The sequence below is a fragment of the Chelmon rostratus genome, chromosome 23, assembly GCF_017976325.1.
Source record: "Chelmon rostratus isolate fCheRos1 chromosome 23, fCheRos1.pri, whole genome shotgun sequence".
NCBI classification, from domain to species: Eukaryota; Metazoa; Chordata; class Actinopteri; order Chaetodontiformes; family Chaetodontidae; genus Chelmon; species Chelmon rostratus.
Window position 1 is genome coordinate 11,174,465 of NC_055680.1, and position 57,408 is coordinate 11,231,872.

The 57,408-nt window shown below is 42.7% G+C and overlaps 3 protein-coding genes across 5 annotated transcripts in view; 1 reads left to right on the plus strand and 2 right to left on the minus strand.

Moving 5' to 3' along the window:
* The window catches only part of pcolceb (procollagen C-endopeptidase enhancer b), an 8,439-nt gene extending 7,074 nt beyond the window's left edge, over positions 1-1,365 (minus strand). Inside the window, exons 1-2 of the mRNA XM_041965252.1 lie at positions 1,264-1,365; positions 1-21 (exon numbers count right to left, since the gene is read on the minus strand). The exon at positions 1-21 is cut by the window's left edge and continues 88 nt beyond it. Coding sequence (XP_041821186.1) covers positions 1-21; positions 1,264-1,349 — 107 coding nt within the window. The 5' untranslated portion in view covers positions 1,350-1,365. The remainder of the gene's footprint in view (positions 22-1,263) is intronic.
* A 2,149-nt stretch (positions 1,366-3,514) lies between these two features.
* per1b (period circadian clock 1b) lies at positions 3,515-23,580 on the minus strand. Of its 2 annotated transcripts, none has more exons than XM_041965523.1 (20): positions 23,418-23,580; positions 14,129-15,044; positions 13,777-14,030; positions 13,498-13,619; positions 12,823-13,024; positions 12,369-12,563; positions 10,989-11,067; positions 10,737-10,843; positions 10,322-10,475; positions 9,898-10,174; positions 9,444-9,552; positions 9,139-9,298; positions 8,876-8,988; positions 8,437-8,583; positions 7,302-7,670; positions 6,383-7,173; positions 6,099-6,276; positions 5,514-5,727; positions 5,246-5,396; positions 3,515-5,110 (listed from the first exon to the last, which is right to left on the minus strand). In XM_041965523.1, exons 2-20 carry the CDS (start codon positions 14,533-14,535, stop codon positions 4,814-4,816), a joined length of 4,326 nt encoding a protein of 1,441 aa, XP_041821457.1. In that variant the 5' UTR covers positions 14,536-15,044; positions 23,418-23,580; the 3' UTR covers positions 3,515-4,813. The 2 variants fall into 2 exon arrangements, with proteins under 2 accessions (XP_041821457.1, XP_041821458.1); XM_041965524.1 differs by lacking the exon at positions 23,418-23,580 and adding an exon at positions 18,769-18,866.
* A 4,377-nt stretch (positions 23,581-27,957) lies between these two features.
* On the plus strand, positions 27,958-53,226 carry rell1 (RELT like 1). 2 transcript variants are annotated; one of them, XM_041965223.1, is made up of 8 exons: positions 27,961-28,124; positions 35,828-36,046; positions 39,915-39,986; positions 43,759-43,813; positions 47,568-47,816; positions 50,408-50,540; positions 51,622-51,665; positions 51,747-53,226. In XM_041965223.1, exons 1-7 carry the CDS (start codon positions 28,100-28,102, stop codon positions 51,655-51,657), a joined length of 789 nt encoding a protein of 262 aa, XP_041821157.1. In that variant the 5' UTR covers positions 27,961-28,099; the 3' UTR covers positions 51,658-51,665; positions 51,747-53,226. The 2 variants fall into 2 exon arrangements, 1 of the variants encoding a protein (XP_041821157.1); XR_006007967.1 differs by lacking the exon at positions 51,747-53,226 and having other exon boundaries at positions 27,958-28,124; positions 47,568-47,824; positions 51,622-51,636.
* Positions 53,227-57,408: the final 4,182 nt, after the last annotated feature.

Below are 57,408 nucleotides of genomic sequence, written 5' to 3' on the forward strand. Positions count from 1 at the left end.
CCTCCACAGTGGAAGGTGGGCCTGAAAGAGTATCACACAACCACTGATCAACTGCAGTTCAACATTTAACCTGACGTGGAAGAAAATGCAGCTTTACTGGGAGTATTGAGGCAGGGCCCTTGCACACACACACACACTCACACACATTTTTACATACACGCTGAAAACCACAGTGGCACAGTCTGTCTCTGTTCTCGGAGTCCGGGGAGGTTCCCTGTGAACTCTCCTGGTTTGTGTTTTTTTCATAAACCTTGGTCGAACCAAAACCAGGATGACTGTCAACATACAGTCAGTGCGCAGAGAAGGATCTCAGCGCACCACAAGAAAGATGTCAGCAGACGTAACACGCACTTTAACCGGCAGGCACTTTCAAAGGCTCACACATGGAGTTTGGTGACACACACCCACTCTTTCACACTCAGATAAACACAGATCAAAGCAGGGCCAGCCTCAACTTTTAATTTCACGGCACTCGTCAGGCCCCAGACTCGCTAATTTAGATGTCGGCTGCTCTGGCATCTGGTCAGTTTGTTTCCTCGTTCATTTTTTTTTCTTGTTTTTGTGCTTGTCTGTTGGAGGGAAAAGGCCAAATTAATCAATTTTTTCATGTGAGGACTGTGTTTCTGTGACCATCGACCCATTATAGTCCCTTTTTGCTCTTTAGGCATGGGTTGTCTGGCTGCTGCAATACTCTGAGGCCACATTTTGGCCAGAAAATCCCAGTGGCGGTGGAGTCCCTCCCTTCTGACCCTCTGGGACTGAACAGCCCACAGGCATTTGTTTGTCTCTCATGTTCAATTTACACCCTCTGTGTGTTGAAGTGGGGATACAGTAGCAGTGCACACACCAAGGTCAAAAAAGCATCTAAAAAATTAAATTCTCAACACTGACTGAGTGAAAAATGTGGATTTAAGAGGGTAAAAGTCTGAATTTATTGGCTGTTTTGACAAAAATATCAGACTTGAGTAGAAGCTACTGTATATTTACAACATGCTCTCATTTTGTGTGTTTATGGGACGCCAACCACATCTTCCTAACATTGCAACCTTCTATTTCTCCTGCGCTTTCTGTAATCATAATACTGCAACCAGGAGAGGAAAAAACACAGTGGTTAATCTGGACAGATGTGGGCTTGAAAAGGGTATGCCACATGTGCACAAGCAGGATGTAGAGAGGAAAACAGATGCACAAGAGGGACATTGATAGCCACACATACCAGAAGTTAAATATATCTAAAATCTGCCTCAAAAGCATGCAGTTTACCTTGTGTAGTTGGTCTGACTCTGAGCCTCAGTCCATCCCAGTGTCAGAATGACCAGGAGACACACAGTCCACACCCTGTCCTCCATCCTGCTGTCCTCCAGGATTAAGAAAGACGGGAGAGGAGAAGAAGAAACAGGAGGAAGGACGGGGAGTCAGAGGAGAGGCGTGGAGAGACGCACGGCTCAGAAGGGGAGGGGACTGAGGAGGAGGAGGCGTGTCGTGGAGAAGAAAAGAAAATGTGAATGAGTGCGATCTCGAGAGGACAGGCGGCCGTTTGATGCAAGTTAACAGGGAAAACAACATTTATTACACCGTGCGCTGACCCACGGCCAAAAGCAATGTATGTACAGCTCCGAGTACAGTGTGCTTCTTATGTTCCTGCTCTGTGTGTTGTTTGACAGGTCGAGTCATGGAATATATGGAACATGTATGTTTCTGCAGGTGTGCGTGCTGATGGACAGAGTGCCACTGTTGCATGTTTGTATAATGACCTCTCCACTGCACCGCCAGCTACAAGCCGGCCTTTTGTTAGCCACGGCAGCGGCAAGGCATCTATATCTTTTAGGGTCCGCCACTTTAGTCCAGACAGAAATTTCTCAACATGGATAGCCATGAAATTCTGTACACATATTCATGATCCCCAGAGGTTAAACCCTAAAACTGAGGGGATCCCCTGATTCTTCCTCTAGCACCACCAGCAGGTGAGTTTTCACTTATCTTGTGAAATATCTCAACTTCTACCGTGTGCATTGGCACAGAATTTGGCAAAGACGCTCGTGTTCCCCAGAGGACATTTTAGAGATTTGCGAGTGATTGGGGGGGCATCATAGATGTGCGAATAAGAACAACAGAAACAATAAGGTGCAAAATAAGAACAATAAGGGTGCAAGTAAGAACAATAGGAAGAACAAGAACAATAAAGGTGCAAATAAGAACAAATGGAGCAATAACTTACAACTGTGCAAACCACAAAAAGAATTTAAAAAATGTAAAAAAAATAAAAATAAAAATAAAGAAAATAAGGTATCCTATGTACAGTAAGTTTAAGGAAAAAAGTGAAGTGGATGGAATAATGGGACGAGATGGAAACCGCCACAAAGAAGGAAATAACAGAAGTCTGATGAGTCACAGGCTGAGCTGAACTCAAACACACAGGAACACTTCCTGACACAGTCTATAGGTCTGCTAGCTAGCTTACAGCTAACGTACACAACGTTACACAAATGGTCCAGTGGTCAAATTTGTGCAAATGATGCTGAAAATTTGCTCTGCTTCTATCTTAGGACACCTCAAGTTTGGCAATCTGTGGTTTTGGGTGAAATGTTCCTATTGAATATATTGTGATCAAATTTGGTGGGCTCAGGATTGATTGTTGATTGTTTCGAATCCCTAATATGAAAAAAACCAAAAGAACATCTACAATTATATAAATATAATGCAGCAATGTCAGCATTCGGTATTTTAAATGTCTTGATGACATTTTGTTCATGACATGTTAGCATTGGCATTGTGTATCTTCTGACGTTCATATTCAACTTAAAGTGCCGCTGTGCCTAAGTACAGCCTGACTGCACGGCCGTTGCAGACTCTTATTTTTGAAACCTATTTAGGCACACACGCAATTTACTCTGCAAGGCTATTATGAGGATTAAATTCCTTTCCGCAGAATTCACAGTGGTGGAAAAAAAGAGGAGCTGAAGGAGTTTACAGTAGGTTCAACCAAAACAGAACTGAGACTGGACTTATAAAAGTAAATATGGACGTCTCTAAACATGCTGAACTCTACAGTAAAATGCATTTTATTTTGGTAGGGAAAGGGCCATCATTATTGTTAGAGTTTTAATATTCGGAATGTGACTTTAAAAAGGCTTCAAGCTGGTCTATTAACATCACAAAATAACCCACTTACATTACAGTCATTGTCGTCATTGATCTAATGATAAATGTGCGATGAAGTCAACCTGGCAGCCCTGCCTTTGTCTAAATGAGGACATGCCTTTTGTCTTTTTTAAGCTGCGGTGACCACTCTGGGTGGAAACCACAGTTGAATAGAAGGAGACTGTGGTTCAGTAAAGAAAGTAGCTGCATGATTTGCTCTCTGCTTCCAGTTCATTCCGGACACTTGTGTGTATCCCGGCCAACTGCTGCAAAACACCCGCTGGCAAAAATAGCCTGCAAAGAGATGTAATCATAAAACTGACTGCAGGAGAGCAAACAGCTTTAAAAAAAAAAAAAAATCAGACCTCACGTGTAAAGTTTTCAAGTCTTTTTATTGTGTTTTTTTTGTACAAAGAATTTCACAAAAATATTAAGAAACTGTTGCAGACACCACTGACGCCATAAAGCATAGGATATCACATGACCAGAACAGTGCCACAGAGAAAGGGACAGAGAGGAAAAAAGATAGTAAACACTCTCCAAACTCCCGAGACTTTTTATGAGTTAAGTCCACCTCTTTCAAATCCACTTAACGCCGCGAGCGAGCACCGGCAACCAAAGCTCTCCCTCCGCTGAAGACGTCGCAGCTCCTTTAGCGTGCTGGCAGTTAGGAAACAGTGTCTGTGATGTTTGTGAAAACTAATGCCCGGCTAAAGAGGAACCTTAGAAGTCCAACTCGACCTGTTGGCGATGGCCACGCTGCCCCGCCACTGACTTTATGTCGCTTGAGTAAAGCAACTGCGTCATGAGACACACAAGCTCTGCTTCAGATCCTAAAGTGATTGTTTTTCTGCCGGATAAGATTTGAATCCTTGATTTTCACATACACTTTTTACAGTACAAACACTCTTTCAGGCATTTGTCCTGTCTCCATTTGCATGGGATTGAAAGTATAAAAATATACACAATGTTTACAAAATAAACCCTGGTTCTCACTGCACATGTTCTCCAGTGGGGGAAAGTGGCTTTTTCTTTAGTCTGGACAAATGTTTTTCATCAACAAAAGCCTTGTCTTCGAGAGAAACAGGATCTAGGCGGGAGCAGGACCCCAAACAACCTAGGAAACATTCAACGAGAAGAAAAGTCACAGATTTAACTCCCCTCTTTCCTCGTGAGCTGAACCCTGAACAGGAGAGATGAAAACATCAAGGAGGACACTGCGGTGAAGAACATCCATCTTTTTATAAAGGCGCCTTTTTGTAACACATTCACCTCAGTCCTCTCTGATTATCTTACAAGTTAAATAAATATGCCGAGAACTACGAGAACGGGTGAGGGGGGAGGGAAAGATAATTCGCTCTCTGAAACTGAATGTGCATGTCCTGTAGTTTCCAAGGCATTTAATATGCAGTCATACAACATGCCTCTTGTGCTGTCATCAAAGTCAGACTTGGCGAAGAATTAACTGGGCCAAGTGTCCTGCCTGACCTGTCAAACAATAAATGGAAGTTGCCTCGATCAATATGCACCGCATGTCCCAGCGAATCCCAATTTTAACAACTTTTACACCTTGTGTAATGATGTTTTGGGCACAGAAAGTCCTGGAAGGTGCACATTTTCTGCATATCAGCATTAAAAAGGTCACAATAGTGCTTCATCTTCGGCCACCATCTTAGCGAGTCATGTGAGACTTTTCAGTCACAGCTTCTTCTGAGGCCGCCCCCTGCTCCTCTGCTGGCATGTCTTGTCGTCCGCCTTGTGTTTTGGTGTCTTTCTCCTCTACCTCGTCTTCTTCATCCTCATCTTCTGGGTGAGCCTCGTCCATGGCTGTCGCTGACAGAGTTTCCTTCCCCTTGCCGCCGTCCTCCTCCTGTGCTTTCAGCACGTTGCACAGCTCCATCTCGTGGATCTCCACGTCGAACGGAGCGGAGGGAGGCACGGAGGGGGGAGACTTGCAGCCTGCGCAGCCCTGAGACAAACCAAAGAGAAACAGGTGATTTCATTGCATTTGTGTGTGTTGCATTCATGCTTACTTGATGTATCTGAACAATAATGCACACTGTGAATGCTTTCATAGCTCAGGGTTGAGTCGCAGTGTACTTACAGAGATGTTGATGGCTCGGGGCAGGCGTCCTGTGCGGATCCAGGGGTGCACCTGGCTCAGCTCCTTCTTCTGCTCCTCGGTGAAGCGTGGCTGGTGTTTCTGCATGCTCCTCAGGGCCTCGCGGTCCTCTCGCAGCACCGTCTCCATGTCCCTGTTATTCAGGCACAGGGGGAGAGGGTCACTGAAAACCTGCTGTCTCGAGAGCAGCTAGTTTGACCAAAGAGCGGTCATATGTCAACTGGGATGGAAGGTGTGAGAATGGAAGTACCTGACAGGCAGCTGATAGGTCATCATGACCTTGTCGTCAGTGTTGGCCATCAGCAGCCAGATGGGGTCCTGCAGGACACACTTGATGAACTGCTCCTCGCCACCGTCCCCTCCGGCGCTACTGCTGCCCCCTGCTGGCTGTTTGCGGGAATGATCATTCTCTGACGAGTCAATGCTACCAAAGTACTTGCTGGTGTGGCTGCCCTGGCTGCTGCCTGGATGGACAAGAAAATGAAAGTTGAGAATTAACAGTGAGTAGACTTTTCAGGTATTAAAGTGGGATTCTGTCTGAAAAAGCTAATTAAAGTTGCTTTCCAGGTTTTTGGGTTGTTTAGCAGAGGTAGTGGTGTTAAAAGTTCTATTATTTTTCATTTTTTGGAAATGATCTTTCACTCCCTGGTTATAGAATGTGATTTGTTTAATTTTCCTTCAAGGAAATGTTTGTTATGTTGAAGTACAAGATTTCTATTTTATTATCCAGGAAGGACTCTGTGTAAAATTGGCAGCGTGACTTTGAAGCAAAATCAGAGTCAGGCTGACCCATAACTCTTACTCTTACTGCTTAAATTCGAAAAAGTCTACTAACTGGTGCCGCTGGTGCCAGAGGAGCTGCAGCCGTTGGAGCCAGAGCCTGAACCAGAGGACCTCGTCCCTGAGGACCCTGAGCCAGAGGCAGCTGAGCCGGTGCCTGAGCGGGAGTCTTCCTGCAGCAACATATCCAGCAGGTCACTGGAAGTGGACATGGCATCTTGGTTGGACTCACCCTAACGGGGGAAAAGAGAGCAAGGATTCCATGAAATAAAGACACATTTTAAAGGAAAAAATAGGTGTGAGCGCTTAACATCTTATCCTGAGTGTCCTTGCACTTACGTTCTCATTCTCCTTGGAGGTATCATCGGAGCTCCCTTGATTGGCTGAGGTCTGTCCCCCGGCGGCGCCGCCCTGCACAGAAGGCGTGGCTTGCTGTGATGCTGCCAAGGCTGTGGCGACCTCTAACCGGTTGCTTGGTGATTCCTCCAGCTGCAACAGGTTGAGAGGAGAGGAGCATCGGGACTGGAAGAGGGGGGACTCTGCACCCTCACGGTCAGCAGGGGTCTGACTGTAAGACTGGGGGGTGCTGCTACGAGACGGGGCGCAGGTGGCTGGAATGGGTACCGGGTTGGAAATGACAGTGGGAATAGCAGCTGGGGTGGCGCCGGGGTATGTGAAGTTAGGATTGTAGAAGTGTCCGGGGGTGGCGCCTGGCTGAGGGATGGGTGCTCCCATCTGAGGGAACATGTAGTTGGGCAGAACGAGGGCCATCATGGGAGGCACCATCTGGGTAGCCGGGAAACGTGATGGATCTGGAACCGGCTGGGGGAAGGGCTGTGCGAGCGGCGGGTAAACAGGGTAGATCGGAAGCATACCGGGAGCGAAAGGGGCGGCGGGAATGCTGGCCTGCGAGCCTACGGACGGCCAAGAGGAGGAGTTTGTTGGGGGTCCGAGAGGCATGTTGAGGGGCATGGGAACTGTGCTTGTTCTGGGGTCACGGCGACTCCCGCTCAGGCCCAGTGAGCTGTGCTGGTCAGATGACTCCTGGTGCTTGAGCCTCTTACCGCCACGACCACGTCTGTGGCCGGTGCTGCTTCCTGCGGCTGGGTAGTCTCGAGAACAACGCACTCCTAGCAAGAGAAGGAGACACTAAATTTAGCAATAATATTACAACTTTAACAATCAATTGTTAACAATTAATATGCAATATATATACATTACTGTGTGTGTTAGACTGGTGGGAGCAGCGTGCCCCTACCTCGTGACAGAGGGTTGGCAGCCGGGGTATGGCAGCGCAGAGTCGAAGACGCCGTCTGATCGAAAACGCGCAGTTTGCTAAGGTCCTTGAAGCGGTCAAGGAACGCCTGCTCCTCCTGCTGGGTGTGGGCGGATAGCACCTCCTTTGTCAAGCCCATCCGGCCTCCTCCACCACCTCCTACACTTCCACTTCTCCGGCTGTCCCTCTCTGGCTGAGTGGTTTGAGGGGGAGGGGGTGGAGGAGGAGGAGGCGGAGGAGGGGGGGTGATGGCTGTGTTAGTGGGTGGTGTTGGGCTGCTGGCGGGACGAATCAGGGTACTCGTTGGAGGAGCAAGGGTGGGAGTTGTAGGAGCCTCTTCCATGACGATGTCTGTGATAGAGATAAAAAAAAAAAAATGGAGTGGTGTTTGAAGCTTTAATGTGAGACAATGAAACTTTAGAAAGAGGAAATGAAACAATGCTCTTCTGAGAGGTGAAAAGCTAAATCCATAAACAGCAAAATGCACTGTTGGATTTTGTTGCTGCAGCCTTACGTGCTCCGCTATGATCGATAGCTAATGGTGGCTAATGTTAGCAAACTGAGGACTGATACAGGCAGTAGTAGAAAGACAGTACTGTGTTAGTTTTGCTTACTCTAAGACACTGTATACTACATTTTCAAATTTAACATTATTCAGCAACAGTTACAATGTTTTGATTTTAAACAGCCAAAAAAGAGGAATCTGTTGAACACATATTTATATTAAAGCAAGAAAAAAAAGGAGGTGACACTGAGAAACTTAAAAGGGAAAATTTCCAGGATAAGATGAAAAAAGGCGTAGATCAGATTACCTGCAATCTGCAGTTTTATCAAGCGGCTACAGGTTTCTGCAAGATAATTCTTAAGACTTTTGAAGTAGTAAAAACACATTGTGGTCAGTTCCTTAAAATAAGCAAGTAAGTTAAAATAAGAAAAGAGTGTGTTACTGGTCAACATAAAAAGTAGGGCTCCAAAAGAAAAAGATTTGGAGGCTGAACTCAAGCTCCAGCCTTAATTATAGTGAAGGCAGCAGACCTCCTACTTTGTCATTTCAAAGAAACAACATGCTGAGCAGCACATGCTATAGAGTGCAGAGAGCTTGAGTGATGATTCCCACCTGACTCAGGAGGCTTCTTGTCTCCCACATGCACGATGGTGCTGCTGAAGCTACACTGGGACGTGACTGAGGCGACACTCTCTGCCTTTGTGGCCATGGTCAGGGGGGGCAGAGAAGGTGGTTCACCTACGAGGCTAACTGAACCACCTGCAGGAACAAGTTCAACACGTTCAGTTTCAATAATGATGGGTACCGTCTGGACACGTGAGCATCAATGAAGCATGCTTATTGGTGATCTGTAGGCTCTCATGAGACAAATCAAGGATGCTGCATAGAAAAATCTATTTTCAAAAACTAGAATAAGATTTTTCTAGCTGGATGTTTATTGGTAAATGCACAAAAATAAAAACAGTCGGATCATGTAGGGCTTGATTAAGTACCCCTGCATTATTATCTACATAAAGATCCAAACCAATTCTAGGTAATGATCGAAAAGTACCTTTGTTGTTGCCACTGGCCTCCTGCTGTTTGTCGTCATCAGATGTGGAGGTGCAGGAGGAGGAGCCGCACTTCCTTTTCACTGTGTTAGGAATGTTACAGCTGTCCAAGTACCTGAGTGGAGTCGGAGCATCGTTGGATGAGTGATTCGTGAAGTAATAACCAAACAATAATGAGACCAAAATACTTTAGGTTTGTGCATACACACACACACACACACACACACACACACACACACACACACACACACACACACACACACACCTTATGATGCTGTCCAGACAGTTGATCTGCTGGTAGGAGTATCCAGTAGGGGCCTCCTTCTGTACAAGTGGTGCAGGGATCAATGCTTTGGGTGGTTTGGTCAGGTCAGCTATCAAACCTCTGACTGGGTCACTGGTGACGGCTTTGATGCTTGTTGGGCCTGAATGAAGGGTAGACAGGAACAGGAAATGGAGACTTTAGATGACGGGTGAGGTCTTTTTGACATCAAAAGTCATCAATTGTTGTTTGACTTATACACCATATATATATCAACAATACAGGATGCAACTGTCCTTTACTTTTACCTGTGCTGGTGTTTTTTCTGGGCGGTGGCCGGTTACGGGACTCAATAAACACCTGCTGTCCATTGGTCTTGACCATGTGAACGTCTTTGCAGATCTGCTGGAACGTCATCTGGAAAAACAGCAACAGACTTGTTAAACAGACATTGCTGTGAATCTCATGCTAATTTGCCATTTTCCTCACTTTGAGGCAGCAAAATGTTTGCTATTTGAAGACTGTTGACTGTCAAAGACAGTCATCTGTGCAACATAGGTCTCTGTGGCCTCTCAAAGGTCACATATTGCTACATAACCATTCGAAGATGACCAACTATATTGTCCAAAATATAAAGACTCATCCACACCTCACGTAAATTATTTTAATAAACTGTATGTAAGTAACAGCTGCTTGTTTTCCTCTGCTATGTTTAACTCCTGCATGAGACCTAAAAACCACACGTCGCTCTGCAAAACTCACCGGCTTGTGCAAAGTGACCGCGGTGGCAGCCTTGTTCATGGCGGGGCCATTGCTGTCACTGGACGAGGTGGCGGAGGCACTGTGGTGCTGTTGGTGTGAACGGCGGGACCCCCGCGAGCCGCTGGACCCTAACGAGCTGTAGCCCTGAGAGCTGCCGCTGTGCACCGGCTGCACCAGGACCCGGTGGATCTGCTCGCTCAGCTGGACGACGTCGGGCGTGGTGACCCGACTCTCGTAGCCCTGTGGCATCGTGAAGACGTCTTCATTCAGAGGGCTCCTGGAGACAGGGAACAATGTTAGCGAACATGCCACAAACATGCCTCAGGCTTTACATTAAAGGACCCTCCTTTAGTGTAATTGAAAATATTTTATAATTAGTACTCTAGCAGCATTTGTTTTTCAGTGAGCTTATTAAGAATCTTACGTTCTGACTTTGTGGCGCCCTACGATGAACGCCACCTTCCGGCTCCAGGGGTTGACAAAGGAAGACCAGCTAGTGTCGATGGTCAGATATTCCCCGCTGCGGGCGCACATCCTCAAGGGTGAATACTCGAACGGCTGCCCTGCAAACTGAAAGACTGAAGAGAGACAACAGAGCAGACATGCATGAGAAAGTTGAGACGGGATAAAGACATATGGAAGATATGAAAGATTATTTTCATATTAAAATACCATAATTTCAGTAGGAGTTCTGACTCAATAGCACAACAAATTGTAAATAAAGTGCGAAGAAAAAAGAGAAACTACTTAAACGTAGAAATCAAAACAGAAAAGGGCAATTTACCAGTATATGATGAATGTATTAAGTTAAGAATGAGTTCACTGCTAAACAGACTCACTCTTCTCATGTATAGCCACCATCAAGGGCCTGTCTTCAGGGTGGATGTAGAGCAGGGTGGGGGTTCCCACCAAGTCCTGAGGCAGGTAGCCCAACAATGGCACTGCCCTGCAAACACAATATATTTCCACAATGTTAGATAGTAGCAGTATGTTTACCACAAAATGATGTCGAAGTAAGATAATATATGTAATAACTGCAAAAAAAATGGATGAACACAACAACACATAGTATCAGAGGTCGGATAACTGACCTCTCGTCAACTTCCTGGAAGAGGCAGCTGGGAGTGTGACTGGTGGTGAAGATCCTCTTGTCTGGAGGGATACGAGGAGCTGAGAGGACACAGATGAAACAGATGAAAAGCATGTAACAAGGACAGGCTGACAGGATCAAACAGACAGTATGATAAAGGCTTATTTGCAATCCTGAAGGATATACAGTGATTTGGTGTACATGATATAATCCATATTCAGAGGAATATGGTGCTCCAAGCATGTCTCCAGTCTCTTTCATATCTTCACACTCAGATCATTTCAAGTACTTTACAGCTTCAAATGTATGTTCCACTTGTAAATTATACGATGAGTAATGATGAGTAAAGTTCAAAATCGTGTGCAGATCTGCTCTATTAAAGCACATTCATTGCATTCATAAGCAAGAAGAGTCTTATCCGACATTCAAAACACATCAAATTAGATTTTTAGTCAAAAGCTGATGAAAAAGATAACACCTGGGGAGAACAATCCAGCTAGGATGACATGCAATTATCAGAAACCTATTGCAGATGCCTGGGTTACTCTGACATAGCGTTATCAGTGCTGCACAGCCACAACAAAAACATGAGGAGGAACGCTACTTTGCATTAGCACTGGCTTCATCATTTTTTTCTCTGTATCACAAATAACAGACGACTGCTCAGTTGAAGACAACAAGTCGCCTATAACGCTAATTATCCTTGACATTTTTTGAGCTGTGTGCGATCATTGTCTTTCTCATAATGTCAAAGAAACTAAACCAAAATTGAAAAAAGTAAAATAACACATCCTTCCCTAGTGGTATACTGTGCAGGAACTGTCGGTCACTGTTAGTAAACACAACGTTCAAACTTGGACCCTTCTCTCCGGGTAAACGCCACCAGAAGCACACGCCCCCGGCCCTGACCGCAGTTGCCAGAAAACACACAGCCCAGTGTAGGCTGGCCATCTGTAGCATCACATGCCAACATACAGTCAGGCAGCGACTCCAGGGCGGTGTACCTGACTACCTGCGAGAAAATGATCTGAGGATATTTTATCAAGTAATGTCTTAGCGACATTAGCTAATTGTTTGTGTGTCCAGGCAGGAAACTTCCTGAACTGCAGACGACTGTGCTGTTATTGGCTAGAAGCTACACACACAACTACCACCCAAAGGTTGCAGCAAAAAAAAGTCCAGACCACTGAGAAGAGAGTAAGAAAATACCAGCAAAGGGCGTGATCTCTGCAGATAAATACGCTGCCACACACTGCTAGTGGGCTATAAGTGATGATTGAGAGGGATCACTTTTGTTTGTAGGAAAATGCTGCATAGGTACATTGCATACGCATACATTTAATTGCTCACATAGATAGAAATGCGGTAAAATGATAAATACCCTCATATCCAGAGTGGACCCTCTCTGCGATGAGCAGGCAGCAGGGCTGTGGCTCGGCGACATCCGAGTCTCTGATGGTGAGCTGGTAGGGAGTGAGGCGAAAGGGGTAGTAGCGCAACTCGCCGCCCTGCGTCCGGTCAGCACTGATTCGACAGAACATGGACTTCTCCTGGGTGCAGTCAACTGGAGGAGACGCTGGGAGGGAAGAGAGACGGAAAAAGAGTCAGCGAGTGCAGGAAATAGTACAAAGACATTTCACAAAAACTACAAATCCTCCTGACTGGATTCGTGGAGCATAGTTCTAGAAAAAAATCAATGTATTGTCAGAAAATTAATTTAAATTTGTCGTCATCCTGGCTATCGTTAGCATGCTCATGAGATCTCACTTTCTTCAATACCACCTCACACCCCTTATATCAAAACCTTTTCCCAGTTGCACCATGTTTCAGCTCACCAGACCCGATGCAGGAGGCCCATGGTGGCAGGCGGCAGGGTGCCGTGCCGCTGTAGAAAGTGCTGACATCCTGCGGGGCCAAAAGCTCGGAAAACACAGTCCCCTGAAGACAATCGGGCTTACAGCGCAGCAGGGACGAGCCCTGGGGCGATACGTACACGACCTTCCCTGACAAGAATGACACGGCCATGGTGAAAGTATCCTGAAGAGAAGTAAACACAGACGAGGAAGGTGCGGGAGTTTAGTGAGGCGTCTCCAACAAGCCGTCACTGAGATCTTTCTTTGTGCAGTTGTATTTGGCAACTCAGTCGTATCAACCTTTTTTTTTTACTGAATTAAGAAAGTGTGAAGCAAGCTGTTTCTGAACACAAGCCAAGCAACAAGTTCCCTGTATAAAAAAAAAAAAAAAAGTTTTTAAAAGTTAGCGCTGTGTCTTTCAATGCATTATTGTTTGCATCACACATATTCCCTAAAATGTTGTAAGTTCCTTGTAAATCTTTGTGGCATTCAAGGCCATGTGGCTGATCCAATGTTGCTTTGCATTCAGTTATATCTCATACCCAAGGTAAAAAAAAAAGTAAAAAATAAAAATAAAAGGACAATAACCATGGCTCACTAAACACAGTAATGAGATACTTAGGAGGTAAGAATAAGTAAATAACTGTGTAAACCTACAGTGTTTTTGAGGGTGTACTCTGAGGTGATGTTGTCAAGCTCCTCGAGCGTGAAGGCAGACAGGTCCAGACTGCAGCCGTGACACTCCTCTACACTCCACTGATGGTAGTACTCCTTGTTAGCTAGAAACATTGAAAATCAGATGCAATTACATATTGCAGTGAACATAATGTCTGCAGCAAACAACAAGCACTGAAGCCTGAAGCTTAAAATTCACCACTAACCAGAAAAGGTATACGGTTATCTCAGAAGAAGATAGAAACAAAAACACTCCCTCACCTCGGACTTGTTTCACACACTGAAGTGCATATTTGAGAGCGTTTAGAGTGCTGGAGTGGCCCTTGGCCTTGCGCTCACTGGGCAGGCGGAGCTTCAGCTCCTTGATGGCCTTCATGAGCTCTTTCTGGGTCTGGACCCTCGCCGACTGGTCGCTGCTGCAGCCAGAGGTGGAGGGAGGGTCGTGCTCCGAGCTGGTCGACAGCAGGCTGTAGGCCAGGGAGCCGCTGGGAGGGGAAAGGCTCTGGGAGTTGGAGCTGGGAGAGGAGGGCAGTCAAGATTTATACACACGTGAAGTGGTGTCAAACCAGAGCAGAACAATTTAGAATTATGTACAAAATCCATCTTCTCTTACCTCTTGTTGCTCTCCGTGGTTTCCAGCATCATGCCCGAGTCCTTGCCGTTCGACGAGCTGTGGGAGCTGCGTGTGGACTGGCGCCCACGAGACCCGCTCTCCCTCTCCATCCCGCCCTCGCTTTCCCTCTCGCCGGAGTCGTTCCCGCTTGAGAGTCCGTCCATATCGTCGGAGTTGGGCCCCCTTTGGTGTCCGGACGAACTTCCGGATCCCGAACCTCCACTGGGTGATGAGCCGCCTCCAGATCCGCTCCCCTGATCCTGATCGGCGACATTGGCACCGGGCTGACCGCTGCTGGTCTTTAACCCTTCTGACTCCGCTTCCTGGTCATTGTCTTTCTCGTCGGCCCTTGCCACTCTTCCCTGAGTGCTGCTGCTGGGCATTGATTTAGGGTTGTCATAACTCATACTAGAGTAGGATGAAGCTGGTACAGCCTGATTAAGGTGTCAGCCAAGGTGAAGACAGGAATAACTTTAATTTAAGTGGGACTACTATGTACATACAGGTGAATCATGGTTGCTGGCTGTTTGTTAAAATAACTAAGGAGAGAAATCCATTGCTTCTCCTGCAAAAAATGTTGAATTAAAGAAATGTGGGCTCAGAGCCCTTCTATGAGGGGTTTCAATGAGTGCAGACTTTGGCTGTAAAAATATCACAAATGGCCAAACTGCCGCTTTTCCAAAAAGACAGCAATGATCTTGAGAAAAAGTGTCACTCAAAGTAACGCAGACAAGAGATGATTTGCTGCTTATGAAACTGCCTTGGCATAAGTGCTCCAACAGATGGGATGAGAGATTGTGAGGGAGAGTGAGAAAAACAGCTCTCGGTGAGAGCAAAAAAACAAAAACAATCTCTTCACTCTGTATCTGGTCTTCTTGCCACTTGGAGATGTGTTGCTCTAGGTGCTAAAGGCCACCTGAGATGACAGAAAAAGAGAGAGGTGGACAGAGAAAGAGAGGGAATAAGTTTTGCTGCAGGATTACAAAAATGCTTGTCATGGTCTTGCCAGCATGTCCCAAGGACTACAGATACGAAAAGCTAAAAAATGGAACGCTTATCATCAGTTTATCATGTCGGCCTCGAAGGAAGATTCAAGCATGGCCATGAGATGTTTTCACTGCCTCATGGTGCACAATGTTTGTCAGAAGTATGTGTGGTTGGTGAGCGCCCAGCTGTTAGCCTTTTACCAAGATTATCTCGAGATAACAATCACCTCATCTTGTGCACAGACTGACAATAATCTGCAAGTGCGTATGCATGCATCTGAATATAGAACCGGTGAACATGTGCTAATTACATGGGACTTTTGTTGGTCGTCATCGCTAAGTCCCGTTTTACCCAGAGGACGGTCACAACAAAGAGAACACCAGGAGGACAGGACAAAGCTCTCCATCAGTGTTGTTATAAATTAAGGTTTGTTTGTGAATCGTATCACAAAGTATATATATGGCCACCACCTACGCAAGTAAAAGTCTAGTACTATTTATTCCTAAGGCAAGGGAGACACCACATAATCCTTTAAGCCCTGCAGACGCAACCAGATGAAGAGAGAGGCCAGCCGCCGGTCGTCAATCCTTCCAATTTTATGCACCTAGCTGCCCCACAACCCCCTTTACCTACGTTGTTCAGGTGTGCTGTGATGCTTCTGGTGCAGAATTTGTTCAGGACAGGTTTAGCCTCCTGCCCTGACGCATCAACTCAATGTGGCTGACTGGACAGGTTCAGAGTGGCCACCACAAGCTGGAGACTGCTCATTAGATGTGACAGGAGGACAACAGGGCGTGGACAGCTAATGACAAATGGTTCTTATTACAAAGAAATAACTTCAGCAAACGCAACAATTCAGGACGGAAACTGTAGGTATGTGAGTTCAACAGATTCATGACACTCAATGCAACTAAGCCACCTCCCTGATGATGGTGAAATGCTAATTAGCATTATGTTTGGTCAGATGGATGATGCATGCTTGCACATGACAAGCTGTGTGCGACACGGCCGAACTGGGCGGAGGGAAGGAGCAATTATTCTATGGAAATATGCAAGCATGGTGTGAGTGGGCGTCGAGGCAGGCTGGCATCGATGCATACTTCCACGTTGATGGCAAAGACACATGGCTGTGGGTGGAGGTGGTGGCGGGGAAACTGTGCTCAGGCTACTAGAATAACTGGATGCGCCACCCCCCTTTGCTGAGCAAACTATGGTGGGCTATTTGCTTGAGACGGAGCATGCCCAGATTCAATCAGTTTCCTGTACAGCTGCTGCAGCCAATCCCAGCATGCACTGGGTGACAACAAACAAGGCCAAAACATCAACAGATGCAATATTAATGCTCATATTCCCACCTATACAAAGTTTCCGGTTCACCCAACATGTGTGTCTTTGGACTGTGGGAGGAAACCAGAGCACAAGGAGCAAACCCACATAGACACGGGGTGAACACGTAAACACCGCACTGCCATGCCTGAACTGGCCAGGTCAGGTTTGAGGCCATGACTGTGAGGTAACAGTGAGCCACTATGCCACCTACTCACTCAAATTATTCACAGGAAATGCACTCAGTAAGACCCATGTCTGATTATGCAAGATAGGTGTCCTTCTTGGTGTGGCAAAACATATATGGACAACAGCTTGCTCTCTACAAGATGCTGCCTTGCCCTCTAACCAACATGCATGCTACACTCTGAATATGTTACATGACTCATAATGCAGCAATTTCTGAAATTTCATGCCACCTTTTGTAACTCATGTGCATCACTCTGAGGTGGCCAATGTTGCACAAATTAAGAAAAGGCCAAGTGACTCAACGATTCCCAGGTCTCTGAACACCTACTGCTTGGTTGGGGTGTCACTTAAGTCATGTCGGAGAACATCTAATTAAACCTCTGTCCTGCAAATATTCCCAAAATCTTCCATTCACTTCAACTAAAGCCAATACGCCAAATGAATTCATGGTTGCTGTTTCGCTGTAATATCCCGGTAGATCAGAATTCACTTAAATTCAACTTTTTCCTGCTACTTTGCCTAGCTGGCCAGTCAAAACACAGATCTAGTGTGGCTGGAAATGGAGAAATTCTTAATCGAGCAGTGTGTCACCAATTTGTTTTGTACAATATTAAACTAACAGTCTACTAACTGTAGCATCAGTGTTAAACACAGTTTGAAGTTTGAGATTGTTGTGAACCCATGTACATGCATAACTTAATAATAAGCAGCGTAAGCCTTTTTTTTTCCAAGCAAACACTCCCTAATTCTACTTTCTAAGCTGTGATGATCTGCTGCTTTTCAGGATTTTACATCAGTGTAAATTTAATATCTTTGGGTTTTAGACTGTTAAGACAAAAAAAAAAAAAAAAAAACATGAAATATAACCTTGAACTTCTAATGGGCACAATTCACTACTTTCTGACTATTGATGAAGAAACGTTTTGGCAATCAATAATCAAAATAACTGCTCTGCTCATTATATATTTATTGCCTATATAGGAACTGCGATATCACTTCCTTGTTTAGGGCTGAGGGCAGGACAACGCTGCTGGACAGAGGAGTAACGTTAATGTCCCCTCAGTGCGTGCAAATTCCCCTGTTTGGATGAAACACCTTGCCATTGGGCTATACGTGGCTGATAAATTCAAGTGCTTAGTAAGCGCTCTCTCCAGGCCAACAGCTGGTTACAACTAGCACCATGGTATACATTAAAAATTAAGGAACTGCCTGCTGTCTGACAACCATGAGGGCTACTTCCATTATGATCTAAAAAGTAGGAATATGCCGCCTGATGTAGTTCCTGGAAATGATTAACATCTGAAGATGTTAAAGCCAGCAGTTATAAACACAAAGCTGTTTTTAGACCAATCAGCCTTTCTAAGGGAAACTACATGCAAGAGAAGAAACTACGCTGATTTTGAGGCCCAAAATTTAACTTGTTAGTATGAACAACCGTTCAAAGCTGCTTTTAGGGAAAAGAAAAGCACACAGCTGGTTGCATTTACTCAAATGTGTGGAATCTGAACTGCTGTTCAACCAAAAGAAGCACTGCAGACATCACCTTGACCTAATGTTTGTTTGTTTTTTCATCACTAAACAATCAATTGATTTATCAAGAGAAAATGATCATTTTTGCAGCCCTAGTTTCAGTCAATGTAACTTAATGTGACGTCTTATGAGTTTATACTGTAATAGTATATAAAGCATGGGAGCACAGGCCACAAACATCTACAGTCTGTATAGAAGTTCAAACACCAACTGTTCACAAAATAAATGCTTTTCATTTATAGTACAGAAGCTCTGACTGCCATTACATCAACAGAATCTGCACTACAAAGCACAGTGTGCTAGTCTGTCATATAAAATCCAGAACAGCTACAGTATGTACAGTCACTAGTTCATACAGGCTACACTTACACAATATTATGAACAAGACACGAGGAACACACTGCTTGTATATAACCATCCGAAACGAATCCAAGATACTTCCCTATTGCAATATGTGGATGGAGGCTGCAGGAAGGTGTGGCGTGGCTCCGCGCGTGAACATGTGTGAACTTCTCCGCTCGTCTGACACAAACCGCCGCGCACCGCTCCGTCACAACACACTGCATCACGAAATGTTCATATTATTCAGTCACGTTAAAGAGCAGTACCGTTTCAAGGCCATCGCCGGTCTGATCGTCGTGTTATAAATGCACACCGCGCGATATGTCGTTATCCGGTGTGCAGCAGAGCTCGCGCTGCAGCTCTGCTCCGCCTCGCCATCCTGTGTACATACGGCACGTGTCCGCGGCGGTGTTTTCCGCAAGCCTCGCCGGCTCCTGATTGGTCGGCTCGCCGGACCAATGAGAGAGCGCGTCACGAAGAGGCTGGACTGCCTGCGACAGGGGTCTGCCTGGAGAGTCTGCCAGACACGGGTCTCAGCCCCGCCTCGAGGTTTGTCTTTTAAATAAGGAAGGCGATGGACAGACGCGCGGAGCTGATTCACGACCAGTGTCTCTGACAGACCGGGCACTGTACATGATGTACGTTGAGGAGACAAAGACACACGCGCTTTGCATGAGCTGGGTGGGGAAAAACCAGATCTACCTCTTCGCACTACAGCCACATGACTTCTTAGAGTAGTAGGAATTACATAACAGTGTATTAAGTTATTACATTATTAGAAACAAGCATGTACAGACAGTCCATTTTATATCTATCTATACTTGACTTTATCTTTCATGCTTCCTTGAGATGAAATATCACGTCCTAATAATTCATAGAACTGAAACTGAAAACAAGATAATTTATGATTCATCTTTTGTCATCCAATGCAATGATTCTAAAAACATTGCAAAAATTAAGTAAGGAAAAAAAAACAGCATAGCATGATACAATCTGCCATGGGTGGTGGTTCACTTTCCACTGAGGTCACCTAGACGAGGTACCTCAGACAAAATCTTCCATTAACTAGCATATATACTGATTAAAAAAATTTAAAATCACAAAACTTTCAAATTGTGAATAAAATCAAGTGCTAGTCTGAAGGGCATCATGTGCACTTTGAGAAGTTTTCTACCTCTGAATCTGCTCCGGTCTTCCCCTTTGCTCCACTGTTGCTGAACCACTTTGTTCATAATCTTCCAACTGGGTTATTGTAACGTAGGTTTAAACAACTTGGATTATACAGAAAGCTCTGCAGCTTGGATGTTCACTCATTCTGGCATGTGACCACGCCACAGCCAGACCCATCCTGTCCAATTATTGGTACTTCCTGCATTCCTGAATTTTTTATTTATTTATTTTCTGTGATTTTTTTTTTAACCTCATTTGCATGTTGGCATTTCTTGCACAATATTTGCCAGCTTTCTCTTTATCACTCTTGGTAGTTGTTGCAACAAGTACCTTGTTCTGTCACCCACTGAGGCAAATGTTCACTGTTTTGGCTAAAACTACCATAACCACAAAAAAGATTTGGGAACACTTTATATTAAAGTACACATATTCACAATTAACTAGTTGCTTGTTATCATACATATTACAAGCATACTGGCTCCATATTACTTATTGTAAAGCACTTATCAATACATTATTCTGCATGATTTTATAACTATGAGGCCATTAACTAAGAGTTTGGATTACAATGTCAACAACTTAACCCTTACCCCTACAATAAGGTATCAATAAGTGTTCTATTATGATTAATGAAGAGCCAATATGCTACTACTATGCATACTAATAAGAAACTAGTTAATGGTTAATGTGTTCAGTAATATAAAGTGTTACCCAGTATTCTTTCCCTCACAAAATGTATGCATATCAGGGAGTAAAGGCACACCTTCAACATTATAAGCATATAAGATGGTGACACCAATAAGTAACTTACACATTAAGGGCCATAAGTGTTTTTTTAAGTTTTTTTTTTAATTGTGACTCAGATCTCTTTCCAACAGAGTAAGTGAGGGATAATTAATATAATTACAGACAAGCAACTAATGGTGCATATGTGTACCTTAATGAAAAATGTGACCAAAGATTCAGTTGTTGTGTGTCATAATAATGGGAAATTCAATTGCCATTATGTTTACATGTTTGTCAAGCAAGTAGGTCCTAGCCATGAAGTATCAATACCTGTTTTCCCTGAGCAGAAAAAACTTAAGGTAAAACTTCTAAAAGAATCCTGCTTCTTCTGTCAAATAAAGCTGCCTCTTTTTCTTTTTCTTGATGCCCAAACGTGTGTTCATGTTTTTGAGTAATCCGTCTCGTGTCATGCCCTGCCCCGCTTTCCAGTTCTGATAGTAAATATATCAAGTTACGCAGACAAAATGTTTCATGAAGACCATAAAAACAGAGCTACTAACGTTTATGAGAGGAGACAATGTTGATAACAGTGGTACGACACATTAACTTTATTATCTTTAGTCTAGATTACATGTACAGTTTCAGTGCAACACGATTCACTATATTAGAGGAAGCCAAATTTTCTACCCTGGGTGGTAACTTCAGAACAACTGTACATAATCACTGTTTAATATAGAATGCAATCTGCTTAGCCTGCCAGCAGAACTCAGAACCATATCTTGATACACTGTAATATGAAACTCCAGATATTTCACTGGCATGTTAAATCACAGTAATAGGAGAAGAATTCATGCCACAAACATGAAGCTGTCCACACAACCTTGATGCCCTTGTACAGCTGTAAATACAGACAACAAATACATAACTGAAACTAAATGAGACACAGTTCAACAGTGGCCACCAGATGAGGCTATGACCGCTTTGAATGTAAAATCCTATAATCAAACTTTGGATTCATAATCTTAAATTGAAACACAACCCTCATTAACAACAGTTTAAATTACCACCACCTCAGGCATGTTAAAGGGTCACCACTGAGCTGTTTCCTGGCAGCCTGTGGTACAGTAAATACAGTATTCTTGATTGTTTCGTTGGCTGACAACATGGAGAACACCCCCCACCTCACTCCCCCACGCCTCTCTGTCCTTCTGAGCATTAAGCTTTTTGTTTTCCAGCGATTTAAGGCAATCTAGTTCAGTTTATAGTGGAAAAGAGATTGGGTGGGAAGCCACTTCTGTGGCCAGTGAGGGCACAAACAATGCTCTTGAAGCCAAAACACGAGAAAACAATGTATCGCTGCTCTTCTGCTTCACCCATCAGAGTTCATACGAGATACTACCGGTTAATCTCTCACTGATTTGAAAATAACACTGCGATGGAAACTATAGTCTATTTACTTGTCATGTCTCCTGTGTTGATTCAGTCCCCCACACACATGTGATCACACCAATTAAATGTGGATCACACCACCTCTGCCACTGCTTGCCATCTAACAACTTGTGTCACCCATGCAAAATCAGTGGCGTCTGCTGGTGTCGAAAATGACAAGTTTGATTTGCTCATGCATAAACTGGAGGAGTCATCTTTATGGTATCCACCCACAACTCTGAAGTTACAAGTTAGGGGAGGGAAGGTTTGAGTTTTCTTTTGTAATCTTCTGTTTACAGCACCGTCAAACACATGCCTTTTGTAAACTTTCTGGATGTTTATGCGCACACTCAGGCACTCGATAGGGTGAGACATCTGTGAGAATCTGTAGGCTTCCATCTGTGCAGATTCCTGTGCGTCTCTCAATCTGCTATGGCCTGTTATTGATGGCCTGTCATGCCATACTGTCTGGGACACTTATTGTAAAGCAGGAAATAAAGCATAAGACACAGTGCAGAGCATCTATAGACCTGGAAGAGGATGTACATATTCACAAATGCCACAACATGTTGTACATCACAGCGGATGATGATATAGATGCCAGCTTGTCAAATCATGGTTTGTAGGTTTGTGGAACATTGGGATGCAGCCTGTCTGGGTGCAGCTATTGCAGAAAATACAGCAGCACTGTGCACAGAACTGGGTGGACTGCAACAGCTGTCAATCACAGCACATCATATGATTAGCCAGATGCATACTAACCTGCCCTCAACAAATACATGGCCATATTAGGAGGATTTAGTTATATTATATCTAGTTGATCGAAACTTGAAACCTCTTACAATCATATGTACAGCTTAAACTGGTCTAAAGACAAAATAAACTGGACAGCATTTGTTGATGCCTCAAAAGCTCAGTGACCAACAGAATAATCTTGACAAATAATTCAACATAAAAGGTAAACATCAGAAAGGGAGTGACCATTGATCAAGCGTGGCTTGCCAAGCTAACTCTAATAATGTAATAGTGTCAAGTCTGCGCTGCTAATACTAACCGACGAATGGATTCAATAGAACATATTTCACGTGCTCGTAAATAAGCATAACGTTACATACTGTAAACAATGAACTGATCACAGCGGAGCATTTAGCAGGGCTGACCCTACATTGTGCAACGTCTACAGGCGGATCCACCCCACAGAAACAAAAAACTGCCAAGTTCACTTATTTTAAGACAAATAGGTCGTGAATGTTGGACGAATGCCATTATTTACGGGTCTCTAGTTAGTCCGTGGTGTCGATTTCCTCTGCCTCAAACCACTAACGAATGTTTTTTCTCACTGCGGCGAGGTCCGTTTGCACGAAACAAGGTTAGAATAAAGCACAAGTTTCACCTGTAACGGCACATTGTGAGAATTTTGAATAGCTCATTGCTAACAGTAAGCTTTATATTATGGCTACGTCATGTGGCAGATAAATAAAGCGATGTTGGCAGTTTGTACACTGTCGCAATGACAGCCCCAAGTAGCATGCTAACGTTAGCGACAAAGCAACGGACAGACACGACAACAACCAAAACCCAACCAGCTCACCTCAGATATGCTTCACCAAAAGAACAGCTTTGATATTCCCAGATGAGGTACGAAGATTCAAAAAGAGACGATATAAATCCTGGTAGCATCGACTGTCTTCGCTTGACGATCAATATTCGCTCTCAAGACATTTTCGCTCGCCCCACCAACTGTAGTTTACACGCAGGGATACACGTGCCAGTGCATTGGCTGGCAAGTGATGTTGGATCAAGCGACCGTGATTGGACAGCACGAAGCGATATCCGCGCCCCAAACACGCCCCGCCGCGATGTGATTGGCTGTGAAGGACGGGGTTAGCTGCACGGGGCTCGGTGGTCACGTTGCAGAGTGCCTGGTACTGAGTTCATTTCCAAACATACTGAACATGGGAACGCTTGATGTGTCCTACTTGGACTGACCGTAATACGTGTAATAGTATCACAATAAAATTTAGTGTTTGGGATTTAGTGTGGGATTTTAGCAGTTCGTTCAAAGCATAGCTGTGACAGTTTCAGGTGTGTTACTTTGTCTGTAACAAGGCATGAATTGAGATATCACTCTCAACAGAAATCAACCCTGATGACTAATGGTGAATAACTGCCAGTGTTTATTTTGATTATTACTTGAATATGCTGCTGATAACATTAATAATCATTATCACCAACATCACCATCACAATAAGTAGTAGTAATAGCAATAATTACGGTCGCAATTTTGTATTGTTATCATGAAAGTTAATTGGTGACACTGGAAATAGTTTGACCAAAAAAGTTTATTAAAGGTCCACTTATTAGTTTATTCTGAGTCAACAGAGCAAAATTAAGAGCTAACAATTTAGTAAATGGACTTTTTTAAAATTTTTTTGGCAAGCTATTATGATCATTATACATTGCCGTGGTGTTGTTTTTGTTGTTGTTGTTGTTGTTTCGATTTTATGTCTCACTTTGAACAGCAGGTGAAGACTGTGATGTGCAGCTGAAAGCTCCATAAAATATAATTATTGTTGCTTTGTCTTTTTTTAAATTTCTATATTAATTTTGACCAAGCAAAATTATATAGTAATGACATTGTTACACCGAAGCAATAGTCATCTTATCATTCCCTGAAAGTTATGCTTAGAGCAGAATATTTTTAAATTGCAGGTCCATAAATCCTGAAACATTTTGATCCAAAGATAACAACTCAAGGTTAAGAAATAAGTCATACATTAATTCAGAGTTAATAGATTAAGATTGCCTCCACTCATCTATTAAGAGACGAGAGAGTGGCGAGTGAGGCGCAAAACCGCACGGGGCTGTTTCTGCTGCGCGTTTTGCTCGGACATACGGCTGCAGCAGGGCCCAGGCATGCACATTTCAACGTGCTCTCAGACGGTGACGTCATCCGATCTGCTTGTCCTCTCCGAAGGCACGCGGCTGACAGTGTGGTTGTTGGGAGGCTGTAAACAGTGCAGATGTGGGGCACATGCCAGTGTGTAGGTAACAATTACTACAATGATACACCCTGGTCTGCAATGGGAGGAGATTTATTATGGCAGAATGCACTTGAGCAACAAACCCAGTGTAAATTATTTTTTTTCACAAAATGTCACAATAACAGTCCAATGAACACAGCATAAAGCACATTTATTACACATACTCACTAGGTGGCAGACATGCAGTACATAGAAACAGTTTAAAATGCAACCTGAATACAAATACTCATGAAGCAAAATATACAAGAAGAGAACTGTACAAACATCCACATATGCAAAACTACTGTATATATTAAATCAACACCTGGTGCTTTGCAGTGCCACCACTTGGACACCCCATTCAAAATACTCTATCCACCCCTCCCTGTGTAAATATTCCACTTTCTTTACCAGTGGTTTACCATGGCTCTCTGCCATTGGTTGCTACTGTAGCTTGCACTTGGCCTGTCTGAGCTTGTTTGCTAAAAACAGCACTGGAGCCATGAAACTCAAACATCTTAGTCTTTATGCAGCTGCGTAGAGCTGCAGACACATTCATTTATATTCTAACATCAAACCTTCTTTAATTCATGTTTTTTTCTATAAAATGTAGTGCAAACAAGCAAAGAAACAACATTTGATTCTACATGCTTTGAGAAGGTTGTGACTTTTGCGGTGATGCTTGCACTCAACGGACAGATTTACATTGCAGCTGCTATAAAAATGTGGGTCTGTCCGACTGGTTGGTTATTAATGTGATTTTACAGCATTTCATTGGTTGAGCTGCACACAGCCATCTGGCCAATAGTCTGGTGTGATTGTCTGGCACCAGCTACTGGCAGGTGCTTGTGTCCACATCTTGTTGCAGGCAGTCAGCCCTGTTTACTGCACTGACATGTTTACCTCTTTAAACCTACTTACATTAAAGTATGAGGCAATGTGTTTCAGCTCAGGCAACAATTCTGAGTCATTGTCATGCAACAAGCAACAAACTGTCTATCAAGTGCATGACATGTTTGTGGAAAAACCCTACCCATGTGTAAATGTACTTGACATCTGAATACTGAGAACTAAAGGTGATATGTGTAGAGGTCAAAGAAATGTAAAATCCCCTCATGAACATGCACATACCAACCTCTGCATGGTGTGATGAATGCAGATCAGCAGATTCAAATGTCAGCATCATCATATGTCCAGTAGAGGGCAGCATTGCATAAAATTGGTATAGACACTGGTCATAAAGAGAAACACAGATGTTCTGGTCCAGTCACAGCAATGAAACCAAGGGGGTAAACAACATGGACGAAACACCAGTATAATATTCAAGATTCAACTCAAGTTTACCACAGAACTGCAGTCAGTGGTGGAAACTGTCAAACACTTATTCAAGTGAAACCATCAGAGAAGTACAGAGGGGAAACGCCTCTTTGATGAAGTACTGTAAGGTTACACAAGTCAGAATGGTTTGGAATCACCACTTTCTTCTGGAGCAATGTACTGTATTTTATAAGCTTATCACAGGTTCTGTATACATGTGAAATGGTCACATGATAAGGTGCTATGAAATACACCTGTCAGTACAAAAGCAGAGCAAGAAACAGAATATTTCCCTTTTGTGCATTGAAATAATGAAGTGACCTAAAGTGGAAATATTGCAGTAAAACTTCCTCAAAATTGCACTCAAGTGCTGTACTTGGGTAGATGTTATTGTGACCACTGGCCTAGTTTAGATCTAAGATTACTCAGATAGTCAACTTAAGGCAAAGGATCAACTTGTCGATCAACAATTGAAAGTTCTGCATTTGGAATTTACTCAGTGCATTACAAGGTACGTATTTGCCAAGTTGTCATACAAAAAAAGGAATGCAGAGGGTCTCATTTGCATCATAACAACTTTTTTTTCATCCCAGTTTCTTTGTGTAATTATTAAGAGTCCCCCATAAATTTAAATAACTTCTACGCCAACTGAAAATTAGTAGACTATAATTCATCAGAAGACGTGTTATAGACAGTAGAATAATGTGATATTTCTTTACTGGAGGTTGCAGGTTTGTGTCTTCTGCCACATCTTCCTCCACCAGAGTCTGCTGTTTGCTTGTGTCCGCTCCAGCTTCCACTTCAAGTGTATATTTTTTCTGTTTGAAATCTATGAACCCACACGCGATTAGCTATATGGCAGACAAATAATCAGCTGCTACAGAGAAATATCAAGAAAAAACACGAACATTTTCAAAATTCAGAGTCAAACTTCTCAATGCACAAAATCAAACGAACAGTCGAGACGTCAGAACATCGGGTGCATATTCTTGGTCGTCTGCGAGGGAAGCAAATCATCCGTTTCTGTCAAATAGTGAATCCCCCAATAAATTTGAAATACAAATTGGCCCCATTATTGCCCCATCCATGCTCCAGTTTGCCTTTTTAAGTGTTGATGTAATTTCTTGTTGCTATCTTTATTTGGCTTATGAAAACAGGTGCAGCAGCACGGTGTCTAGCTTTAGTGTTGTCAAACAGCCTGCCAGCTTTATAAGTTTACTTACATCGTGGAGGAAATTTGTGTATTTGTGCGAGGAATCAATGCAGACGTCTCAAATGTAAAAAACAGTGACAAAACTCACAAGCTGGGGCTTTTTCACATGAAAAAAATGTATTCAACAGAATTCAACAATGCAACAGTATTAGCATAAAAAATAGGATACTTAAAGTAACAAAAGTAAAAGTTTTCAACATGCAAAATGGTCCATTTCAGAAAAATCTATTTGATATTATTGGAATATAATTACTGATGCCTTCATGTGTACATCACTTAACCTGTCATGTTAATGTTAATGTCAATGTAGTGTAATCATCATCATAATTTATATGAGTCCAACTATAAAGTAAAAGGAAATTGAAATGCCCAAATAAAGTGCCGGTAATTCAAAAGTGTGCATAAAGTACAGTATGAGTAAACGTATGCCGACGTCATAGTTTCAACACTGCTGAAACCGCCTTTTTTCATCAACACGCAACGAAGGCGGAAGTAGGAAGAAGCGCGTCCTCTCACTCCCCCTCGCGCGTGCTGCTCTCTGTTGGAGGGAGTACCACTTTAAGGATAGGGCGTGTGTGCTCCCTGGAAATTAGGAAATACGTTGGTGTTTGTAACAAGTCCCTCCTTTAGTTTAGCTAAACCACGGTTGCTGGTGACCAGAGCCTTCAACAGCCGCCTGTTCCAAACATCACCACCAGCCAGCAGCGGGTCTGTCCATCAATGGCCGATTCAACCGTCGTTACGCGTAAGTTTCCAAACGCTTTTTTTCCCCCTGTCTGTGTTGTGAAGACAAAAAGGTCTAACGCTAGCAGTGCTGTACAGTGAGGGTCGTCAACGTTTTCTTGTCTCCCCCTTTGAAAAGTTTTCCTCTGGCTTTCATACAGCCAGAGTTTGTTAAGTTTAAAGTGGCGCCAGTGTGTTGATGTCAACCTGTATTAAGTCTAACGTCAGCAAAGCTAGCTTACAGAAAGTCAACTGATGGCAAAGTTTTCGAGGGATACTGCACGCACACGCACACACACGCACACGCACAGCACAGTATGGTGTGACAGCCAAACTTCACGACATGCTGTCAATATGTAGAAGGAGGGGAAACACACAAATATAACAGGATAATTTATTATAAAAGCTCGCAGCCTGCCTTAAAATGTCCCTGTAAACGCACTATGGAATAGCAAACACGAGTCCCTTATTATAAAGGTGTTTAATGACTGACAGCTAGTTATATAACCCTGCCATCGAGAAAACCATGAGATGCACTAAGTTAGGATTGTCAGTCCATTTAACTGAATTGATTTTTACTCCTGACCTAGCAAAGTTAAAAAGTTAAAAGCCGCTTCTAGCGTTTTCTGAAAGTAATACTGCACTTATGGCTTTATTTCAGCTAATTATTCCCTTTTCCAAGGTTTTTTTTACTCATTAATTATACAAGGGATTTTTGCTGCAGACTTGCGTCTGAATGGAAAACCACATGACAGAGGGCAAACTTATACTCAGACTTTAATTGCCTGTCAAACCACATTAACTAATTACTGGTTTGAGCATCTATAAGGGTTGTATGTATGAGTGAAATTATGTGTCACTGTAAGATGTACCTGTAATATGTGAGACGGAAAAAACAGCATGTTGTCAAAAATTGTGTTTAGTTACTGTGTAGCTATGTCTTATCATAATGTCGCCTTAACTACATAAATGACAGGAAGCAGCTTCCCAGCTGTAATAATATCATAAACAGCAATCTGTATCTGTATATCTTTGTCAATTCAGTGAAGTGTGTGTTTGAACAGGGTGTTTGTCAGATGATTGTTTTCCAGCACACAGCCCGCTGAAGCTCTGAGTAAGAGCCTGTGAGATATGTCGAAATTCTGCAAGGGCCACTCTCGTGCCAGAGAAGAGTACTTAATGTGTCTCTGCGATGAGAAATACTCAAGCACGAGTTCTCCCGTTGTTCCAGCCAATGCTTCGGTTTCCCTCATAAGCTTTAATATGCGGGGCCTGTTTCCATTTTTCTTGGAGAGTCCACAGGAGTCTGTGGCTTGCAACAGGCTGAATCCTCATTCTCATTGAATTAGACGTAGTCATGCAGTATGTTGGTTTGGTGTTCAGAATGCATGTAATGCCTGTGTGTGCTCACATAGTACAGTATGTCTCAGTTAGTTTCAGCTGTCTCCACTGCTTCATGTATCGGTTGCAGCTCGCAGCCTGAATGCTCTCCCAGTTGAGCTTGACGCTCATCTGCAGGGTGAGGAACATTATTGTGGCGTAGGTCAGCGGTTCCGAACCTTGGGGTCGGGACCCCCCAAGAGTGAGCCGTCATAAATTGATCAAAGGAATGAGAGATGAAGCAAAAAAACCAAACAATTAATTTCTGTTGTGTATTTTGCTGACATTTGTCTTTTTTCTTTGAAAATCCTGAATACTCTTTCACCTCCTCAGGCCTGTGAAAATCCTTCAAAGGAAACAGAGTCTGATGGAAAAGTTGTGCTCATGTCCCTACACAATAGCAAGACCTGTACTGAGGGTTCACAAGCACATATTGGTTTATGTCTAGGAGTCATGGACCGAAACATTTGGGATCCACTGTTAACTTGACAGTAATTCTTAATTTTTAATTGAACACTCACTGTAACCTGCTGGTAGCGTTTTGTTTGATATTGCATGTAAGATGCTTTTACCATCTGGGAGCGTGAGAGTTTGGGGTCGCTGTGTCCACAAAATAATAGGAAATAGATAGTTCAACACATGGCAGACATAACGTTTTTTCAGAAACATATTTGCAGTTGAGCTAAAGGGATGTTGCTCCGAAGCACACAGATATGGATGAGGTTGTGTTGCTGGTGAAAGCTCTGTGGCTGTATCAAGCTACATTTTTAAAGCTGCAACAGTAAGAGTATCCTCTGCTGCTGTCTTCTTGGTAATTAAGACTCTTTTCTTGTTTCATATGTGGCAAGAGCTGAAACTGTTTGGTGATTACATGATTAGTCATTTGGCAAAGAATTAATAGGCAACAATGCTGATGATGAAAAGTGTTTTCTTTTTTTTCTCCAAGCAAAAATACCAAACATCCCCTAGATCCGACTGCTTTTCTTTGTTAAACTGATGATGGCATCTTTGGCATTTTTTTCACAATTTTCTGACATTTTACAGACCAAACGTTTGATTGATTCTTTGAGAAAATAGCCGACAGATGAAACAATGGAATAAAGAAAATGTTACTTGCAGCCTACACATGACAGTCTTATAATTTATTTAATCTATTTCTGGATTGTTTGTTGGAATCTCAATCTCTGCTTCCCCAAAACGGATGCAGTAATTGTCTTATTCTTCAAGCGAAATTTGAATTTTCCGTGAACTAATCAGCGTGCAGTTCAGCAACTTTTTTCCACATCAAGTGCACGCCTCCTAATATTCAGCACTGTATAAATACAGACATACCAGCAAGCAGAGGGGGATTATTTAGCATAATGTGCCGCCTGAGATCTTGGCATTGCTCACAGTGTCAGAATCACAGCATGACTGCAAGTGAAACAGTGATTGTGGTTTTTTCTCCACTTATGAGTGAGCTCACTTAATGGACGAAGGGCCAAGAGTTCAAATGTCAGCACTGTCTTGTGTTATCTGAAATGAGTTGTGGTTAGTTTAAGTCTGTGGGTCTTATATTTCCTGAATATGAGGAAATGGCAAAGCCACAGACAGTCTGAGCCTTTTAACCCATTAATATTCAGTGTTGAGCTGAAGCCTAATGTGTTGTTCTGGTCCATGAAAACCTTTATTGTATACTTCCTGCAACTTTCTCAGCAGTTAAAAATTTTTACTGACAGCTATGTTGTACATTTTTTCACCTATTCAACAACATTTTGATAATACTCTTTGTCTTGGGGCTACCATGAAGATTTGAGCTAGGGTTGGGCGTTATGGACAGTATATCCTGTGTAATGGTAGGAATGTGTCACATTTGGCAATACCGTTTCCACCACAGGAGCTACCTTTTAGTGTCTATGCTATGTATATTCAGGGCATGAGGCATCCCAACCAACCCACGATGAGATCTTTAGCTTCAAGTGTTGTTTCATGTGCAGCAGCTGTTGTTGTTTGTGTGCGTGTGTGTGTGTCCAATGTGATGAAACACAGTATAATTACAGACCAATTACTGTATTGTGATATATACCGTTTCCTAGATCATAATATGACACATGTAAGATTTTGGCCATCTGTTACTTAAGCTGTGGAGTAACTGTTGAGTCCCTGCGGGCTTTGTGTTCTGCACCACCTGGAGTGAATGGACAGGAGTAGATTCTCAGTGAATGAAGGAACACAAAGACACTGTGGTGTTTTGGGTGCCAAAAGTTTATTGCGGACATTGACTATGTTTACATGCATAACATATTCTGGTTTTTGCCCTTGTTCCAAAAAAGATAGTATTCCTACTAAGCTGTTTACATGGCTTAGGAAAATGAATATTTCACTAATATCCCCATTTACATGCAGCTGTGCATACTCCAATTAACAAACATAGCCTCCCTCTCTCACTTGTTAACCACCTTCTTGAAAGGATCATCGCTGCGATACTCCAAAAACCTGTTGATATCTAAGTATTTCATAATGTTTAAAAGTAGGTCTCTTTGTCCTTCCCACCAGAAATGTGGGCTTTTCTTTTGTGCATGCATGTCCACGCCAGCCTTGCAAACTGTTGCCTAGGCAATGAACAGAGCTGACCGAACACACTCAAGAGGCCTTCGCTTGTGGCACACACTGCAGTAAAAGCCCAAATTGAGACACATCATCTGAATGTACTGTACACACGTCCAAAGAATGCTCCTAAAACCTGAATAATATCTGCATATGCCACTTGTCTTAATCAAGGAATAAGGCCTAATTTGGAAAATCCAACCAGAATATGCTGTTTGCATGACCTATGTGACATTCAGGATATTGTGATATGTGGAGTAATTGTGGACTATTATTTTGCTGTAAACGTGGTCATTGTTGAGAAATGGGTGAGAGGTTATCAACTAGCCAAACAGTGGTCAATGAGGAGACGACAAACAGTCCCCACTTCCTTTCTCTCTCCCTCCTAAGACGAATAAATGGAGGGGAATAATGCAGTTAGATCTAGTTCAGGATCAGATTACTGGCTGAATGGACCTGAGTGGTCAGTCACGGTTTGAAAGAAAACACTTCTGAGTTCTTGTTTGAGTAGATTTTGCTCAGGCTAGTACTGTTTAACGCAACGTTTGCCATGAAGTGACTCACAAAGTTGGAAATGATCTGAAAGCAAATATTAAACAAAATATAATTTTGGTTAATTAACACCTAGCATGATACCTCACATGTCGTTAAGTCTTCTGCTGGTGTCAGCAGGGAGGAACATAAAATCCTCTTTTCCGACATGCTCTTTGCATTGTAGTGGGACCATCAGCACTAACTACTGATAAGCAATGAGTGCTTTCCATGCTCCTCGTGTGTGGGTGTGAGGAAAAGAAAAGAAAACAGAATATATTGATATAAAGAGAAGAGGCAGATCAAACTGCTAAGCTGTCTCACAGCTCCCTTTTTGGGGTTATTTTTCCAGGTGTTTTACAATCACAAATCCTTCTCCCTCATGTGTTTTTGCAGAGATTGATTTTACATCATCTCCTGAACGAGGCTGTTGCAGCAGAGACGTCGATAACCTTCAGGCAGACAGAACTTCTCGCAGCATAAATCCTCATAAAACTGCAGGAAATTAAACTAGTAGAACAGTAATGCCGACCTATTCAGCCTGCGCTCAGCTCCAAAGAATGAATCAAGTGAAGGATTTGACACTGCAGACAGAAATACTTTTGCTGATACATTTGGGAATAGCTCTTATCAGTGATGGTGTCAGCGAGTTTGTCAGGGAACCACTCCTTTTCAGGTCTGAAATGGTCCAGTTGAATTTGACATTTACCTGCTACAATGCTCATAACAGCTGCTGCTCACTGGAAGGTGTTTTCCCTGTAGCCAGGATCACTGGCTCTTTCAACCATGTGTGTAACACAATATGTTATTGAGACATACTCTCATCCCAAAGTCAACAGATTTTTTGTAGACCTTTACATGAAGGCCCGATACTGCCGTCAGTATGATACCTGAGCAGTTTGTTCAGTTAACAAAACAAGCCAAAATGCACAAAGGCAGCAGTGTTGTTTTTATCATTTGCCAAACATTCTCAGTTACCATTTCCCAAATGTGAAGATTTGCTGCTTTTTCTTTGGTTTTATGTCATTGCATCTAATATATTTTATATTTTTGCACTCTATATTTGCACTCTTCCCTACTTTGAACTGCAACAACTGCACAACAATTTCCCTGGAGATAAATAAAGTTCTACTGAACTGATTTTCAACTTTAGGTTCTCGTTTTGATGTGTACTTAAAGTATTGTGGTTTCTGTACCCAGCCAAATTTATGTCTTTACAAAACTGTGGCAAGTATCTAATCAAAGCTTTTCAAAGCCCCAAAGTTTGCGCTACGACAAAAAAAATCCCAATTATACAGCATTACTGTATAAATCCACATAATTCCTCTTCAAATCTGCACCTGTGATGTGTACGTGTCTCACACATCTAGATTTTTTGGCTGTCCCTCTGAGGACTTTTATCATGCCACCAGCTGTGGTTGCTAAGAGATTTATGACTCAGCTCTAAATCCTCAAGGACTCCATTCAGCCCATTTTGCCAGTCTCTTTTTTTTTCCTCAAATGCTTTTAATATAACCTTCAAACTGGCCCATGATTACGCATGAGTTCACTGACAGTGTAGATATAAGAACACGGGCGCACAACAGTCGGTCACAGGATGGTCAGTGAGCAGACAATGGTCTTTATCATTGTGTTCAGCCTGATGCACTGGGGAACTGGGACAATGGGAGAGCACAAATGCCTGTATGCATCTGGAGGCACATGGTAGGGTATGCATATAACCGCCTATACATGCACACAGTGCTGTGGTACATTTCAAAGTGGTGTGAACATGTGATTTGATTGTGCTATGATTGAGATTCTATTCAAACTGTGATCTACACCTTCTGTATGTGTGTGTGTATGTGTGTCTCTCTCACACTCACACACACACTCACACACACTGATGCAAACAGGAAACCAGACAAAAGCCCTCTTGTGTGTTGTGCTGGAATGCCTCACGTGGTGCGCCAGCAGCCAGGGGAGCTTTCGCCTATAGCCGAGGAGAGGTCACGACTCTACCCTTTGACCTTATCACTTTCAAGGTCCAAAATGCAAAATGTAATAATATTCAGCCTTCACTCAAGTAAAATGCAAAGCCTGCAACAGAATTCCACGTTTAAATTCTACATATTTTTTAACTGATCTTCTACAAGTGACAAATAATTGAAATTTTCAAAACAAAAAGGCCAAACATTTGTTCGTTATAGCTTCTCATAAATAAGGATCTTCTGGTTTCTTTGTCACATGATAGAAAACTGAATATCTTTGGGTTTTAGACCGTCGGTCGGACAAAACGAGCAATATGAAGATGTTACATTGGTCTCTGGCAAGATGTGATGGCGTTTTCACTCCTTCACATATCATAGACTAAACAATGAATCAGCAAGGAAAATAATCATTAGTTTGAGCCCGAAAGCTATGTCTGAAGTAAGTTGAATTGAAAGTACAGTATGCTAAGCACAGGAGCTGCTTCAAGCACCCATAATAGGAGTCTTGTGGCACCCTTATGGGTCTAAAGTCCAGTGGGCAGGTGGGAGAGGGAACCTTGAGCGAGAGTGGTAAAGTTTATGGTCTCTGCTCTTTTGGCTGAAATGCAGAAAAAAAGAAAAAACAAGGTATCACCAACCCTGGTGTCTGCAGACTGAGTGTTGGAGCAGGCACAAATGCACTGCCTCTGTACCGTGTTAAAAAAAATCATGATTTTATATGTTTGTTTCACATCAGGAGCAGGTGTTTTAAAAGGCGTTTTAATGAAAGAATCATAATTAGTGAGAAAACACAGATTGTCCCCCATTATCACTGCCAGCATAATTAAAGGACACTTGTAAACCTCACTCTCATCCTCTCTCCCTTCTGTATATGCCTTCTCTTCCATTTATTAATTTTGGTTTATCTTGCCTTTTCTCTCTCTCTGCCTCTTATACCAAGTGAGTCCTCAAAGCTGAAGGGGGGGGGGCTGCTTACACCAGATCGAGCAGTTAGAGGGCAGAGACAGCAGCAGGCTTGATTGGTCCAGGAAGGGAACATGAAATCTCTGTCATGTTGCAGCTGATAGCATTTAAATCCCCTCAGCTGCTCAACCCGGGCCTGGACTGTGTCCTCAAAGTCGCTGTGGATATCAGGTTGCCATCAAGGGCGTTGTAATGACAATCCATGTGTGTGTTTTTCTGTGTCCTCTTGTAACAATATTTAAAATAATTCTTTTTTTTTTATTATCTCTGTTTCTTGCTCCCCTTCATCCTCCAGCGGGTCAGACTACAGATACTGGAAAAGGTGACACTGCAGCAGGCTTGGACAAACCAGACTACATCGCTTTTGTTCTGGTGCCTATTTTCTTCCTTTTGGGCCTGTTGGGGGTGGTGATCTGCCACGTGCTGAAGAGTAAGGGCTATCGGTGCACCACCGAGGCCCAGGATGGCGAGGAGGAGTGTGAAGAAGAAGAAAAGGATCTTGAGCTGGGTGGAGGTAAGGGGATTGGAAGTTGTTGAGGCAACTTTAAACACTCTTAAGCTGGACTCAGATTGCAGGTGTGTTAAAGTCCTAACTGATTTTGAAAACAGGTTGCATCACAAGGAGAAACTTCACAGATGTTCTTCTATCTAATGAGAAACATGCAAACAATACAATATTTGAAATGAATGAAACACACTACAGGATATTATAAAGGTTATGGGACCAGAGGGACCACCTCACGTGATCTTGCTCACATGATCACATCTGGAAATGGAGACTGACTTGGCGCAGCAACTTGCGGTAGTAATGCTTTGCAGTGAGAAAGAGCAAAAGCAGAGGGCTAAACGAGTCTGAATGGAAAAAAATGTTGGGTGTGGTGCGATTTTGACTCAGTTTTAATATCCGTTAACAGAAGTATGCTCCAGAAATATGCTCGCTAACGTTAGCCTCAAGTGCTAGAGTGATTTACCGTTGCTTGGCAACACCTTACTTTGGTGGCTTCTTGTAGAATTGCCTCTCATTGGCTGTTGGGCTGAACATCGATACCGGCTGAAATTCCAGACCAGATTTCTCCTCTGATTGTTGGGAGGGGTGAATTGGGGAAAAATTGTCCCAAAACTCCTGTAGTTTTATCACCGCTTAAGGTGTCTACCAACAGTGTGACATTGCAGACTGTCAGTGTGTCATTGTCTAGCACAGAGTGTCTGACAACATTATGATCAGCTTCATGTGTTTATTGCTGTCTATGTACACATCCTGTGAGGGCATCCATCATCCTTATGCAGTACGCACCCAACACTATTGCTCAACCAGTCATATATTTATCTAAATTGGAGAAGAGATTAGATAAGATAAGGGAGGGAAGTGGAAATTTGACAGAAAAGAAGCTATAAATTGCTGATATGTATACAGTCAGGTCAGACGCAGGTCAGTCTGTTGATGCATATTTCTGATTGAAGACTTTTTATGCAATGGTTTCAATCCTGGTTGATTGAGTGACACCAGTGGCAACTGTGGTAACAGCAAGTGCTTTGTCAGGAAATCCAACAGAAGAACAACTGGTTTATGTGTTTACAGTGCAGCCAAACAAAATATGTTGTTTTGATAGAGAGGCTAGTCAATTGTAGTCGCACACACACAATCTGGTTCCAGGCTGCAGACAGCATGTGTAGCAGCAGGACTGTGAAGTTGGTTTCCTTAAGTTGGACATGTACTGTGTACCGTGCGTTATTCAAAATTGATCCTCTGTTATAAAATGCAGAAAATTAGCATTTTGTTGTGTTTCCTGTTGCTTCCTCACAATAAAAGCCCCCCTGTGTTTCACCAGGTGGATGCTTTAAATGTGGAGCAGTCTGCATTAGCACGAACTTAATGCAGCTCCGATATGGCGATACTGCAAGATTAGAATTAAAAACGGACAATAACGCTAGATTACATGCTATCCTGTGCCCTGTGGCTCCCTTCATCCTTGTGAAGGCAGTTTGATCCAGTATGCAAATGGTGACAGCTGCCACTAACAGTGAAGCTCAAGGGGTAATTACAGAATGTAGATACATTGGAAGGCTGTTTTAAAACCTCCTAAAAAAATGCTGACCATCCAAACTGGGATTGGTTTCAATGGAAAATCATAAAGATAACTTGTCCACCTTGTCTCTCCCTTTGCTTCACAACGGCAGCACATTGAATAGAAAAATTCCAGTTAAGTTAAACATTAACTGATGTTCACTATCAGGCCAAGCTTTTCCTCGGCAATCAGACTGTGATGTTGTTGAGTCTTTGTCAGCGGAAAAGTAAATGCAGAAGCAGTGATTTCTTTTGCGTGTCTAAATTAGTCACTGGTCTGTATGAGTTTTTTTCAGGATTTCCCTGTCGTGTGACAGTGAGATTCAAAGTCAGCAGTCATGCATTAAAATCTCTAGACGCTCCCACCTGCCCTCTAGTACTTACAGGCTTGTACTACATTCCTTAGTTCAATGAGTTTGTTGTGCGCCAGGTGCTGCTCCATATGCCTTACAAAATATTAAAACATACTGAAAACCTACATATGTCAGAGCTTATGTGAAGAGTAGGGATTTATTTGATGAGCCATCTTTTTAGAAGTAGTTTTTAAATGTTTGCACCGATGAATGAATCTTTAGAAAACCCCTGTGAAATCACAAACCTATAAACATCATATTTAAGTCAGCACATTGTTATCTTGACAGCATCTTTATTGTTGTCTTGTTAAATCCCAGCCTTATCTTAGCCATATTCTACTCTATTGACTGTCTGTTAAAGGAGTGGAGGCCCATGGAAAACAGGAAGACTTTTGGCATTCACATCACTCATGTTCTGACTCAACCAGGGGTGTGTTAAGTGAGGTGAAAAAAAAAATCAGTGCTCAGGGCCAGTTAATTTCCCCCGTCTCGTAATGATAACTGCAGATAATGCTTAATTGTTATGAGCATTGTGTGTATGATGAGTCCTGTGGCCTCGCAGAAGAACAATATAGTTGACTTTCTGAACTTTACTCGGTTGGGTTTCCCAGTTCTGCATCTGTTGTGTCACTTGTTGAGGTGAGGGTAGTGCTTTGCTCTCTCCTCGCCTTTCTAGTAATGCTTCTGTGCAGATGTGGAACCTCTGGCAGCGCTGGATTGCCCTGAGGTATTTCACATGCATGGAAGATGTTACAGATAGAAGGAATTGTTCAGAGGACCCCATGTGCTAAGTGGAGAAGGGATTGAAAGCATAGACGTAAAGCTGGTTTCTCTTGTGTAGTTAGCTGCCTGCCAGCAGCACAATAGTCGTAAGTACATTAGGGTTTTTCCCTGCTGTCTCTGTCTTGCTCTGTGTCTTTGCTCAATGTGCCCAACCCTTTTTCTCTCCTACGTCGAAACAAAAGAGACGGAAAAAAAAAAACCCATTGCTTGTGTGCCTCACTCATTCCGTCCATCTAGCCTCCTCTTGTTTGGCAATGATCAGGTTTCCTCTTTTATTTCTCTCTCTGTCTGCTTTGGTCTCCTTCACTGACTTTTCTAAGCTGTGAGCAGCTGCCTTTCACATTGTGCAGGTGACTGTAAAATCAGCCACGACGTACCAGAAGACTCCCACAAATTGCTAGAAAGAGTATTATGTTTGTCAGAAGGGAGGAAAAACTCTGGAAGCAATCAACAGGAAGCTCTAGGAAGTGCCTCACAGGGGTGTGTTCTCCCTCTATTTAGTCTACAGTCTTGAAGCACATTCATATGGATCTGTGTGCATATTGATCACATGTCTTCCACTGATTACATTATCGCTGTTTTATATATGAAAATGCATGCTTCTGTAGATATTAACACATCATAAATGATTAGCAATGTGTATATTATAATCAAAGCGGTAGAAGCATTTGTTGTTACACTATTATAGAATAGCCTCAAATGTTGATTATTGGTACCTGTGATTGAGCCTTTAAAGAACAGATATTTCCCTCAGGAGTTATTGGCAACTAAATCAGAGTAATTAAAAGTGAATGTCGCGCTCCAGATGTGCTGGATGTGTGAATAGCCAACTTGCCAATAGCCATAACTTGTTGTGCTGCCCCCTGGTGGCCAACATTTGAATAATCCGATTTAAAGACTCCAAAAACCAAAAAAAAAAAAACGTTTTAACAGCCATAATACCAGACAATATCTACTTTCATATCACAAAATTAATATAACATCAAAAAAGTAATCAAAAATAGTAGATTTCATTTTAAAATTTGAAAGGGTTGCTGTTTGTGCTTGGAGAGTGTTAAAACAGATTTATAAAGAAGCTTTTAGGCTACACAGTTTTCTAATTTTCTGTAGGCTTACCCATCAAAGCTGCTTTGAGGATACTGAGTCATGCAAGTATTGATGTTTGTCTTCTTCTCTTTCAGACCTGAATGACACCGTCAGTGATAACAATGACACAGTCGGACAGATTGTCCGCTACATCATGAAGAATGAAGGTATGTGTCCAACATATGAAACGACAGACACAGAATAAATCCATTCCTTTTGCCACCTTTATAAACCTGACTGTCAATTACACATTTTCTTTCTTGACTTTTCTCTGTTGTTTTGGCCGATTCTGCCTCTTCATTTAAGAACAGGTATTTCTATGAATAGGCAGGAGGATATAGGGTCAGCGATATTTAGTGGTGGTTAGAGTAATTATAGCGTTAATTACTGTATCATGATATATCCTGTTACTTTGATTTAAAATGACTGATGTTGTGTGATAGAGGATTTTGGCCATATTGTCCACCCCTGTCCGGATACATTTATCTCACTGACTCTGACTCACACTGACATTTGACCCTCAGTTACGTCCAGCGTTCAGTAACCCTCCTTCCATGAAGTCATTACAGCTAGCACTCCAGAATTGTTTTGCTAGGTACATTGTGACAGAAGCATTCTGGGAAGGAAGTGCGTATCAGTGTCTCTGTTGTAATAGCGGTCTGCATGTGTATGTGGGACTCAGGAATGAGGATGTTCGGGGAATTTCAACACCAGGACACAGTGGCCACTGCAGAGGAATTTCAGGGAACATTAAGGATGACTGTGGTTTACACAATACGGTTGGTTACGTCCGTTTCCCATTGAAGTCACCAAGTGTCTCAGCTGTTATTCGATTGCCTCATTCTGGCAAATTGAAATTATTTCCCTTAGCTGGAACATGAAGTTAAATTCATAGAAATCACTGCACCCTCATGACACCAAGTAATTCTTTTTTGTTCAGCTGAGTTTATAAATGGCATCAGGAGAGATAAGGATCAATGTTGGTATTGTGTCGAATACAATCAAGCTTGATTAGTATGAAAACACATGCCTTTCCTGACAGTGTCGCCAAACTCCCAGAGCAGTGGAGCTCTGTTGAAGTCAGGCTAACAACTGTTAATACTATTTGTTGGTAACCTTGTTTTAAAAGTCATTTTGCTTGGCACTTGGATACTGTTAGGCCATTCATAGTTTTAGTTGGGAGATCATAACCACAACTGTTTCACTTTAAATTCTACATAGATTTTTTCTCATTACACACACCAGACAGGGCAGTTGAGCGATTGTTGACTGATTTTCCATGTTTGAGAGATGAAGTGTTCACAAACGAGGAGAGAATTGTCTGTGAAAGAGGAGCCTGGATGTGTTACGGCAGGAGAGTTTGGACTGTCGGTGGGTTATTTTTTACCTGTATAGAATAAAAAAAAATCAATATTATCGGTAGAAATCGTACAGAGGCAGGTAAAGAGGCAGAAGAGTAAGGAGAGGAGACAAGAAGACGAAGGCAAGAAAGGAGAGGGAGACAATTACACTGTAGAAGATTATACTGTAACTTTTACTGTATGCCACGCCAGCTGTTTAGGATAAGATGTGTAGTGCAACACCCTGAAAACTTACCTATACCACTCATTTATTTTAAATGGTATGAGGTCACAAAATCATGGCTCAAAGGCCTCAGTTTCTGGCAGGGTCTCACAGTTTCCACCAACAACAAAACAGGCATATGTCTTTGCAGTAAGACTTGCACCCTGACACCCTACCTGGCAATGAACCGGATTCTGATTCTAGGTCTTTTTTAAGTGTTTATTGATGTCTTTATTGATGATCGTCTTTGTATATAAACAGAAAATGAATGACATTATGATTATGAAATTATCATTCATAAATACTATATCTACTATACTACGTCCTTATATCTGCTTGTAACTACACTATGTGTTATCAATGATTGCTATATGTTATCTACTGTTTATAGATGATAAATAAGGAAGCTTCAAGAGTTACCACTGTTCATTCATGACCTTAGATTACACCTCTCCAAAACCACAAAAAAATCTTGTTACGGCTTCAGTTGGCCATTTTATGGTCTTTATGACCAATACTCAGTACTCAGATAAGCTCTGATCCCTAAAGCGGCCTAAACTGTCCTCCACGTCTCATCCAGATGTCTAACAAATGACACATGAAGGCAGCACTGTGCAATGTTGCTCTTTTTGTCCACCCTCAGGAGGCAAACCTTGAGCTGACTCGTCACTTCTTCGTTAGCAGCAATGTTTGTAACTGTGACTCACCCTCACGTTGTCAGTCTGGTGACATGGTGTGGAAGAAGATATACACTGTGCATATATATAGAAAACTTGAAAGCTTCATTACTGGCTACTCTAAAAATCTAGTTCCAGGTATTTTTCATGGAAATAATTATCTTCAACACAGGAAGTGATCTGTGTACTTACATATATATATATTTCTACCAGCAGCAGTAGTTTTGTATAAATAAACATAAGAACTGAGTAGTAGCCACAAGTATCAGTCGAAGGCCTTAGATAGGATAGATTATATATGTTTTCAAGAAAATTATACCCTTCAGTTGTCTGCCCTCTTTTGTATTCCTGAAAGATAAACAGGCAGATATGTTTAGTGTCTGTACTTAAAATGCTGTATACTCAGTCTTTTTTTTTCTTTAAAGGCCAAAATAAACCATTACTACTGAGGATCTGCCACCAAAACCCATTAGATTGAGAATTATTTACATTTTCCTACAGTTAAGTTTTATCATTCACAACGTTTATGTGATGTGACATTATCTACTTTTGGTCAGTTATCTGTAGGAATGAAAGAGATGACAAAATGGGTCCAGAAATACACAGCACATTCTTTTCAAAAGAGACGTTTCAGGGGTTAGTTTTCCTTTTAAAGCCCCAGAAAACTTAGTTTCAGTTTTTTCTCCCATCAGTGACACCCAAACTCTAAAGCTAATCTTCTTCATGAGTGTCAGTTTGATCAGATTTTATTGACAGTTGCCTGGCAACAGTCACAGTCACAACTGTCCCAAGATTTTTTTTTTATTTAAATGTTGTTAAATCCTGATTGGTGCACAGCAGTGTGTGACATCACATTTCTTCAAAAGCGCCCAACTGACTTCAAACCAGTGAGAAAAGCAATTGGTCATGTGACACAACCAAAACTGAAAATATGTTTTGGGGGTCTTCTGAAAACTCAAAGCTGAAACTTTTTTATATATATATAATTTCCTGTTGATGTGTTACATTTATACAGCCAACGACCAAAGCAGAAGAGAGGTCATAATACTTGCAGACTAAAAATAACAAGGATGTTCTTGTGAAACCCTGTGCACTGCGTGATGGTATGAGGATGATAAGGAGGACAGAGGTTGGAGTCTGGTGTCTGCACAGATTTTAGATAAAACTGTATATGAGTCATCTCTATGTCTCAGTACAGCTCCCTGCTTTTCTCAAAAGTATGCACAATGTGTGTGTGGAGGTCAGTGAATGCATCAGGACCAGGCCTGAGGGAAGTCCTGTCTGCAGGATCAAATAATGTAAATTTATATCATAGCTGCTGATGCCACTCTGTCTGGGAGCAGAAGTTGGGTTCACCTGCAGTGCCAGAAAATCAAACTAACTTCATCTCCTGTTTTCAGAGTTACACTCTGGAGTTTATTTTGCTCCCAACAAAAGTTTTTTCCTGGTTTGGCATCTTCCCCTGGGGTTGTTGTGTACAGTAATTATGTGTTCAGTGAGTGCATGTGATGTGCCGTTAAATTGTGTTAAGGAGTTAATCTGTTGCAGCCATCTTTCAATAAGCACTCTGCTTTTGAAGTCACTGGAGCGTTCTCCTCGCTAATTCCCAACAGTACTTTTATCTCTCCCTCTCGCTGCTCCTTTCTTCTGTTTTTATAAGTGTGTAAGTCTCTCTCTCTTTCTCTCTCTCTCTCTTTAGCAAACTCAGATGCCCTGAAAGCCATGGTTCATGAAAACAGCATCGATTCTGACGGGTAAGTGTCCTCTGGCTGTAAAGCATTAACCATCTCAACCACCAGATGGCACCATAAGCCTCCTTGAAAGCCTGTTAGTGTCACTCCTGACTGAAATGAGAGTGGCCAGAGCAGGACGTGAACTCACAAGGCAATCAGGCCACATTTCTCTTCTGATACTTCTCCAGATTGGCAAGGTTTGATTTAGGGCAAGTAGCTGGGGACTGTTCCCGAAATGCCACAGTGCCCCATATCATTGTATTGTGGGATGATTAAAGCATATTGAGCACAGTTGTTGGCTGGTTTCCTGATTGGATTCTTAGCCAGGATACAGTGAGTGTGACTATGAGTTCACTTAAAAAGGGAGCATCGGGGCAAAGACACCATACCTGTCTTTACCCAGATTCCAAAAAGTTGGGATTCTGCATAAAACAGAGTGTGGTCATTTGCAAACAAACTGTGTTTACTGACAACCGTTTTACAAAGTGTTCCTGAGCCCATGCAGTAATCTCTTTTATACAATCATGTGTTCACAAAGTGGTGAACCTCGCTCCATCATCGCTAGTGACTGACGGAGCCTTTCAAGAATGCTTTGTAGTTACCCAATCATGATGCTTTCACCTGTTACCAATCAACCTGTTTACCTGTGGAATGTTCCAAACAGGTGTTTTTGGAGCGTTCCTCATCTTTCCCAGTCTTTTTGTTGCTTCTGTCCCGACTTGTTTGAAACATGTTGCTGCGTCAAATTCAGAATAAGATAAAATAAGATATTTACAAAAATCAATGAAGTTGATGAGGTCAAACATTAGATTGTTTTTGTACTGTTTTCAGTTGAGTATATGTCAAAATGGATTAGCGAATTATCACATTATGTTTTATGCTTTACACAGCATCTTAGCTTTTTAGGAATCAGGGTGTACTAGAGGCCTCACAAGTACAGCAGCCTGCATTTGTGCTGAAACAGTTAATTTCTCAAGCAGAAATCCCGAGTGTGTGCGATTCCAGCTTCTCAAATGTAAGGACTGGGTGCTTTCACCTGTTTACTATCACTGTAAATGAATAATCTTTGGGTTTTGGACTTGGTCAGGCTAAGCAAGCAATTTAGATCCATCACTCCTTCTGTTTTCTGACACTATATAGACCTAGAGATTCATTTTAATGATTGGAAAACTAATCAACAGATTATCAATAATGAAAATAATTGAGTGTTCATGGGGCTGCAGTAAGAGCAATATGCTGCATATGAAGAGTTTAGAGGATTTTGTTAGGTCTGTCCAAAACTAAAAACACAAGAGTGCTAGAAGTTATAAAGTGTTGGCACAGACAAACACACAGATTAATGTATTCCTTATGTAAGCTGCAAACATTAGCATGTTCGGCTAACTAACTTCCTACCTGCAATAGTAACCGAGCCTTACTTCTAAGATCGTGGAGCATTTCATATTTTTGTGAAATTACAAGTTATATTTAAAAATAAACAACAGCACATCCACTGTGTAGTGTATATGTAGTGCCCAAGTGTAGGCTAAAGTTAGCATCTCTGTCCCCTTTGGTTTGGATTTGGAGCAAACTGGATTTGTGGAAGGTCACACTCAAGCAACCCCAGCCAAGATAGTATTCCATTCGCCAAACACACTGCTTCGTCTTCATCGTAAAGTTCTTAATTTATATATAAAACATATTTGACCTACCTATTAACTTAAGCCTCAGTCTTAAAGCAGGTATATCTGCATAAGTAACAGTTACAGGCGTAGTAACAACTATTAAGATAGCGGTGAATAGCAAACTTTAAATGGCTCTAGCCTGCGTCTGATGGCCAGGATGCTTTACTAGCAACTTTATAGACCTCGAGCTAGATCTCAGTGGGTCACTCACATTTTGACATTCACACTTGGAATCAAAGGCTGCCTGGCTGCCCCGCATGGAAGAAGAGGTGGTGGTACAGGCCGAGATTAGACGTCTTCAGGTTGCTTTGCCCCTGAGATAAGAGGAGAGGGAGTCAGGCTGATAGACAGATTGGAGGAAGAGATGGCCGTGACAGAAGAGGAGTGTGAGTAAATTGAGTTAGAGGAGTATGTTTTCCCCTCTCTCTCCTCCTGTCATCTTTCTCGTCCCGCTACATATTGTTCGGGGAGTGAAGGAGAGAGATAAAGAGGGGAGAGATGTTCTTTGTACGGGAGGAACTGTGTGGATAAATGGTAGGAGCGTTGCCTCTGTTGCCAAGGATTCGATATTGAGGTATTCTGCTCAGTCACATTGGGTGTTCTGGAAAAATCAGCAGAAATCTGCAATCGCACACATTTCCCCAGCGTCACTTTCATGGGTCTCACTTCTTCAGTTCTCTCTCCAAATCTCTTTTTCCACATATTTCCACCCCTTGTTTCCCTTCACTTTTTTGAGCATTTTGTTGAAATTGCTCTCTGTGGTACTCCTCTCTCTAGCTGTTACTCTTCATATCTTTCTCTCGCTCTGTCTCTCCCAGCCAGGTTGGGCAGTCTGCCAGTGGATCACTTAGAGATGGTGGAACAGGGGGGAAGAGGGGTATGGGTGGGGGTAATTTATGGGACACTTAAGGGGGGGAGAGGGAGACAGACAGACAGACAGACAGGCAGAGAGGGAGGAAAAAGGAGAGAGGGATGGAGGGAGACGACAAGAAGGAGAGTGACTGTAGTGTGGCCAGGGCTCGCTATCTGCCTCTCCAGATTTGGTACTTAACTTCCCCTCGCCTCGGTGCTGCTCCCACCTCCAGCACTCCAGCCTCCACCTCTCCACCACCCCCTTTCCATGAGATGCTCTGCTCACATCAGCTGATCTCCCCTTTGCCATGTCTCTTCCCCTCCTGTGTGTTCCACACCTCAGCTCATCAGGCCTCCTCGCGCTGTACACAAGCATAATACATATTTCTTGTGTGTTTGTTTTTTTAAAAAGACAAGAATTATGCATCTCACATGCGTATACGCACACATTGTTTACACCAGGGGTTCCCAGGCAAGGTCTGCCTGCCGCTTCCCCCTCTCACTGGCTGCATATTTCTACTAGTTGTTAACAGTTCATCTGATCAGATTTTTTGCTTTGTTTTGTTTGGGCTGCCTAAAATTATTCAATTATTCACAAGAAAACAAAGACTAGAGGGAAATCTGTTCCCATCCTGTTTATAATCATGTGACCCCTGCAATTTACCTTGCAACACTTTACACTCAACCCTAAAATATAACACACTTTACAGCCTTCGGGTTGGACAAGCCATGAATAGACGGAACAAGAACCTCGAGAGAAACTCTGGAACTTGACAGATCAAAGGAACCCAGCTCATTATGCCGTCTGTCCCTTGACACACATGCACATATGTTATTGTCAGTGAGTTGAAACCCTGTTTTCCACATTTGTGTTTAAATAAAGTAAAGAGCTGCTCTCCAAAGTCATAAAACATGCACACACTGAGAATAACAGCAGACAATTAGACCATTTTATTACACTTCTACGATAAATACAGGTGCCTGTTGTCTCTGTAATTCTCTCCTGATCAGTTGTCCAGCACCTCACCTGATTGCTTCTGTTGTTATTATTAAACACAGTCATTGTTCAGAGCTCGTCAGTAATTGTTTTTGCTTGTTGGAGTGGGAGGTATTAATGTGTCATTTCTGCTGTGATAGGAGAAGCACTGCAGAATTCACTGAGCTTGAATTCTCTCTGTGAAATCAATCAATCAATGATGTTTTGGACTGAATATCGGTCAGCTTGTGAACTTCCTAATGTCTGGTTTCTGTGTCTTCAGTCCCCCGCTCACCCCCACCTCTCCCAGCTCCCCGACCCCTCCGATGACCCCCATATCACCGGGGGCACCCCCAGGAGCCGCCAAGCACACCTGCAGCCACCTGCACACCATCGGCGGCCCGGGCGGCAACAAGAACATCTGCACCCGCTGCAGCCAGAAGAAATGGCCGCTGATGAGGAGGCCGTCGGCCCGCAAGTCGGAGCATCGGCGCAGCCACCTCGGAGAGGTCACGGTCCTGGCCGTGGGCAGGTGGGCAGGTGTGTGTGAGTGTGTGTGTCTGAGGCGAGAACAAACAGGAGTTTATTGCTGCTTCACGATGATTTCCCAACCTACAATGTTTCTACGCAAGGCGCTTTTATTAGCAGACAAAATCAAAACAGCTTGCCTCACAGGCAAATTAGATATGAGTGTACACACAGCACCAAACAGTCAAACATTAACTCTGAACATTTGTCACTGAAAAATCCAAACTTAATTACTCAGGTTAAGGCTGCTGTGCACTCTGACACCAAACCAGCGACCTGGAAAATACACAGGTGGAGGGTTCAGGGTGAAGCCTGGGAAAAGAAATGCTGCAGGGTTCAGACTGTGTTGAGCGTTCGTGGGAAGCGTCAGCGGTTAATCTTGTGTGGCAACAGAAGGAGGTTCTCACAAAACTGACACGTGACAGAAACTTGTGATATCTAACAACTTTCTACCAGAGTTTGCTTTTTTATTGTGAGTGAAGCATGGAGAATGTTTTCCTACCTGTTTTTTTTTAAATATATATTATACATATTTTAGTATATTCGCCTGCAGCTAACGTAATTTCAAAAGTTCTCTCTGTCCTCATGCTGTTGCTTGATGATGTCCAGATTTGCACAATGTTTGAAATTAAATGTGCATGGTTTGCACCAGACAAAAAAAATCATTAAAAGAAAATGCGAATCAATGCTCGTTTCCGCTACCGATTATGAGGATTTGGTTTGTTGACATAAGCAGTCGGTGGGCGTAAAAGCTTTTTGTGAGCTTGAGGAAGTCATGGAGACGTGCTACTGTTGCTGTCGTCACCCAGTTTAATGCTAGCGTGTTCATTCAGAACTGGTTTCCGGTCATACTGTCCAGTTACTAAAAGTAATCCACACGTTCCAGCCAATCAATGGAGAATGCTCAGTGGGCCTTTGCCTTTTTTTGCACAGATTTCAGCAGTGTAAATGTAGATGGATTTCAAGCAGGTGCTGGTGCTTCTATGAGAATTTCCTTCGTCAGACTGCTGTTGGAGAAGTCAGAAACATGACATTTTTATCGACCGTAGAAAAAGTCAAGGACAGCAGCTTGATTCCTTCACTCAAGTGTATTTTGTAGACTTTTCTCCCTCCTCAGGCCACACAAAGAAACTGCTTTTGTGCTTTTTGTACTTAATTTCAACAAATACCTTCCACTCCAGAAAGTCTCATGAACAGATGTTCAAAAGATCATAAATTCTGTAAAAGAACCAAGAAATCAATTGAACCTGGTGAAGGTGGAGGACTAAACGTCGTTAATGTAAGAGATCAACAGTGTGTGGGTTTTTGTGGCTCTCAGAGCACATTTTGAACAGAGTATTTCTGATAGATGTTTCTTTTTCTGGGTTCAGAAACATGCGAGAATTGTCCAGTTCTTGCAAGATTTGGGGGGTCGGCTGGTGTCACAGATACTCTGTCTCTTTCTATAAGACTTCATGTGGCTGCTTTACAATTAAAGCCACCCTGTGTTTCGCCACTCGCACACTTTTAATGCAAAGCAGCTGGAGTAGGAAGTTTTCATTAAGCTCTGACACAGTGCAAAGAGAGCCAACAGCAAACTGTGAGATAAAACTGTGCTGGATTACATGCATCCTTTTCCTGTGAATCCCTGGTGTGTGTGATGGCAATCTGAATCCAGCCCGGGAATGGCGGACTCCGCCACGAACAAGGAAAACTACTGTATAGAGAGATAAATACCAAATTTAAATATGTTGAACGGCTGTCGCTGAAAAAATGTCGACCGTATATGGGAGCCGATGGAGCCTTCTCCATTGCTTTCCAGTATTTGAGAGTGTGTTAAAGACAAGACGCCACATTTGGAAATGAACCCTGGCAGTGTGCTACCGCTATAGAACTGTCTGAGATCTTTAAAGTAAAAACAGCATTTCTCAGTCCACCAGTGAACCCGGGAAAGCGTGCATCCTCGTCGCCATCACGCCGCGAGCGCTCCCCTCATCCTTAATGTCCTGCTGCGAGCTGATTGGGATGCAGAGAGGTTGCTTTTAATTTGCACACCCAGATGAATGGCTGCGTACGCAGAGGGTCAGCGTGACCTGGATACGAATATTCATTTGCTGATTTAATTAAAGCTTTGGAGTGTTTGTGTGTCTGTGTGTGTGTGTGTGTGTGTGCGCACGCCTTTGGGTGGGTGGGTGTATGAAAGCGTGTGAAGTTTAGGTGAGTGAGAGTCACAGTTAGACAGAAGCAGATACCAGCTGTGGGACAAATAAGAATAGCTGACACCCACTGAGTTCATGTTCAGATCATTCATTAAAGAGCCATTTTCTCTGGTTTATTTACACTATGCATGATACAAATATACTTTTTACAAAAACATCAACAACAAACACGGTCAACATGAAGTTCTGCTTCATGTTGACCTAGAAAAACAATTGACACTTGGACCTTTTACAAACTTTTAAAAATGTTTCATTTCGGTCAGTGGTCCAGAAATAAGAGCAGGAGCTTGTTTTAATGAGCAAGTCCAAACTTCTTTTGGGGGCCAGGCTGCAAAAACATTCAAAACCTTTGATGTTTTTTATTCATTTTGTTCTATTCATTTCTATCCCCTCTCAGGTTCCGCGTAACAAAGTGTGAGAAGCCAGCCAGGGACAGGCGGACCCTGCTCATAACAGACTCCAACGGGAGCGTCCCTACATCTCCTACGGAGGTGGAGCCCAAGAGCCGGACGACGTCCGAGTCCCAGCAGGTCGGTATCCCTGCTGCTCCCCGCTGACACCCTGCGTTTCAAGAAGTGTGTTGCTTGTGTGTGCAAAATTTTATTGAAAACCTTAAACGTTTACTCGTTTTTCTTTTTAAATAGTGTCCGATTGTGGTATTGGTCATTTAAGCTCAAAAACAGTTGGCAGATATGTGACAAAAACGTCATATAAAGTGGTGACAGTGGTAAAATACAGTCACACACCTGCTTAGAAAGCAGAAGTCAAGTTTATTTGCATGTTTATTTGAATATGAAATACAAGTGCAATAAAAAAACAGGAAAACACTAAAATCTCCCAAAGAAGGTGAAATTAATTATGATTGATAATTATAAAACGGTAAAAAGAGAGAAACTAGTTTCAGGTCAGAGATATGAATCCCCAACAAAAAACAGGTGCATGTACAAACATTACCTTTCACTCAACAATTAGCTAAATAAGTGGAAAAGAATTCATGATGAAGATAAAAAAATCCAACTGCAGCGAGTCAGCCTGCAGCTCTGCCGTCCTGTCTTTCCATCACAGGAAGTGAAAGTGCTCCAGGTGATGGTGAAAGCCTCTGCCCGTCTCTCCTCGGGGTTGAATCTTTTGTTCACAGGAATATGCAGAGCAGTCGGGCCTACTGTTGACGCTGCAGTTCAACAGCGTGACAAAATACACCCTGAGCTCGTAAGATGTTAGCGTATATATGTTTCCTCTCGTACTGAAGAAGAGATGCGGGGTAGAAGAAGCGGAGTTCTGTTGAAGCTCGTTTTCCACCAGAAGTGAGAGATTAGAGCCTGTTCAGATTCACCAGCTGTGACTGAATCAGTGCCACAAATTCATTTGTATTTTGGGTGGAGAAACATTCCACTTGTGTTTCATAGACACATTTAACATCCGTGTCCCTGTTTTTTTTCACGTATTGACTTTTAGCTTCCTCATATTGACTGTGTGGAGAAGGAAAACGCCCTCCACCCGAGAGAGTAAACATAGCCTGTAGCGTGGAAGCGTGATGGCACAACTCTGCTAATCTGAAGAGTCGATTCACGATTATTTTCTATTAAATCCCGATTATTTCCATCCTACCAGGAGGAGACAGACAACTTGGACAAAGAGAAGCGATAGAAATCCAGGTAAAGAGTCACGTTTTCATCAGCCGCATGTGTGTTTTCTCTGTGTGTGTCTGAACAGCTTTCATTCCCTCTGTTCCACAGACTTCCAAACAGAGGAGGAAAACAACATCTGGACATTTTGTGAAACCCAAACAAGAACATTATAACCTCAGCAGTGGAGGAGCGACGTGGCAGGGTGGACCCGGGGGGTCGTCCCTCCACATTCCTGCTCCACACGGAGCCAAAAAGTGCTGCTGATGATGAGGACGGCGGTGGCGAGAGTGGCGTGTAGAGTCACGCTAGCCAGTTATTTTTACAAGCAGAAGGGGGAACGGTGTGTCTGTTTATGATGCGCTCCATTTCCTCCTCAAGCAGATTTACAATAGTGCCTTGCTCAAGGGCGTTAAAGCAGGGCAGCTGCTTAGCGTCACGGAAGCATGACCCGTGGTTGAGGTCCATGGTGCCGTTTTTGTATGTGGAGGTGAAGAAGAAGTTTTTGCATGTCGGCCAGTTAATTGATAACACTACACCCTCGAAACAGGTGCAGCCAGTATGAGATGAAATTGTACGTCATCGTTCCCAAACAGGAAGCAGGAACAACCTGACACGCAGGTCACAGAGCCAGGAAGTAGACCGGAGCGGGAGCAGATGTGATAAGAGCAGAGCGTCCTGTGGCGGCGCGAACACGATGTCAGAGCGCTCCTCGTCGTCAGGATGATTAAGCATCATTGTCAGGTCGACGTCTCTGTAATCTCCTGTCGTAGTGTTGATTTTCCGGTCTGACCTCTAATGCAGACGAGCATGCAGTGTTCTGGGTCAAACAACAAATTAGCTCTAATATTCAGACACGGGCGGCTCACTCAGCGACGCTGTTATTTTGATGTTAACAGCAAACCTCAGACCTGCGTCCTGAGGCAGGTCAGTGTGCTGCAACTCTGCACTGCCACATTTTCCACGCGTCAGACAGGCTTAACTGCATCTTTAAACCTGCTTTAATTGTTATTCTTGTGGATGTAAACACAACAACAGCGAATTATCAGCTTTTTAACGTTGTTCTGGCGAATGTGTGAGCAAACAGCAGACATGAGCAGTCATGTGGAGTCACGTCCACATATTCACTGTCCAAAACACGACAAATTAATTAAAACAAAGACTTTGTTCCAAATTGGAGTCGATTTGGATAGTGTCTCATGAAAAGATGCATTTGTTGCATGATGGGAAATTTAAAATCCAGTGTTTTCCAGTGTTTGACCCATACTAGAGACTAAAAGCCGGTATATCTCAGCCTTTGCTGCTTTGATTTTGATCACTCTGTTTTTAATCTATCTCAGATGAGTCCTGCAACTTTAAAGATCATGGTGAGGTCGGACATGATCATGCAAATCTGTAATTTCCCCAGATCTTTATGATCAAAACACTTTATTTTAGACCTGTTTTTGTTTCAGCTCGCTGTCTGTGAATGTCATTTCATTGTGCCTCAGTTTTTAAAAACCTTAAAAAAAGTATTCATATTTTTTGACAGTTTGCTGTGTTTTTATTGTGAAATAAAATAAATAAAGCATATAAAAATGACTAACACATATCAAACCATGCATAATTCACTTTATTATCACTTAATAACTGTGTACCAGTTGAGACATTACATTAAGTTCCTCTCCTGGCATTGATTTAACCTTGAAACTGTGAAACTCGTCTCTGTTCATCTGAATCACTTTATTCGTGTTTTCCATGAAAAAAAATCCCTTCGTGCTTTAGAATGGCTTACATAAAGTGTTTAGAGTAACGTCTGCAGTTTCTCCGTCAACACCCGCAGGCCATATTAAACGTCCTGTCAGCTTTTGACTTGCATCGTCATGGAACTTGGCAGGCTAACGCTGGCTAGCATTAGCTAGCGCTGCACATTTGCTTGGACAGTCAACAGACAAAAAAGAACAGAAAAGTGAAAATACATGACAATATATAACACAGCACAATGAGAGACGGGCTAGACAACAAAAAAACAAAGCCTGTTGTTATAAAAATTTGTTTTTCGAAGCTGCAGTCTCGAGCCAGCTGTCATTGGTTCTCTGCAGTTCGAAGCCATGTTGTCGACTATGTCTTTTACATAACAAACGCCACGTGGACATGCAAACGAGGTTAAAAAGCTAAAAGCCAGTGTCCACTGACCTGCAGGTAACCCCCCCCCCCCCCTCACCTGAGTGAAACATCCATCTTCATCTTCTGTTCTCTCTCATTTCCTTCCCTCATCTCTGCGCCCTCCTCGCTCCTCCTCTGCCTTTTCTGCGCCGTAATGAAAAGATGATTTGTCTTATTCATCTCGAGTAGGTATTCCGACGACCTCGGGCTCTCGATCATATTATTTCCAGATAACGGAGATGAGATGGAGATGGAGAGGTGTTGTGAGCTGACGCGCAAGACCGAGGATTAACAGCCCTTTACTCTTTTTGTCTCCTTGACCTTCAGAGTCTTATCAGGTTCGCTCATGCGGACATGCACAGTTTCGATAAAGGATAACACAAGTTTCTGACCTTAAAGAGACCAGAAGAAAAGATAAAAATCTGTTAATTTAGGTTATTACAGCGCTAAATTATTAACATGACGGCTAACTGCTCTGAACAACAGCGAGGACGTGATTAAACAAGGCGTCTGAGTGACACATGGCCGCCGCTGGTGTCACTTGACAGCGCTGGAGGGAGGATTGGCTTTCAAAGTGTTGACAGGGATGGAGGAACATTTACATGCGGTGGAAAAGAAACCCTGATAGCACACAAGGCGACATCACCCCACCCATGGCTATAGGCTCAAAGCAGACCTGGCTATTATGAACACACACACACACAAACAACACAGGGTGGCTTCGGGGTGTTAAACCTGCCTGAAAGATGTGGTTGACAGTCCAGGACATGTCGGACCTGGTGCAAATATTGACTCTGCTTGCATGTGTGTGTTTACTTTATCTCTTACGGGGACACAGAAACACACCAGCTCTGTGGAAGGTTTCTCACACTACATTAAAGCCACGAAGAAATTCCAGGAGGAAATTAGGTATGCACATAAAAATGGTATAGATAATAATAAAGCTCTGTTCTGTCTCTTTTGCATGACTTCATAAGCAGTAAATTTATCTCAGGCACTGAATTATTCAGGCCTCCAGGCGACAGGGTTCCCATGCCGATGCCAGGCTAAGTGCCCTACATCTTATCTTTGTCTCTGGCTACCAGCCAAGAGGATGGAGCTCTATCTGGCTTGGGAGGAGGGGAAAAAAAATGAAGGGAAATATTTGGGACCGGAGGGAGGAAATCTAGTCAATGTTTAACACCTTTGAACCACATCAGGGCCGTAAACACAGTGACCTTCTGAAATGGCTCACTGCCCACCTTTCTTTAACTCAAATAGTGTGATTCCAGAGGACAGCAAGGAGGCTTGATGAGGGGGAAATGGCAGGATTTTAACTGGAGTTAGAGCAGCTCTAGCTAACCTCAAAATGGAAAAATACAGCATTCATTCTTCTCACGAATTAAAAGCTGCACTCATTAGAAATGAAACTCACCCTCAATTTATTCAAAACACTGAACTGCTTTGTTGTTGCAGCCTCACTTGGTCTGGTATGACCAGCAGCTAACAGGACAGTGGCTATTTTTAGCTAATGTTAGCAAATGTTTGAGCTAGCGTCTGAGCTAGTTTTAATCTATTTTACTTGTGTTACAATGAAGCTACGTTATGTTAGCCTTCACTACCAGACAGAAAAAACTATTATACATAGGGGGCGCTGTGAAGAATCTCGTGAAATAGTCCAGCACTTCCTGGTCCAAATCAAGCAAAGAAGAAGACATGCTAGACACTGGAAGGAGAGGATAGCGTTTTCTAGCTGGGGGCAGAAAGTGTGATGCGCGTTGCTCCGAGCTCGTCACCCAGTTGGTGGCGATATGCTGTCAACAGCAATAACAGAGCGAGTTCAGTACCTCGAGTCCAAGTATCATATGCTATCGAGAGCTGTGCCTAAACACTTTGAGGAGGAGAAGGATGAGCTAAAAGTCAAGCTCGCCAGGGCAGGCAAGCTAGCTCTGACCACCAACTGCTGGACAGCTCTCAAAAACGACGCTACGTCACAACCTCCTGTCACTTCACGACGGCGCTGATGATGAATTTTTTTCATCCCTGTCGTGGACACGCGGGAATAGACAGAAAACCGGTGGATGAAGACAAAGGGGACCAGACGTCGGCCTCTGGACCGTGACAGTTCAGCCGAAGACACGTTAGACACGTGGTGGAGGGATAAGCGGCTAAGGTTAGCATTAGCATTATTCATTTATTTCTATATCATTGAAGTGAGAAAAAAACTAAAATATTAATATGAAATCAATTTTCTGCTTGAAAATACAAAATTCTAAGCTTGGTTATTTGCTGTTTTTCACAGGTCAAAATATTCTGGCCGTCTTGAAAGATGAGCGAATATGGTCAAAACTGGTGACTTAACAACATTCAGGCGGGAAAGCGTTAAGAAATGACCTGAGTTTCCAGGTAAAGAATTTAATATTTAACCCAAGTGAAACGTTTCCAAAGCACGGAGGTCTATTTTGAGCTCTTTCTCACACATTTAGAGGTGAAAGATGCCATTTGATGTGGACACTGATTAATGCATTTTTCAGGACAGCAAGGTAAAATCATTAAGAGGCTCGCAGGTGGCGGCCTGTGCTAACAGAAGGAAACCAGGAAGTCAAATCAGAGAAAAAGCCAGTTTGTTCTGTCACTGCAGGTCTTATGGCACTTGCTGTTTATTTCTAGCTTCAGAATTGTGTTTATATGCTGATATTCGGGATAGTTCCTCTTTAAATACAGCCCTACCCTCTCCTCTGAGACAAGGAAGAGTGCTACAATTAAGGGTGACATCATTAACGCCAACAAAGCCTTGAGAAAAACAAACATGTTAAGCGAGCGCACACACCTCAGGGACTCTACAGCCAGCTGCCTAATGGACCTAATAAAAACAACATGGAGGAATCTGACACACAAGTGCTCTTTATTCGCCTGCATACACGCCATCTGCATGCAACTCACAGCAGGTTAGGGCACAAATTAGCTTGATGCAAAACTACTTTTGTGCCGTTATCTTGAGGCGGGGCGAGGCGAACTGATTACTGTGAGGCACTCACAGGAACAGCAAAGAGAGGATACTGAGAGGTGAACTGTCACACATGAATCAGCTGCTTTTTGTCGCTCATAGTTCATGCTTTCAGATCTGTAAGCTGAAAGATTCTAGGATTAGTTCGGTTTTAGCCATGAAAACAGTAAATTTATCCCGTTAATAAGCAGGATAAGATCACCATCGGGGCGAACGCTTGACATCTCTGAACTCCCCATTCAAAAAGCTGTAAAACTCAGTGGTAACGTTTATTTGTATACACATTTCATACACAAAGGAAATTAAAAATGCTTCAAAATATTAAAAGCACAGAGACAGAAAAGAAGACAATTAAGACAGAACAAATGTTTTCATGGGAACTGTAGAAATAGTCGATCCAAAAGGTTTAAGAAGTGCGAAAGTATAAAACTAATATCTTTAAATTTAAATAATAATAAAAAAAAATCTCAAATTAAAAGAAAAGAAGTTTGGTGCAGACCTCAAGTGTAAGGAAGTATCAAATATATTTATGGAAGTTAAATCAGTTGTGCCTTACTTGAAGGTTGATCTGTACTTGAAAGTTGTTCATCACTTGTAAGTTGCACAGTACTTGAAAGTAGTTCCTGTTCTTATTTTGCATGC

What these genes read in the sequence shown, in the direction of transcription:
- per1b (XM_041965523.1), bottom strand. Translation starts at nt 14,535, where the DNA reads ATGAGTTATGACAACCCTAAATCAATGCCCAGCAGCAGCACTCAGGGA. An exon ending in GGGCGCCACAAAGTCAGAAC is followed by an intron (nt 10,175 to 10,321) that starts GTAAGATTCTTA and finishes CCCTGTCTCCAG; the next exon opens with GAGCCCTCTGAATGAAGACG. An exon ending in GGCCAGTGGCAACAACAAAG is followed by an intron (nt 8,584 to 8,875) that starts GTACTTTTCGAT and finishes TTGTTCCTGCAG; the next exon opens with GTGGTTCAGTTAGCCTCGTA.
- rell1 (XM_041965223.1), top strand. Translation starts at nt 28,100, where the DNA reads ATGGCCGATTCAACCGTCGTTACGC. An exon ending in AACAGCATCGATTCTGACGG is followed by an intron (nt 43,814 to 47,567) that starts GTAAGTGTCCTC and finishes CTGTGTCTTCAG; the next exon opens with TCCCCCGCTCACCCCCACCT. An exon ending in ACGGTCCTGGCCGTGGGCAG is followed by an intron (nt 47,817 to 50,407) that starts GTGGGCAGGTGT and finishes ATCCCCTCTCAG; the next exon opens with GTTCCGCGTAACAAAGTGTG.